Raw genomic sequence first — 72,089 nt, forward strand, 5'->3', positions numbered from 1 at the left:
TTAAAGTAACTAATCCACTCCACCATCACAATCTCCCTAAGCCTTTGGATCTCTTCCTCTACATTAAACCAAGGAAGATCAGGCATTTCCAGCTCACTCACCATGGGCCATCTTTTGATCCATATTTCAGCTAACCAAGCAAATAAACTACTAGAACTTTTTCTTTCTTTCTTTCTTTCTTTTTTTTTTTTTTTTTTCGAGATAGAGTCTTGCTCTGTCACCAGGCTGGAATGCAGTGCCATGATCTCAGCTCACTGCAACCTCCACCTCCCGGGTTCAAGTGATTCCCCTGCCTCAGCCTCCTGAGTAGCTGGGACTACAGGCACGTGCCACCACGCCTGGCTAATTTTTTGTATTTTAGTAAAGATGGGGTTTCACCATTTTGGCCAGGATAGTCTCAACGACCTGACCTTGTGATTCGCCCGCCTCAGCCTCCCAAAGTGCCGGGATGACAGGCATGAGCCACTGTACCCAGCCTAGACTGCAACATTAAATGCAGAGTCCCTACTTAGTGGGCCCAAATCAATAAATTCAGCCTGATCCAACCCCATGTTCCTTCCGCCGTTGTCCCACACCCTTAATATCCATTCCTATGCCTATTCTCCAGATTTCTGCTTATATAAATTAGAAAACTCAAGCGGTTCTTTTCAAGTGTAGTGCACCTCCTCATAGGTCACACTCTCAACCTCACCTGTAGGGGCCAGCTAGGACTTTAGTTATAGGTCTAGAAGCAAACATGGGTGTTGGGGATGGTTCCTGAGGAGAATCACCATTATCTTGTTTAGCAACTGCCTCAGGGGAGGCCATCACTGTTGCCTCAGGCAGTAGAGGGTTTATCTCTGTAGACAAAGGTGGAAAGGCAGATGGCAGCAGCATGGGTCTGGGAGAAAATGTTGCCACTACTGGTGATGGGGAAGCTGTTTCTTCTGGCAAAAAAAGGTCCATCAGAGTTTACAATCTCAGTGTCCCCAGTTTCATCAGGGTCCTCCCATACATCCCCATTCCAAGTTGTAGGGTCTCATTCTTTTCCAATTAATGCCCTTGCTTTACCAGTAGACACCGAGTGAGGCTGTGCATGCACCTTTCATTGCAGGTCAGCCACTTGCATGATGAAAGCTTGTGTCCGTTTTTCCACAATTTCAGCTCTTTCTCTACAGTAGATATGACCCTCACTCAGGGCAATCTTAGCAGATTTGAGGCTCAGTATCTGCTTCTAAAGCTGGGAGTTAGAATCCCTGAGTTCATCTTTTCTTTCATCACTTTGTCCACTGAACTTAGGAGCAACCAACCAGCTTCATTATGTTCCTTGGTTATCCACATATGCTCAAAGGTATTATGTATAGAGTCACTAAACTCCTTACCTCTCATGAGTGGTGAATCAGGAGTGTCAAACGCATTTATTTTGCATAACTCTCTAAGCAGTTCACACCAAGGACTATCAGTGTTCTCCATACTATTAAAAGTAGAGTCCTTAGCATTTTAGGGTCTAATCATATTAAGCAGCCAACCCCAGAAACCCCAAAACCAACAAAGGAACTCTATCCTTAATATTATGTTTCTCTAGAACTACTCCTGGTACCAAAATCTGTATTAGTCAGGGTTCTCTCTAGAGGGACAGAACTAATAGGGTGTGTGTGTATATATATATATATATATATAAATAAAGGAGAGATTATTAAACATTAACCCACTTGATCACAAGGTCCCACAATAGGTCATCTGCAAGTTGAGAAACAAGGAAAGCCAGTCTGAGTCCCAAAACTGAAGAACTTGGGGTCCGATGTTCAAGGGCAGGAAGCATCCAGCACAGGAGAAAAATGTAAGCTGGGAGGCTAGGCCAGTCTAGTCTTTTTACATTTTTCTGCCTGCTTATATTCTAGCCACGCTGGCAGCTGATTAGATAGTGTCCATCCAGATTAAGGGTGGGTCTGCCATTCCCAGCCCACTGATTCAAATGTTAATCTCCTTTGGCAACACCCTCATAGGCACACTCAGAGTCAATACTTTGCATTCTTCAATCCAATCAAGTTGACACTAAGTATTAACTATCACAGATTCTTAGAAAGTCCAATGTCATTTAAGTCTTAAAAGAATGAATCACTGCTAGGTATGCTGCCCATTGTGGTTTACAGATGAGCAGCACACATAGCAGCAACCCTTTTTTTTTTTTTCTTAGAGATGGGAGTCCTGTTCTGTCACCCATGCTGGAGTGCGGTGGTGCAATCATAGCTCAAAGAAGCCTCAAGTTCTTGGGCCCCAGTGATCCTCCCACCTCAGCCCCCTGAGTAGCTGAGACTACAGGTGCACATCACTGTGCCCAGGTAATTTTTTTCTATAGAGATCGGTGGGGTAGGGGGCAGGTCTCACTTTGTTGCCTAGGCTGCTCTTAAACTCTTGGCTTCAAGCAATCCTCTCACCTCAGCCTCCCAAATTGCTGGGATTAAAGGCATGAGTCACTGTGCCTGGTCTGCAGCAATTCTTATTCTTCTATGGTTTCCTTGTTCATTTTATGGTTCACAGAGGACTTTCACAAATTTATTGCATTTGAGTTTCATACACCATGCCTACTCTGCCTATTGTGGCATACAATTTTAGAGACACAACAGGCCTTGAGGACCCTTATGTTCAATGTGTCAATTTTACAGATAAATGAAGTGAGATTTAGAGAGAGGAAACAAATTGCCCAAAGTCACACACACAGCAAGTTGGCAAGGTTGGCACTAGAACCCAGGTCACTGAATATCAAGTTCTGTGTCTTCCCACAACACAATGCAGAGTATACCATGTTAGCCCCCTGAACCACGTTGATTACATGCACCAAGTCAGGTCTGTGGGCTGTATTGGTTCCATATACCATCATCTTAATTTTCTGTGTTGGCAGCAGATATTGTTTATATGTTCTACTTTGCTTAAATCACTTTGGCTCCCTACTGTTTCCATGCGCCATGTCACACAGTTACCATGTTCCATGTTGGTTACATGTATTCTATTGGTTGCTGTGGTATTATGGTAGATTATATCATTATCTCTGTTATTTGCTGCCCTCCGTGTAGAGTAATTATGCATGCCTGTCCATTGTCCTGTGATATGCATTACTTCTCTGCAGGAAGAAAATTCTTCCTGCCTCTTTGCCGTCACTTGACCATGTGACCTGCTTTGGCCACTGGGATGTGAGCCAAGAGGTATGCATCACTTCTGAAATGCTTTATTAGTCATCATTTGTTTTGGACATTGTTCCTTTCCCTCTGCCATAAGAATGGCATGTTCCAGATAAGGGCTTCTCCTTCAGGGTGGATCTGAGACTGCACAAGGCCATAGCCGACCTACAACTAACATGGAATGTGAGCAATGAATAAATTTTTCCTGTTGTAAGATGCTGAAATTACAGATTTGTTTGTTACTGCACCACAATGAAGCAAGTGGATCAAGACAGCCATGTTGGTTTCATGCACATTTGTTCCACTGACCAAGTACTGTGTTGGTTCAAATGCACAATGTTAGTTGCACATTACAGTTGCTGTACCTTTCTTCAACATTGGACATTCCACCCCAGGCCTCTCCTGGCTCCCAGTTCACTAGGCAACCCTACTATGCCCCATCATTTTGAGAAAAGCCTGCTTAATGTCCTTGTTCCTCAGAATGTAGACCACAGGGTTGAGCAGAGCCATGAAGACACTGTAAAAGAATGAGATCTGCTTACCTAGCTCAGGAGAATAGCTGGAGTTGGGCCTCATGTAGAAAAAAGTGACCAGAGCATAGAAGAGTGTGACCACGGTCAGGGGGGAGGCACAGGTCGAGAAAGCTTTGCAGCAGCCCTGGGTGGACTTAATCTTGAGCATGGCCATGGCAGTATGAATGTAGGAGGCCAGAATGAGAGACAGTGGGACAACAACCATAAAGACCCTGATGACCAGACCTGCCATCTCAATGAAGTGGGTGTCCCTGCAAGCCAAGCTCCGTATCGAGGGGCCTTCACAGAAATAGTGGTTGACTGTGTTGGGTCCACAATATGGCAGCCTCACAGTGAGAAAGGTATGAATCAGGGAGAAGAAACCACAGGCCCATGTCCCAACTACCAAGCATGTGTACGGTCCCAAATGAGGATGACAGTATAACGCAGCAGGTGGCAAATGGCCACATATTGGTCATAAGCCATGACTGCAAAGAATATGTACTCGCTCAGGCCCAAGACACCAAACACATACATCTGCAACCAACAGCCAGCAAAGGTGATGGCCTGAGAGAATGACAAGATGCACCAACATCTGGGGCATGGTGGTGATGATATGGCCCATATCCAGCAGGGAGAGGATTCAGAGGAAGAAGTACATGGCAGTGTGGAGATGCATGTCCAGGCAGATCAGGGTGACAATGAGCCAATTGTATGGGACTGAGCTGAAGTAGAGGAAAAGAAAGGCAACGGAGAGGATCCTGTTGAAATGGGGTCACTGGAAAACCAAGCAGGATAAATTCAGAAACCCAGCTTTGGTTCTGCCCTGGAAGCATCCACATGATGGGGCCTATAAAAAACCACACTTACATAAATGCCATCTGAAATGTGGTATCCTAACCTGAGGTCAGGAGTTCGAAACCAGCCTGGCTAACACAGTGAAACCCAGTCTCAACTAAAAATATAAAAGTTAGCCGGGCGTGGTAGCAGGCGCCTGTAATCCCAGCTACTTGGGAGGCTGAGGCAGGAGAATCGCTTGAACCCAAGAGATGGAGGTTGCAGTGAGCTGAGATTGCACCATGGCACTCCAGACTGGGTGACAAGGGAAAAATTTCATCTCAAAAAAAAAAAAAAAGTATGGTATCCTGGCAAGAATAACAGCTGTGGAGGTAGACAGGCTAGGATTTTAATTCTGGTCCCACTACTCATTTACTGTATAATCTTGAACAAGTTACTTAACCATTCTGAGCTTTTCTCAGCATGAATCTCCTCATCTGTAAAATGTGACTAATTACACTCACCTCTCACGATTTTTGTAAGGAGTAAAAGCAATGTGTATGAAGCCTGTAACACAATGCCTCAACACAGGAAATAAAACATAAAATGCTCATACTCAATTTCCCATTCTATCCCCACCCCTCAGTAGACAACTGGTCACTCACATGTCTAGCAAGAATTAGTTTACACCTTCTCAGCCCCAGTCCCCAAACCTGACAGGGAGCTCCCTCTGTCTCAGAAAACATGGATGTGGATGTGCTACCTGCCTCTCCTGACAGCGTTTCTCCCGCCCCAGCCGGTGCAATGTGAGGCTCTGTCAATAGAGGGCAACAGAGGAGCACTGAAATGTGATGGCTGCAGGAAGGTACTTATGTTGCTGGCTTCATTCTTCTTCCTTATTCAGCTTTAGAGTGAGTAAACTGGTGCGTGGAAGGGCCGTAGTACTCACTCCAACTTACCTCAGTGGACTACACAGCCACGCACTCAGGCCACACTCTCCCCATCCAGCAGCCACTTCTACAGACCAGCCCTGGCCACACGCTCAGGCAATGCTTCCCCTCAACACAGCTGCCATTTCTATGCAAGCTCTGGCCAGTGCTGCTGGTAGGCTGGTCATTCCTGTGAGTCATATCCTCTTTGAAAAAGTCTGAATCTCAAACTTTTTATTTACGTAGTTGCAAGCTATCTATCCACTAAGGATTTATTGAGTACAAACATTAAAAATAGTAGATCTATAATAGAGAAACTGGACAACATCTAAACTTAGTGATCACAATTAACATCACCAATAAGGAACAAATAGATACAGTGTGTATCCAGATGTGCAATCCTAAGAATACACCATCTATATAGCATTTTAGCCAAAAATGTAAAACCTGAATCTAATCATGAAGAAACATCGAAGAAACCCAAATTGAGGAATGTTCCATAAAATAAGTAGTTTCTAATCTCAAAAAATGTCATGAAAAACAAAAAAATGCTGAGAGACTAAAAGAAAAATAACGAATGCAATATATAATCTTGGAAGAGAGGGATGCTATAAAAGGCATTATGACAATAGACAAAATTGGAATATAAATTAGATATTAGATTGTATAAATATGTTATTTCAATATTTAACTTCCTGATTTTGATAACTCCTATATAAGAGGGTATTTTTGTTTTTAGGAAATATTCACTGAAGTATTAAAAGGTAAAGGAGCATGATATTTGCAAATTACTCTAGAATGGTGCTGAAAATGATAAAAACAGCAATAATATATTTATATAGATAGAATGATAAAGTAAATGTTATAAAATGTTAAAACTTAATACATCCAGGTATGGGGCATACAGGATTGCTTTGTACTATTCCTTCAATTTTTCCCTAAGTTTGAAGTTATTTCAAAATAAAAATTATTTGAAGTTACAATGCTTTAAATGTGAAATAAAAACTGTTCCAGACAAAAAAAAGTGAGATAAGTTATTCAGGCAGAAATAAAAGGAAGAAACACAAAAATGCAAAAAAGAATAAAGAGCACCTCAAGGGCAGGGAAAATATGTATATAGATACAAATTAATAATAATTACAACATAATAATAAGGTCTTGTGGGACTTAAAACTATTGAAAATGAAAGATTATGACAAAAATAGCATGAAAAATAAAGAGAGTAAATGAAGTTAGAGTAATCTAATTATTTATCAAAATTAGAAAAGTAATAAAACTAATCATTTGTGTTGAACTGTGCTAAGTCAAAGATTTATGTTTTAATATCTAGAGAAATCATTAAAAATAATGTTTAACAAGCTAAAATAAGATAAATGAACTGATAATGCATTTTCACCCAAAATAATGCTCTTTTGAGAGAAGGAAAAACCAAACATAAAACAGGTAGTTCAAATAGAAAATAAATAGAAAGATGGCAAATATGACTTCAGTATATAATTAAGTGCAAATAAACTAAGTATTTTAATTTAAAAAACACATTTCCAGATGGAGTTTTTAAAAACCCTACAAATTACCCACAAAAAGCACACTTTAATATAAGGGCATAAACACTTTGGGAAGACAGTATGGGAGAAAATACACCATGTAAATACTAATTAAAAGAAACATGTAGGCCGGGTGCGGTGGCTCATGCCTGTAATCTCAGCACTTTGGGAGGCAGAGGTGGGTGAATCATGAGGTGAGGAGTTCAAGACTAGCCTGGCCAATATGGTGAAACCCTCTCTCTGCTAAAATCACAGAAAAATCAGCCAGGCATGGTGGCAGGTGCTTGTAATCCCAGGTACCCAGGAGACTGAGGCAGAGAATTGCTTGAACCTGGGAGGCAGAGGTTGCAGTGAGCTGAGATCACACCACTGCACTCCAGCCTGGGCAATAGAGTGAGACTCCATCTGAAAAAAAAAAATGTAGCTTTGTAAAGCATTTGCCAGAATTGGTCATATGCTGCATCATAAATATGAGCTCAAAAAAAATTCAAAAAAGAGAAATCATTTGGAATAGATTTTCTGATTATAATGAAATTACCCAGAAATCAAGGTTACACTAAATATAATGGGAAAGTACCTAACTCCTTTGAAATTAGAGATATGCTTCTAAATAATTTATGGAATAAAGAAAAATCAAAATGGAAATTAGTACATTGACCTGAACGATTATACATTATTAATGCTGAGACCCAGGTATCCCTGCTCTCTTGGGGGCCTGGGAAGGCCCCCCCAGCTTTTGCAGATTCAGAAATGTCTGCTCCCACTGCCTGGCTTCTCCCTGATGTCGGCCTCCACTCTGGTCTTGGAGCAAAGTCGGGGCTGAACCCTAGCACTGTCACAGCCCAGCTGGGTGTGCACATGCTTGGGGCAGGGCTGACACACCAGCTCCCTGCCGCCTCAGCCCCTCCAACTTTGGGCACCAACAAGCATAGAAGGGAAGCCAATGGGGGGCTGAAGGAAGCTTGGCACTGGTGACCCTTGGCACCTATAACCTGGGTGCCCTGAATGACAGCCAGAAGCAGACAGGCTCCTGGGTGGAAGGGGGCAGATCTCTGATGAGGCCCCACCAACAGGCTAGGGACGGCCTGAAGGCTGGGGGCTGGGCTGCCAGTCCTACAGATGGAGTGGGAACTTGTGGTGCTTTTTCCAGGCCCACCCGTGACTGTCCATGAACCAATCAGCGTGCCCTTCCTCCCCTCTGAGGCCCATAAAAGCCCTGGGCTCAGCCAGAGGTGAACAGACAATGGAGCAACCAGCTGCAGAGAGGAGCTACCCACTCTAGGGCCTCCTCTCTGCTGAGAGTTGTACAGACAATGGGACGACCAGCTACAGAGAGGAGCTACCCTCTCTGCTAACAGTTGAACGCTTGTCAGGATGACTTGCCTAGCAGAGAGGACCTACCTTATCCACTAGGAGGAGCTGAGCACTCATCAAGGCACCCTGGCTGTGGAAAGGAACTACCACCTGCAGGTCTCCTGTGAGCAGTTCCATTGTTCAATAAAGTTGCTCTTCACCTTGCTCACCCTCCACTTGTCTGAGTACCTCATTCTTCCTGGTTGCAGGACAAGAACTCAGGAACCACTGAATGGCGAGGCTAAAAGAGCTGTAACACAAACAGGGCTGAGACATGCCCCTTACTCACCACATTGCAGGTGAAGAGAAGGAAAGAAGAGCTTCCTTCAGGGAGCTTCAGGGAGCTTCAGCCCTTCAGGGAGCCCAGACCTGGGGGCTCTGCTCTGCAGTTCCTGGCATCTCCAAGCTTCCAGGTACCACTGTGTTCCCCAGTGCCAGCTATGGAAGCTGTTTGTGGTACACCTGGTCTGTCCACAGCCTCACAGAGAGCCAGCACTCATGCTAGCACCTGGAGCTGTCCACCCTGCTGCAGCAGCTGGCATGTCTGACTGCGCAGTAGCTGGACCCCATGCTCGCTCACACACCCCTCACCATTCCACCCCCGACTCACCCTTGGCAGGTGTTGGACCCAGGCCAGTAGTGGGAGCTGAGCACAGCCTGGCAGGCCAAGTGAGCAAAATAACCCCAGCAAGCCTGAGCAAAACTTGGGCAAAGGCACCACCAGCCAAAGAGGTTTCTGGCCAGAAAAATTACACCCCAAGGATCCTGCAACAATACCTTGTCTACACAGTCCCTGTACAGTTTCCGGACCTGTGGCAAGAATGTCACTTTCTGATAGGCCCAGCCGTCCCAGGTTTTCTTGGGATCTCAAAGTGAGGAATTCACCCAATTAATACAGATATTTGCAGGCCCATCTGGGCTTAAGGCATTAAAGTTGAATTTGAGATTTCTTATGAAATAAAGTTCCAGCAAAGCCAAGTGGTGGCTCACGCCTGTAATCCCAGCACTTTGGGAGGCTGAGGCAGGCGGATCACAAGGTCAGGAGATTGAGACCTTCCTGGCTAACATGGTGAAACCCCATCTCTGCTAAAAATACAAAAAATTAGCTGGGCGTGATGGTGTGTGCCTGTAGTTCCAGCTACTCAGGAGGCTGAGGCAGGAGGATGGCATGAACCTGGGAGGCGGAGCTTGCAGTGAGCCAAGATCGTGCCACTGCACTCCAGCCTAGGCAAGAGAATGAGACTCTGTCTCAAAAAAAAAAAAAAAAAATCTATTTGGCAAATAATTATTCTTGCTGGCTTTATGCAAATACTCAGGCCAAGTAAAATAAGACTAAAACTTATTTTGCAAATGAATTTGTACTACAACTTGTCTTTAGTGAAAATGGAAAATGGAGAGAGAAAATTATGCTTCAAAATTAACTATAGTAGATCTGTTATTAGATTCCAGTTTGCTTAATGTTTTCCAATTTTTGTTATTTTCTACAACTTGGACTGAATTCCAAAATTTTTCCAGGCTACAAGTCTCTAAAATAATGTTTTCTATTTCTTTATTCTTCTTTTCCTTTCCCTCCATTTTTCCTAATTTGAAATCACTGAAAACTAAGCTGTGCTTTCTTAAAATCCTGCAAACTGACGCCAGACAACTTAAACTTCAAAGAAAACAACCACAGCCTATTTACATACACAAGCCCATTTTCATACCTGCCTACTGATGTGTGGGCTTCAGGGTAACATGGCCTATATTGATTTTCCGGAATTGTTCTTTTTATTTGTTTGTTTGCTGCTGTTTCTCCCTTTCTTTCTCTATTTTCTCTTCATAGGATGTGAGACTTCACAACCTGCTGAAAATAAGCTTTCCTGATAACATGGGACACACCTGTCTATGAATAAACTGTCCTAGCTATAAGCGATGAGCTGAAACCTGAGACCAGAGACTTATTTTCTTCTAAGATGCTTTCTCCAAAAGATTTTAAAAAGAAAAAGGGAGAAATGTGAAAGAAAATAAATCTTGAGACCCCAAAATCACTAGGCTAAAGGGAAAAGTCAAACTGGGAACTACTTGGGGCAAATCTGCCTCCCGTTCTATTCAAAGTCATCCCTCTGCTCATTGAAATAAATGCACATCTGATTGCTTCTTTTGCAAAAGCGAATCAGAAACTCAAATGAATTTGTCTCTTATCTACCTATGGCCTGGAAGCCCCTTCTCTACTTCAATTTGTCCTGCCTTTCTGGACCAAGCCTATGTACATCTTACATATATTGATTGATGTTTCATGCCTCCCCAAAATGTATCAAAAGCAAGCTGCATCCCAATCACCTTGGGCATATGTCATCAGAACTTCCTGAGGCTGGGTCATGGGAGCCTCCTTAACCTTGGCAAAATAAACTTTCTAAATTGACTGAGATCTGTCTCAGATATTTTGGGTTAACAGTATCTTAGACTTTGAAACTCTCGATAAACTCTTTCATTACCCTAGAGAGTTGCCAGCTAAATAATCCTAAATTTGCATATTAAAGAAAATAACTCTTAGGTGAAAAATCAGGTAGCAAAATTTACATCTCAAAGTATAGAGAGAAAAGGTCTGGCATGCCAGAGGGAAATTAAAATATGTTTAATTGTCAATTAAACGAAATTATAGAAATCTATCATAAAGGCCTTTTCAAAACCGACACAGGGCAGGACGCAGTGGCTCATGCCTGTAATCCCAGCACTTTGGGAGGCTGAGGCGGGCAGATCACTTGAGATCAGGAGTTCATGAGCAGCCTGGCCAACATGGTGAAACCCCGTCTCTACTAAAAATACAAAAATTAGCTGTGTATGGTGGCAGGCACCTGTAATCCCAGCTCCTTGGGAGGTTGAGCAGGAGAATCGTTTGAACCCAGGAGGCGGAGGTTGCAGTGAGCCAAGATCATGCCATTGCACTCCAGCCTGGGTGACAGAGCGAGACTCCATCTCAAAAAAAAAAATTATTAGATATGATAACAGCATTATCATTATGTAGACGAATATTCTTGGGAAATAACATGACAGAAAATTTAGGTGTGAAATACTATGACTTTTGCAACTTAAACTAGTCCAACAAAATAGGAGCAACAAAATAAATTTGGCAAAATATTAAGAGTTGGTAAATCTAATTTACCAAGCCCAGGTGAAGGGCGTGGGATATGCAGGTGTCCCCTGTATTATTCACTCACTTTTTCATTGGTTTGACATTTTTCTTTTTTTTTTTTTTTGAGACGGAGTCTTGCTCTGCCGCCCAGGCTGGAGTGCAGTGGCCGGATCTCAGCTCACTGCAAGCTCCGCCTCCCGAGTTCACGCCATTCTCCTGTCTCAGCCTCCCGAGTAGCTGGGACTACAGGCGCCCGCCTCGTCGCCCGGCTAGTTTTTTGTATTTTTTAGTAGAGACGGGGTTTCACCGTATTAGCCAGGATGGTCTCGATCTCCTGACCTCGTGATCCGCCCGTCTCGGCCTCCCAAAGTGCTGGGATTACAGGCTTGAGCCACCGCGCCCGGCCTGGTTTGACATTTTTCAAAGTCAAAAGCTCTAGAAAATTTTAATATACAAGTAAACAGTCTGACTGAAAAAAAAAGACATTTACATTTTGATATATTGGCTTTGTAAAGAAAAATTGTGTCCAGATTGGCAGACGACAATCATTAAGTCAGACATGAGGTTGCAACAACTGGCAGGGCTTGAGCGGCTTCCACCAACCTGCTCAGCATTGTTAGGGGAAAAAATGTAATTAATTGTCACCATTTAAATATCAGATTTCACAAAGAAAAATACTGTGATTTCTATCCTCTCTTGAAAACTGGGAAGACTGGCAGCATTGGGTCTGCCTTCCTGCCTGAAACCAATCAGCTTAGGACTGAGCAAAGCCTTGGTCCACTTCACTTGGCAGCTCTCCCTGTGGCCGACGCCTGGCCAGTGTCATCCATCATCTGCATTAGGCTGTTGGGGTCTTATTCCTGTGTGCACTGAGGTCATTAAGGTCTATGGTTTCAAACAGTAAACATTTGTTAAACACAACCTACTACCCATGTACATAACTACTGTATACACAAGCAAATACTTCCTGATGAGGAGAAGCAGAAATGTTTCCCAAAAAGGAAAAGAGAAAAAGTCACAAAGAAACTTTCTGGCTGGGTTTAGTGGCTTCTGTCTGTGATCTCAGTTACTCAGGAGGCTGAGATGGGAGGATGGCTTGAGGCCAGAAGTTGGAGACCAGCCTGGGGTGGGCAACATAGCAAGATCCCCATCTCAAAAAAGAAAAAAAAAAACATAAAGGAAGAAACTTTTCTAAATTCTGGGGAACCTAATCCTGAAATTTTTTTCATGCTTTGTAATAATTTTAACTCTTTTTTCCCCACTTCTAACACAAGAAGGATACAAGAAGTCTTAGAGGAAAAAAAAACAAAAACATCTTTCTCATAAGGTCAAAAGGCTCTGGATTCAAAAATTACTCTCCTTTAATCAGATAATATCAATTATCTGATTAAAACAATTATCTCTTAATATCATATAAAGGCCCCAAATGAGCAAGATAAACTTTGAAAATTCTATGATAAGGTAAATGAGCAAAGGAAAAGCAATATTTTACTCACTCTGAACTCACAAACCTTACAACATGAGGAAATTCAGTTACTAAATAAACGTAGAAATTTGAGAGCCAAACTTAACAAACAACTTGAGAAAACACTGAAAGCAAAAATCAACTATCTTTTGCTTCTGCTAACCTGCCAGATTCCAAAACATCAGCCTGATGAAGCCAAGGCTAACAGTTCATCAGAAAATGTATGATTACTCTTGGAATAATCACAGGAGAAGTAATCAGGGAAATGTGGTAGAAAGCAGGCTTTGCGGTGTACATGTAAGAAGCATAGGTCTGGAACTAGGAAGACCTGGATTTAATTCCTATTATCATTATCACTCACCAATCCTGTGACGCAGAGCAAGTGTCTGATCCTGAATCCATTTTCTTATCTGTAAAATGTAAATAGCACCTCCTGGCAAGGTTACTAGCGGACAATGTAAAGTTCAGTCTGTTCTGCTCTCAAACATGTGTCTGTAAATTAAATTGGCTCCATCTGACTAACATATAGGAAAACGAAGCCATAGTCATGCAGAAGTTACACTGGTTCATACATTATTTTTCCAGAATGTTAATGCTTTATACCACCAACAAACAGCATCTGAGTTGAAGCACTAAAATAACTAAATGCAGAAAGCTAAGGAGTAATTGTATATGACATACGAGGTGCATCATACTCACTCACTCCACATTCTTCCTTTTGGCCACAGCTATGTCATGAAAGTAACTGATGTGAAGTTTCCCCTAGTATTTGCACGTTTTGCCTTTATCTCCATAAGTCAGCACCTACATCCCTTCTTTACATCCTCTTCATCAAGCTACCTTCACCTTTTTAATACGCTGAAGTCCTAAATTCGCAGTTATTTCTTTATTCACCAGAAGTTTAACAAGTCCTAAGTATTTACATTTTTTCATTAGGATCATTCTTGCATTTATTATTGCTGTGATTACAAAGCTGCAACAGTTTTGCTTGTTTGTTTGCTTTTTGAGACGGAGTCTTGCTCTGTCTCCCAGGCTGGAGTGCAGTGGCATGGTCTCGGCTGACCGCAACCTCCGCCTCTCAGGTTCAAGCGATTCTCCTGCCTCAGCCTCCTGAGTAGCTGGGATTACAGGTGCCCTCCATCATGCCCGGCTAATTTCTGTATTTTTAGTACAGATAGGGTTTCACTATGTTGGTCAGGCTAGTCTCGAACTCCTGACCTCAGGTGATTTGCCTGCCTCAGCCTCCCAAAGTGCTGGGATTACAGGCGTGAGCCACCACGCCAGGTGATGGTGCAACAGTTTTGAGAGGTTTTCTCCAAACCTATTTTTCCCGCACATTGCTATCTTCAGTACCTGATTTTGTACAATGCGAGAATTTTCAGGATGTGACACTGCAGTAGAAATGCTTACACTTCACTGTCACAAAAATGGGAGTTCTCTTCCCCTCCTCCAGAAAAAGAATGAAAATGATGCAGTAATAATAATAGCTAATTTTTTAGTACTTACTATGTACCTGACACAATTCTAAGTGCTCTATTACGTATTGTTAGATCTAAGACATGATCAGTTTTAGGATGCATCATTTTGTATACCACTGAGAAGGAAAAAAAACCCTACCTTTCCTGACCTAGTATTGTAAAACAGAAGACGTGTAAATCTTTCAAGCAATATTGACTGGATATTTTCAGTGAGAACCAGTAAGATTGCCCAAGCCCACACAGCATAGAATAGAAGCTGGAGTGGTGATATAAATAAATTCTCTGTTTGATAGTTCTATGCAGAATGTAGATTGGGGCTTATGGCAAAAGCCTATAAATGCCTCCCAGTGACAACTACTGGGACTTTGGACTACAGAATTTCCACTTGAGGGGCATTTACCACTTCACTATGGGACATTAACTGAAGCTACTCATATGAATAAAAGGCATAAAATAATTCTGAAACCTGAAATACCCACAATGCCTGGGGTGATGTCAGAGAAATACCCCAAAGAGGATGGCAATGCCTGGAAGAGTTCCATCATAAAACGGAAATGGTTAATGCAGGATCATGATACCTGAGGAATGCAAGGAGGAGAGACTTAGTAGCAAGAAGCCTCTTTTCCCCAGGACTGCTGGATTCTACAGTTCCCTTTAAACAGCTCTTGACTTATTGACAAGAGCTGCTTGGTTTGTGGATGGCAGTTCCAAGATAAATGGACCACATCTTTCTTGGAAGGATACCACTCTGCCAGTTTTTGCAACCTCATATTTGACGTAATGACTGCCACCTATTAATCTTGACACAATTATTCTTTTTTTTTTTTTTTCTTTGAGATGGAGTCTTACTCTGTCACCTAGGCTGGAATGCAGTGGTGCAATCTCAGCTCACTGCAACCTCTGCCTCCCTGGTTCAAGCAATTCTCCTGCTTCAGCCTTCTGAATAGCTGGGATTACAGGCACCCACCACCACTCCTGACTAATTTTTGTGTTTTTATTCAGACGAGGTTTCACTATGTTGGCCAGGTTGGTCTCGAACTCCTGACTTCAGGTGATCCGTCCCCCTCGGCCTCCCAAAGTGCTGGGATTACAGGCATGAGCCATCACTTCCAGTCACAATTTGTCTTTACAAAATCAAATATATCAGAATGCAAATGTCTTCCTTTTATTTTATTTTATTATTATTTTTTTTTAGGTCAGACCGGCTGCTTGAGCCTTTGCTTATAAGGACTGAAGGACTATCCATATACCTCTCTTCCCTGCACTCATTCTCACCACTTTTCTAATCATGTCCCTTCCAAGTTCCTGACTATCTAGCTAAACCATTGGCCCCAGTCCATTAGTCAATATAGACTTTTATCTTGGTTCATTTCTCCTTCCAGACAAAATAAACAACTGACGTTTATTGATGTTCTGCCCCCGAGGAGGATTCCTCTTCACCATTGTCCTTCAGGGATGTCCCAGAAAGGGGCTTTAGTACTACAGCTGTCCACCCTCAGGTGGTGCCCACACATCATGCCTAACCAGGCCTGAGTTCTCTCTTCTTTATCAGTTCCTAATGTTGGGGAACACCCCAGAAGACAATAGGTACAGACAATGGAGGGTAACGTAGCAAGAGTAGGGCATCTGCGCCACTTCCCCATGCAAACTTCTTGTGTTTTCAGGGACTACGAGAGCCCAATTTTGCACATACCACTTCCATTTGATGATGGAGTGCATGCCAGCTTTATGACTTGGTAAGTCAAACAACACCTAGTTCCCAATAGGCACTCAGACCACATGGTAATTTGGTGGCTCTTGATAGTTCATGGATCAGAAGACTTAATGTTGTTAAGGCTGGGCATGGTGGCTCACGCCTGTAATCCCAACACTTTGGGAGGCCGAAGTGGGTGGATCACTTGAGGTCAGAAGTTCAAGACCAGGCTGGCCAACACGTGGAAACCCCATCTGTATTCCAAATACAAAAATTAGCCAGACATGCTGGTGGGCACCTGTAATGCCAGCTACTCGGGAGGCTAAGGCAGGAGAATCACTTGAACCCAGGAGGCAGAAGTTGCAGTGAGCCGAGATCGCACCATTGCACCCCAGCCTAGGCGACAAGAGTGAAACTCCGTCTCAAAAAACAAACAAACAAATAAAAGTTGTTAAGACATCCGTACTCCTTATATTGAACTACAGATTCAACATCATCCTTACCATAATCATAGATGACAGTTTTATAGAAATTGACAAGCTGTGAGGCCAGGAAGTCAAGACCAGCATGGGCAACATAGTGAGACGTGTCTCCACAAAATATTTAAAAATTGCCTGGGCATGGTGGTATGTACCTATAGTCCCAGCTACTCAGGAGGCTGAGGCGGGAGGATTCTTTGAGCCCAGGAGGTTGAAGCTGCAGCAAGCCATGATGGTGGCACTGCACTCCAGCCTGAGTGACAGAGGGAAACCCTATCTCAAAAAAGAAAATAAAGAAAATAAAAGAAATTGACAAGCTGATCTTAAAATTCATATTGAACTTCAAGGGGCCCAGAATAGGTAAAACAATCTTGAAAAAGAAGAACAAAGTTGGAGGACTCACACCTCACAATTTCAAACTTACTGTAAACTGCAATAAACAGCAAAGAGCGAGAGACAGAAAGACCGAGTCTATGGCCTGTGTCTAAAGCTCAGTAGTTCGCACAATAACTCTCTATGTGTTTTTTTACCCAGTCCTCCCAGCTACCTTGTGGTGGAGAAATTACCTCTGTTTTCAAGATATGACAGTTGTGTGTGGTCTGCTCTCCACCCAAACCTGAGCTCCAAAAGGGAGAAGTAAATGAGCTTGTATAATTACCAAGCGTAAGGTGGTATGCCAGGCTCTTCCCATACAGTATCTCAGTTAATCCTTGAAACACCCTATGAAGATGATACGATTGCTCCCATGTTACAGATAAGAAAACCCAGGCTCAGAGAGGTATAACCCACATGGCTAGCACACAACACAGCAATATTCAATTCCACTTCTGTTGGATTCCATTGTTAGCGCCCTCTCCTCTATGCCACTTTGAGCCCCAGCTGCTGAGTGCCACCACTGGCCCACTCCTGCCCTTCTCCTGCCCCTCTCCTGCCCCATGCTGTGCATGCTTTCTGCCTACTTCTCTGGCCATCCACTGCACACAGATGGCAAAGAGCTATGCTTGGCATCATAGCCAGCTGGCCCCGCTCTTCTGGGGAAGAAATTTCAGTGCCAAAGACATCTGCTTGAGCCTTAGGAATCCCCAGGGGAGCCAGAGGACAAGGAAAAAACACTCTTTATGGCAAATGGGCCAGGCAAGAGACCTCTACCCTGCCTGTCCAGTGAGCCCCTGAGAGGGGTAGGGGGACACAGTTCTCTCATGGAGCCCCAGGCCAGAATCTCCACCCCGAACAGACTCCCAGAGGAGCAGAAGACTCCACAGTGGGACAACAGTGGCAGCAGCAATATTTGCTGGGGGCATCAGCCAGGAGCTTTGGCCTATGCCGACAGCCCAGACACTGTATGTCCAAATGAGCCTCAATGCTCAGTCCCAACACTCACCCCTTCCTTCGGGGTGATCCCAGCAGGTTTGGGATGGCCTACCTGGCTCCCATAACCCTGCTCCCCATTAGCACCAAGCGTAAGGTCTGAGCTGGGAGGAGTGGCTTTCCCTAGTTGGGGAGACAGTCAGGAAGTCAGGAAGAAGTGAAGATACAGAAGATGAGGCTGAGGATGGAATGAGTCACTGTAATAATCTCACTTGAGAGACCGGGACTTGAGGGCAATGCTTCCCTGCTTGATCCAGCCAACAGGGCTGAGGGCAGGTAGTGAGACAGAGGCCAACTACTGCGGGGCTGGAGCTGGCTCCTCACAAAGAGAGGGAGAGCTGCCTAGCATGGCATAAGCTGCAGGGCCAAGTTCAAGATGAGTGGTAAGTGGGGTCTCTAGGCCTGAGAGAGAGGAGCCCAAGGAAGGAGGTGTTGGACGTTGAAATAGGAGAGGAACTAGATTGGGGGTGAGAATGGCCAAAGGGTCTGAGATGGGTCTGAGGAAGAGGTTGCAAGGGGGGCCTTGCAAGGAGAAGGAGGGTGGGAACTGAGATAAAGGATAGGAGCTCAATTGAAGGCCAGGGATGGGGCAAGGGATTGAAAGTGGGTCTGGAGAATAAATTAGGAGTTCGGTCCATTCAAGGGGAAGGACTTGGGGACTGAGACAGAAATGGCAATAGCTCAAAGAGATGGGAAAATTTTTAAGGATTGAGAATGGATTAGGGAGGCTGAGGTAAGTCTAGGGGATGGAGTGAGGGGATGAAGTTTGAGGAGTCTCTCCCATGGGCATGTGTACCCCTCTCCTCTTTCCTGAGGAGTCACCCCTGCAGAGGGCTTTGTCAGCACTGAGAAGGGCCTGCCCTTGGAGCCAGCTGGGTCTTCCACATTTCCTCAGCAGGGGTTTCCTGAAGATCCCTTTCTTTCTGGGAGCTTTGCCTGTCCCACTTGCACAAAGACTGGACTAAAGGGGTTCTTACCCACTCAAAAAAACCTAGGGCTAGTGGAAGGGAGTACACTGTGTCACAGTTCCTGGCTGCTCCCCTTTGAAGCAGGGACATAGGAAATCCCACAGCCCCTTGTTTCAGACTTCCAGATGAATTTCTCTGTCCATCAGAGCATTTCATTGTGGAGAAGAAAGTCAAGTCACTCAGAACTTGTTGCATGGCAGTTATTAACTATCTGACCAGTGGTTTCCAATCTTGACTTTGCATTAAATACCTGAAAAGCTCTGAAAAAAAAGATATTGTGAGGCCAGAGAACAATAGAACTGCCAATATCTCTTGGGTCACTCCCCATTCCTCATCCCCTAAGAAAACCATGCCCACCTCCTTCACATACTCTCGCTTACACACACACAGACACCACGGCTCCTCCCCTCAAACACACACATTCTCTCACAAATGCATACATTCCCAAAGAATGGAGACACCCTCAGGCTCTCCCATCTAGCCTCACACTAAAAATGCACACACAGACTCAAACACAAGAGCGTAGGCACTCATATTCTCACTCGAACTCAAGCAAATGTGCATATTCCATCACCCTTACCCTTCCAAATCCAAGACAACACACATCCAGTTCTACAATCCATCTCACCTTCCCATGCAGCTCCCTCCACACACATTGACTCAGGTGCCCACCCACAAACACGCTCCTCACATACAATCACAGACCACACAAAATCATACAGGGCAGCAATCACAAACTCTTACTCACAGAGACTTATATCAGTCTCACACTGCAACTTACACACACACAGAACCAGTCCCTTACACACTCAAGCTTACACAGATAAGCTCACATACACACTCACCATCGGGTACATTTACAGTCAAATATAAACATGCACACACTCCTGAGTTTCCAGTCACAGACACAGTCACAAATACACATATTCACAACCACGTGTTCACAGCCACTGCCCTAACCTGACTGTCCTGTATTGGTTCACACAGCCAAGCTCATACTGGGAAGGGCAGGCAGGGCTCAGAGTCTGAGCCTCCAAAAGGCACCCCTATTGTCTTCTCTGCCCCTAGAAATCCTGATCTTGGGGCTCCTGCTGGCTACCCCCAGCTGCCTTGCCTACTCTGAGGACCTGGCCAACTGCTTCCAGGATCCCAATTATGAGTCCTTCTTCGTCACAGCCCAGGAGGGGCTCCACACCTCCCCGCTGCCCAAGCGTGTGGTGGTAGTGGGAGCTGGCATGTCAGGCTTGGTAGCAGCCAAGACCCTGCAGGCCACCACGTGAGTAGGCTATGGAGGGGCCTCAATCATTTGCCTCCAGTTTGCTTCCTTGGGTGGGAAAACACAAGAGCCAGGTTATGGCCAACTCTTGGAAAACTGTGCATAATCCTCGGGTCTCTTCAACCCTTAACCTTTAAATATTGTTAAGTACAATTTGTGTTCTATCCTAACAGGCAAGGGCCAAGTGGTGCTCTGTCCCCAGCCCATGGAGAGAATTCAGCTTCACCTACATTCCTCAGGGGCGTTCGGGGGGAAACAGCCCTGGTTTGGTTATCCCGCACATTCAGGGATGCTGGGAATTCCAGGCCAGCGCATGTGGCAGGGTGGGAGTGGGAGGAGATGGTGGGGAGAAGGGACAGCATGTCTCTGGGAATGACAAAAGCTTCTCTGCACTCCAGGTGACCATCCTGGAAGCCAGTGACCATATTGAGGGCCAAGTGGTGACATTCAGAAATGAGGAGGAGGGCTGGTATTATGATCTGGGGCCCATGCGCATCCCCAAATCCCACAGGTAAGTCCTGGGAAAGGGAGGGAGCAAAGGGCAAGGAGGAGAGATGAGGAAGAGGCAGGAAAGGACCTGCTGTCATCAGATCAAAGCCTTTCAGATTTACTGTGCCACGTGATTCAACTCTACGGGCCAGGTCTAACACTCATCTCCCATTTAACAAAAGAGAAGACAGAGGCTCAGTGTCCAGCATCACACAGAAAGCCATAGATTCCCAAACTAACAATCATAATAGTTACCATTAACTCAGCAAATTGTGTGCTTTAAAGATGAACAGTTTCTTATATGTCAGTTATGCCATGTTAAGCTGTAAAATAATCCACCTAAACTTCAGATTTTCCTCTACTCCTCTTTCTATTCTGATTCAGTGAGTGCTCCATGCAAGCACTTTTGCATACCTATGCTTAAATTCTTATATGTGTACAAAACCCATTAATAATGCCTATTATTTTTAGAAAAAAGGCAAAATCTCTTTAGCATTACTGACAAGTCTCTGTCGCCTTTCTCTTTCACACTTATTTAAAATTCTCATCGTTTCTTACAATTTCCCTGTTATTGTGAATAGTGCTGCAATAAACATACGTGTGCATGTGTCTTTATAGTAGAATGATTTATAATCCTTTGGGTATATACCCAGTAATGGGATCGCTGGGTCAAATGGTATTTCTAGTTCTAGATCCTTGAGGAATGGCCACACTGTCTTCCACAATGGTTGAACTAATTTGTACTCCCACCAACAGTGTAAAAGCATTCCTATTTCTCCATATCCTCTCCAGCATCTGTGGTTTCCTGACTTTTTAATGATCACCATTCTAACTGGCATGAGATGGTATCTCACTGTGGTTTTGATTTGCATTTCTCTGATGACCAGTGGTGATGAGCATTTTTCACGGGTCTGTTGGCTGCATAAATGTCTTCTTTCAAGAAGTGTCTGTTCATGTCCTTTGCCCACTTTTTGATGGGGTTGTTTTTTCTTGTAAATTTGTTTAAGTTCTTTGTAGATTCTGGATATTATCCCTTTGTCAGATGGGTAGATTGCAAAAATTTTCTCCCGTTCTGTAGGTTGCCTGTTCACTCTGACGGTAGTTTCTTTTGCTGTGCAGAAGCTCTTTAGTTTAATTAGATCCCGTTTGTCGATTGTGGCTTTTGTTGCCATTGCTTTTGGTGTTTTAGTCATGAAGTCCTTGCCTATGCCTGTGTGCTGAATGATATTGCCTAGGTTTTCTTCTAGGGTTTTATGTTTTTAGGTCTAACATTTAAATCTTTAATCCATCTTGAATTAATTTTTGTATAAGGTGTAAGGAAGGGATCCAGTTTCAGCTTTCTACATATGGCTAGCCAGTTTTCCCAGCATAGTTGTAGATGTGTGGTGTTATTTCTGAGGCCTCTGTTCTGTTCCATTGGTCTATATCTCTGTTTTGGTACAAGTACCATGCTGTTTTGGTTACTGTAGCCTTGTAGTATAGTTTGAGTCAGGTAGCGTGATGCCTCCGGCTTTGTTCTTTTTGCTTAGGATTGTCTTGGCAATATGGGCTCTTTTTTGGTTCCATATGAACTTTAAAGTAGTTTTTTCAAATTTTGTAAGAAAGTCAGTGGTAGCTTGATGGGGATGGCATTGAATCTATAAATTACCTTGGGCAGTATGGCCATTTTCACAATATTGATTCTTCCTATCCATGAGCATGCAATGTTCTTCCATATGTTTGTGTCCTCTTTTATTTTGTTTAGCAGTGGTTTGTAGTTCTCCTTGAAGAGGTCCTTCACATCCCTTGTAAGTTGGATTCCTAGGTATTTTATTCTCTTTGTAGCAATTGTGAATGGGAGTTCACTCATGATTTGGCTCTCTGTCTGTTATTTGTGTATAGGAATGCTTGTGATTTTTGCACATTGCTTTTGTATTCTGAGACTTTGCTGAAGTTGCTTATCAGCTTAAGGAGATTTTGGGCTGAGACAATGGGGTTCTCTAAATATACAATGTCTTCTACAAACAGGGACAATTTGACTTCCTCTTTTCCTAATTGATTACCCTTTATTTCTTTCTCTTGCCTGATTGCCCTGGCCAGAACTTCCAACACTATGTTGAATAGGACTGGTGAGAGAGGGCATCCTTGTCTTGGGCCAGTTTTCAGAGGGAATGCTTCCAGTTTTGCCCATTCAGTATGATATTGGCTGTGGGTTTGTTATAAATAGCTCTTATTATTTTGAGATACGTTCCATCAATACTGAATTTATTGAGAGTTTTTAGCATGAAGGGCTGTTGAATTTTGTCAAAGGCCTCTTCTGCATCTGTTGAGAAAATCATGTGGTTTTTGTCGTTGGTTCTGTTTATGTGATGGATTATGTTTATTAATTTGAGTGTATTGAACCAGCCTTGCATCCCAGGGATGAAGCCAACTTGATTGGGGTGGATAAGCTTTTTGATGTGCTGCTGGATTCGGTTTGCCAGTATTTTGTTGAGGATTTTTGCATCGATGTTCATCAGGGATATTGGTCTAAAATTCTCTTTTTTTGTTGTGTCTTTGCCAGGCTTTGGTATCAGGATGATGCTGGCCTCATTAAATGAGTTAGGGAGGATTCCCTCTTTTTCTATTGATTGGAATAGTTTCAGAAGGAATGGTACCAGCTCCTCTTTATACTTCTGGTAGAATTTAGCTGTGAACCCGTCTGGTCCTGGACTCTTTTTGGTTGGTAGGCTATTAATTGTTGCCTCAGTTTCAGAGCTTGCTATTGGAAATATGATCTCTCTCTCTTTTTTTTTTTTTGCCTTAAATGTAAACTGAACCCAAGATTTCCCTCCAAACACCTCCCAAAACAAAAACCAGCTGAACTAGTCCAAACTAGGAGTCTTTAGATATGGCCTTAGACCTACTCAGAAATGGAAAATGAAATTTCAAATTCTGTCTGAAACAAAAGGCCTCTATGTCTACTTTGGAGTTCTACAAACTGAGATTCCCTAAAGGGTCTTAATTCAGAGATGGGTGAACTCCCCACCCCATATCCCTCCAGGCCATGACAGAAGGAAAAGAAGGAATGCCCACAGCAAGTGGAAACAGGATGAGAGCTGAGGAAGGAGTTGGTCTGAAGCCCCTGGGCAGAGGAAGAAATTGCTTTTGCTGGAACTAGTTTCCGCTGTGAGGCCAGCAGGAACAAGATGCCATGGGGATGGGGACCATGTTATGCCTGTCTCTGCTCCAGCCTGGTCTACACCTATGTCAAGAAACTTGGCCTGAAGCTGAACAAGTTCATCCAGCATGATGACAACACCTGGTACCTCATCAAAGGACGATGCTACCGTAGCTGGGAGGTCAAGGCCAACCCAGATCTCTTGGGCTATTCCATAAGCCCCACAGAGAAGGGCAAGAGTGCTAAGAATCTCTTCTATGAGTCCATCGACAAGGTGCCTTCTGCCTTACCCCAGCCTGGGTCAGGAAGGAAGAGAGTCTGGCCTAAGGTCACCTGGCAAGTTAGTGGACAAACCCAGGTCACCTGACTCCTATTCAGTGCTCTTGTGATTGGGCCACCTGTCTTATAACACTCTCCAAGAATGTTGCCACCAATCCCACTGCCCAGTCCCCTCTCTTCTCGTGTCCCTGGGTGGTTTGATCAGTGGCAGTGGGAGGAAAGGGAACCACCAGATAACCCAATTCTTGGTAATGAATCAGTCCTCCTGGGTTGCAGTGAATGTCTTCACCTTAAAGTTTAGTCTTCAAAAGGTCTTTAAATGAAGGTGAGAAAAGGGAAAAGAGGAGCACCTGAAACTACCCTTGCCCTGGTTCTTCAACTCCCATCTCCTTGCGCCCACCCAGGAATTCTGCTCTAATCTAAAACTCCTTCTCTCTCTTACCCTCCTGCAGCTCATATCTGAAAACGTTCAACTGCAGCCACCTGATGTCCTTTCACGATTCTTACTCCACCAAGGTGAGTGAGGCAAAGAAGCCCCAGAATGGGGGTAAGGGGAGGGGTCCACATTCAGCCTAGGCCCTGGGGTCGTCCCCTGCCTATCTAGATGTTCTCTTTCCACTGTCAAAACTGTCACCTTTCTGGAGTCCTGCCCCACCCTTGCCTCGGCCCAGTCCCCTGCTGAAGACCCACCCTACATACTGGGCCCCCCACCCTACACTTCCATTTACTGAGACCCCTCCCCACAGGCTTACCTGCTGAAGGAAGGGAAGCTGAGCTGAGGAGCAGTTAACATGATTGGAGATATGATGAACCAACATGCTGGATACTATATGTCCTTCTTGGAGTCCCTGTGGGCTCAGAACCTGCTAACCAAGAATGACAAGTAAGGCTGATCTGGGGTTGAGACTGGAGTCAGCCTCTCATCCAGCACTCAGAGCAGAGAACAGGACCTGGGGTTTATTGGGTACTTACTGTGTGCAGGTGCTGTGCTGAGCGCTTGCCAAGAATCGTGGCCTTTAATCCTTATGAGCCCCTGTGAGGCAGGCCCTATTGTTCAGAGCCATTTCAGAGGTGGAGCTGCTGAGAAGCTATGGAGCTTCCCCAAGTTCACACAGCTTGGGCAAGGTCAGCAGCACTCCTCCTGGGAAGCAGAAATGCAAGGTGGCCAAATCCATGGGCTGTGGAGCTGGGCTGCCTCTGTCATCCTGGGAAAGTCACTTCTTTCTGGGTGTCATCTTTCAAAACGATCAAATCCCTCTCTGGTCAAGGGCTGTATATTAATTAAGGCGATGCATACAAAGTGTCGGGCACAGGGTGCACGGATCTAGTCCGTCCCTTTCCAGGCCAGGAGCACTACCGGTATCTGGGCCTGAGGGCGCAGGTGCCTCCCACCCTCACTGCCCCATTCACCCCTGCAGCTTTTTCGAGATCACTGGTGGCTTTGACCAGCTCCCCAAGGCCCTCGGCGCCAGCCTGAAGCCCGGCACCCTCCACCTGAGGTCCAAGGTGGAGGTGGTGGTGAGGGATGGGCCGCAAGTCCCGGTCTCATACTGGGCGGACCGGCCCGCCTCGGCACAGTGCACCCTCACCGCTTACTACGTGGTGGTCTCCGCCTCAGCCAAGGCCGTGCGCCTCATCGCCTTCCAGCCACCCCTGTCCATGGACAAGATCGACGCCCTCCGCTCCATGCACTACACTGGCGCTACCAAGGTGGTTTTGGCCTGTGACCAACGCTTCTGGGAATGGGACGGTATCCGGGGCGGAGTATCCATCACCTACCAGCCCTCGCGCTACATCATCTACCCCAGCCGCAGCCTCCCCGACGGCAAGGGTGTCCTGCTGGCCTCCTACACCTTGGATGACGACTCCCTCTTCTTCACGGCGTTGAAGCACGACCAGGTGGTGGACATCGTCCTGAATGACCTGGCGACCGTGCACCAGATACCCAAGGAGGAGCTGCGGCGCATGTGCCCCTCCTCTGTGGTCAAGAAGTGGCCTCTGGACTCCCTCACCACGGGCGCCTTTGCAGATTTCACACCCTACCAATTTGTGCATTACTCGGAGCAGCTGTCACAGCCAGAGGGCCGCATCCACTTCACCGGCGTGCACACAGGCCCGCCACATGGCTGGATGGACACTGCCGTCAAGACCGGCCTCCGAGCCACCAGGAACATCCAGGCTGCTGTGGACCAGGAGGCCATGGTAGGGCAGGGACAGAAGCCCTTCACCAACCGCCAGAAGGGTTCCTGCCCCGAGAGCTACCCCTGAAGGAGTCTGGCAGGCGCAGGCTGGGAGGTAGGCGGAGGAGGCAGATAGCCAGGAGAGAGGTCACTTTTAATCCCCCCAGCCCACAAACAGGAACCCGAAATCCCAAAGAACCCAGCTGGCAAGTCCCCAGGAAACATCACCCCCTCTCCTTTTTCTCCTCTTTTCTTGCAGGAAGGAAACAGCAGAGCCGAGGTAGAAGGAGAGGTAAGGAAAAAAACAAGGATGAAGAATGCTAGAATTGGCACTAGAATCCGCCCGTGGCTTGGAGGAGAGTCTCTCCTGCTATAAGAAAAAGCACAAAAAGAAACGGTTAAACAGCACCCAATTCTTGTCACCTACAAGCAGAAGCCCCTAAAGAAACAGACAAAAGTAAAGCCACAGTATCATTCAACCACAGACTGACCACACGGCCACGGAACACACCCCATAGCACACACCGCACAGCACACACCGTACACTACACACCCCACACACATACTCCACATACCCCATAGCACACACCGCACAGCACACACCGTACACTACACACCCCACAGCACACACCCTACACTACACACCCCACACACATACTCCACATACCCCATAGCACACACCGCACAGCACACACCCTACACTACACACCCCACACACATACTCCACATACCCCATAGCACAGACAGCACAGCACATACCCTACACTACACACCCCACAGCACACACCCCACAACACACACCCCACAGCACACACTGCACAGCATACACCCTACACTACACACCCCACAGCACACACCCCACAACACACAACACACAGCACATGCCCCACAGCACACACCTGCAGTACACACCCTACACTACACACCCCACAGCACACCCCCTACACTACACACCCCACACACATACTCCACATACCCCATAGCACACACCGCACAGCACACACACCCCACAGCACACACCCTACACTACACACCCCACAACATACACCCTACACTACACACCCCACAACACACACCACAGCACACACCCTACACTACACACCCCACAGCACACACACTGCATCACACACCCAACAGCACACACCCTACACTACACATCCCACAGCACACACCCCACAACACACACCCCACAGCACACACCCCACAACACACAACACACAGCACATGCCCCACAGCACACACCCGCAGTACACACCCTACACTACACACCCCACAGCACACCCCCTACACTACACACCCCACAACACACACCACAGCACACACTCCAGACTACATACCCCACAGCACACACCCTACACTACACACCCCACAACATACACCCTACACTACACACCCCACAACACACACCACAGCACACACCCCACAGCACACACCCACACTACACACCCCACAGCACACACCCTACACTACACACCCCACAGCACACACACTGCATCACACACCCAACAGCACACACCCTACACTACACACCCCACAGCACACATCCCACATCACACACCCTACACTACACACCCCACAGCACACACCCTATACTACACACCCCACAGCACACATCCCACAGTACACACCCCACAGCACACACACCACAGCACACACACCCCCACTGCACACACACACACACACATAGCTCACACATACCTCCCCACTGTGTGCCTGAGCCAAGGGCATCATGTCTTGGACCAACATGGAGTCTAGGTGGATGAGAGTGATGAGGGTTGTTTTTTGCTCTTTTTTAGTGTGCAAGACTGGGATATTGGCTCCTTGGAGATAACTCCTGTCTCATAGACTTTTCCTGTCCATCCTTCTCCCTCCATCACCAACCAGAAGACCCATCTCTGCCTGCCTAGCCCACATTTGACCCTGGGAGGACACCATGCCTGTTCTACATGCTCCTTCCCCACTTTGATCCTCTCTAAACCCAGCCTGTCCTTCCAGGCCGAGTTGAAGTTCTTTCCCCTCCCCCCAAAATCCTCCCTTAACATTCCCACCCAAACCCCGGGGACCTCTCCTTTGAACCACAACTCTTTCCCCTAGAGTCTCAAATATTTGGCCTGCAGATCTTATTATGCTGCTATGTAATTCCTTCATAAAGGTGTATTATTTCCCCAAGGACTGGGACTATATCTTATATGCCTTTTTGTGTTTTCTTCAATAGCCATGAAACACATATTATTTCCTGCAACCTGTCCATAAATATTTGCTGCACACCTACCATATGTCAGGCGCTGTGCTGAGCACCAGAAATACAAAGAAGGAGCCGCATTACCTCGAATGAAACTTTGCCATCACCTGGGTCCCCAAGCTTCCAAGGACCAACTCCCAGATCTGGATCATTTGTTATCTGGGGCCGTTCTTTGGTATTTGGGTCCAACTAGACAAAAAGAAAGAATAAACGACGTCATAAACCCTCTTCTTGGAGAACATCCCCTCTAGGAAGCCCCTGGAGGACTCTGGAGACTAGCACAATAAAGTATTGGGATAGAGCGTTGTGGATTAAGACTGTGTGTGGTATGGGAGGAAAGCGGATAGAGAAAGGAAACTCACATTTCATTACTACAATTTGGTCTCTTGTTAAAAGCCTATATTCTGGTCTTCCACTCGCCCCTATTTTAGTCAAGACTTCTTTAGTTTCGAGTGACAGAAATCAAAACAAGCTTAAGGAAAAGGAAGTGTTTTGGCTTGCACACCTGGGAAGTCTAGGGAGAAGCTGGCTTCACCCGGAGTGACTGGGTTCAGGAACTGAAAAGACGTCATCAGTGTTCTCTCTCTTTCCACCTCTTGGCTCTGTTTTCTCAAAGTACCTCTGTATTGGGTTGAATAGCGTCCCCCAAAATTCAAGTCCACTCAGAACCTGTGAATGTGACCTTATTTGGGTCTTTGCAGATGTAATCAAGTAGAAACGATGTCGTAACGAATTAGGGTGAGCCCCAATTCAATGACTGAGAGAAAGAGAAAATTTTAATTATGAACATGCACAGAGGGAAGACAGCTATGTGAAGATGAATGCAGAGTGATGCATCTACAAACTAAGGAACATCAAAGATTGCCAAAAGCTATGAGAGAGGCATGGCCCAGATTATCTCTTACAGCCTGGGGAACCAATTCTGCTGGCACCCTGCCTTTGAACTGTTGGGCTTCAGAACTGAGAAAATAACTTTCTGATGTCCAGTTTTGTGCTGATTTGTTACAGCAGCCCTAGAAAACTAACAGCTTCCTTATTTCTTCCGTTTTTCTTCTGGCAAGGAACATAGAAGCAATTCCAAGATCATATCTTTATAGGTTGCCATCCAAGAGAAAAGAAAGCGTCCCTCTTTCCCAGAGTCTTCCCATTTATTTCCATCCTTCCCATCCACCTCTGGGCCTAGAAAGTAGGTCTTGTGACCAGCAGCCCCAGCGGCCACCATGAAGGGGGAATGGGACAATCTATTAAGAAGAGTGTCCTAAGCAGATAAAAACAATGGATATAAACTACAAACTTCAACTTCTCTGGATCCCAAGATTAGGCTAAGGAATTCAGCTGAGATTCAGGGCTTAGTTAAACCAGCTCCCTTGGCGCTTCCAAGGCTGGATGGTTCACCACCAACAGAGTCACAACAGACATGGGGAACTAGAAGCAAAGTAAACCACATCGTAGAAGCTGGTTCCATTCAGGGAGGAGTCTTCTTCTAAACCATCTCCTGAACTGTTTAGATTTAGTATCCCCTTTAGTGTCTTGACAAAACTCATCCCTTTCTGAGACTCTCCAAGCCAGCTTGGGAGGAACCCTGACCCAATTCAGTCCAGGCAGAGAAAGTGGCAGAAGGCAGAACAGGGAAGAGGAAGGGCCCTGAAGAAGAGCTTACCATGAATCTTCATGAATTCCTAAGAACAGGATCTCAAAGAAACAAGTCAATGAAGAGCACAGACAAGAAGCTGGGCAGCAGGTTCTCTTTGCTAACCTCCATCCATTAGCTATGAAAACGAGGCCCCGGGGGCATGGAGACAGCTGTGCAGAGCGGAGGGAACAGAGGGAGGAGAAAATCGATGGTGGAAGCCAGATTCAGTTTGTGTTCTAGAGGCAAATGATGCCTAGCATTTGTATGGGAGTGTTCGTCATAAATTAAAAGACTCAGAGACTCCAGAGGACCATCACTGGATCCACAGCGCTGCCACATGGGTTTCTTGATTACAAGGAGCAGAAACCAAATCTGAGTAACTCAAGTGGGAAAAAAATTGAGAAAGAATATCAAGAAGCTCACAAAATTAACAAGAAGTCTCAATACCAGTCTTGGAGAGTTGTCAGAAGCCAAAGGAGACTCAGTGGCCTGAGCCACAGCCAAGGTCATGCCCCAGGACCCATGCAGGTGGCACCTTGGTGACTGAGCACTGGGCCTGGCTGCTGAGACCACCACCAGTCAAAAGATGCTTCCATTGCTGCTAGAACTAATTCTCAGCTGTCCACTGCTTCTTAAGGTCATTTCAGCGAGTTTCAAAGTCTCAGATAAGCACCTCTAATCTAGGTCAGTCCCCACTCCCTGGCTGCCAAGTGTCAGGAAAAGAAAGTAACCAGCAACATTCTTTGGCTTTTAAAGTGAGAGGTGAGGCATTGCCTGTCATAAGACCTTACAATCATAGATTTGCCAAACACAGGAAACGGATATTGACATTGGGCAGACATAAGGTATGGCCCAAAGGGATAGATAGGACACAGGGTACCTCTGCTATGTTAGCTATTTAACCCCTCTAAGACTCATTCATCATCTGGACAATAAGAATGACATCCCATCGTATCATGGCTGAAGGGACTGGAGATCCTGTATAAAATGCACATAGAGGCCAGGCGTGGTGGCTCAAGCCTGTAATCCCAGCACTTTGGGAGGCCGAGACGGGCGGATCACGAGATCAGGAGATTGAGACCATCCTGGCTAACATGGTGAAACCCCGTCTCTACTAAAAATACAAAAAACTAGCCGGGCGAGGTGGCGGGCGCCTGTAGTCCCAGCTACTCCGGAGGCTGAGGCAGGAGAATGGCGTAAACCCGGGAGGCGGAGCTTGCAGTGAGTTGAGATCCGGCCACTGCACTCCAGCCCGGGCGACAGAGCAAGACTCCGTCTCAAAAAAAAAAATAAAATAAAAAAATAAAATAAAATAAAATAAAATGCACATAGAGATTTTAGGTATATAAAACACATAGTAGGTCCTTGCCCTCTCATGCTGTCAGAGAGGAATTATTTTCATTTTAAAGAGGAGGACACCCAGACTCAGTGAGGTTGAGCGACTTGCTAAAGCTTTGACAGTGAGTGGTGGGGAGAGGATTTGCAGCCAGTGCTGCCTGACTCAGAAGTCTAGCTCTTCCCACAGTAAGATGCTGCGTCCAGTCTAGTTGGAGAGAGGAATGGCTGGCCTGAAAGAGATGAAGCACATCTGAGACCAAGCAGATGCCAAGGCAGGTAATGTGGTGGGAGCTCCGTGAAGGTTGAAACGAATATGGGCCAGAACTGACGCCCTGCCTGGGTGACATTATCTACATAATGTTACACTCTGTCATTTCCCTTCCTACATACTGTCTTGAGGGAGAAAAGGACAGAGCTGAGTTATAGCTCATAAACCCAACAGACTCTCTACAAATCTCTGCTACAAATTTGAGCAACTATTTTAATGTTACTACATTAAAATTGGAGGACTTTCATGGAAGCATGAGCACAAAAAACAGTCATGCATAACATATGTCTTAACAGAAACAACCGTTGAGAATGACTCCAATAACTATCAAGAGATAAAAGCATCCCCCAATCTCTCCAGAAAGCACCATCCACACGATCCATTTGAAGGTCTGACTCTGGGAATTCCATGCTGCTGCTGGCTGTAAGAGCATGAAGAGTCTAGAACAAACCCTCACTTGGAGAGCCTAGGCATGCCGTCTTCTCTTCCTGCCCCCAGGGGTGTTCTTAGAACCCAGTGAACGTGGCAAGAGCCGGATGCCAGATAAAGAGGCAGCTGGACTTGGAGCTGGGCCCCTTTGGCTGCCAAATACCCAATAATAGGCCCCAGGGAAATGGGCAAGGTAAATTCTTCCCGGAGCAGCAACTTAGCCTCTCTTCATAATGCCTTTCCCAGCCCTTCTATAGTCATCATTGAATGTTGTCTCCCTGCTTGACAAATAAGGAAGTAAGCCTCTGAGAGGGAGATCATCTGGCCCAGGGCTACCAAGCACACGAGTGGAAGAGCCCAGAGGAGATGAAAATAATAATAGCCATCACTACTGAGTCTTACTTTGGAGGCAGTGAGTTAAGAGAATACATTCACTTTCTAACTGAATCCTCACCCCCACCAGGAAAAAAAAAAAAACAACTCTGTGAAATAGACATTATTATCATCTCTATTTTACAAATGAAGGAACTTTCTGAGAAACATTAGATGTTAAAGATGGAAAGAGAAACGGGTCAAGACAGTATGCCTAAAAATTCTACATGAAATACTTCTCCAAGTCTTTTTTTTCTTTCTTTCTTTCTTTCTTTTTCTTTCGAGACGGAGTCTCGCGTTGTTTCCCAGACTAGAGTGCGGTGGCACAATTTCGGCTCACCACAACCTCCGCCTCCAAGGTTCAAGTGATTCTCCTGCCTCAGCCTCCCGAGTAGCTGGGATTACAGGCACCAGCCACCACACCTGGCTAATGTTTGTGTTTTTCTGTTTTGGGGTTTTTTTTTTTGTTTGTTTGTTTTTTTAGTAGAGACAGGGTTTCGTCATGTTGGCCAGGCTGGTTTTGAACGCCTGACCTCAGTTGATCCACCTGTCTCTGCCTCCCAAAGTGCTGGGATTACAGGCGTGAGCCACTGTGCCCAGCCTCCAAGTCTTTTTTGACACATGACTAAGCTGTCAGGAAAGAGAATTATTTAGAAATTTTAAACAACAGGAAAAAGGCAAATCCACCAGAAAATTTAAGTGCTGGAGCTGAACTTTGCTCTGAGGGTATCTGTCAATACCTGGTGGCCTCAGGTCTAGGTTTAATAGATGACAAATGAAGGGACCAGAAATTAAAGCCAAAGTCCTGAGCAGACGCAGGAGGCTGAGGCGGGAGGATCACTTGAGCCCAGAAGATCAAGGCTTCAGTGAGCCATTGCACTCCAGCCTGGAAGACAGAGACCTCATCTCTAAAAAACAAAGTCCTGAGCAGAGACAGGTCAGACCAGACTATCACCTAAAGGTATGATCTGCTCCTCTCCCATCTTCCCTCGCCAATAGTTGATAATCTCAATGGATAAACTAGAGGAAAAAAAAACAAACAAAAAAATCTGCTCCATAAAGTAAAATGGATTTGGTGTTAGCTTTGGCTCTGGGAAGAGCAGGAAAAAAAAGAAAAAAGAAAATGTATCTCATAAGAATTTTAATACACAAGCTCATATTTACATAGATTTAGCTGCGATAGTTACACTACTTCTACGTCCTAAAAAACCCAAAGCCAAAATTTTAGTTTAAAATGGTCCCAGATGGGTTATGACCTTGGATCCTGAACAAATAAAAAGTAAATCTTTTCTAAAGGAAAGAACATTTAAATCCAGGCTTCAAAGAATGCTACAGATAAAGTCCCAAGGAACAGGAGCTCAGGATTTAAAAACACCTAAATATATGAGGAAATAAGCCACCATAAGGAAGAATCAGAAGAAAAAATGCAAATAAAAACCATTAAAAACTGTTGATATTAGAATTATCAGATAGAAAATATAAATCTGTTTAATATCGATACAGAAATAAAAGAAGAAATGAAAACATGATGAAGGAAATGAGGGTGTCCAGATTTGCCAATCTCATTTGAAAAAGAACATTTAGAAGTGAAAAAGCATAACAAATGAAATAAAAACATAAGGGGTTAGGTTTAACAGAAACTTAGGCTTAATTGAAAAGGTAATTAGCGGCCAGGCGGTGGCTCATCTTTGTAAATCTAACATTTTGAGAGGTCAAGGCAGGTGGATCACTTGAGCTCAGGAGTTTGAGAGCAGCCTGGGCACCATGGCGAAACCCTGTCTCTACAAAATGTACAAAAATTAGCCAGGCCTGGTGGCATGCAGCTATAGTCCCAGCTAATTGGGAGGCTGAGGCAGGAGGATTGCTTGAACCTGGGTGGTTGAGGCTGCAGTGAGCCGAGATTGTGCCACTGCACTCCAGCCTGGGCAACAAAGTGAGACCTCAAGAAAGAAAGAAGAGAGAGAGAGAGAGAGAGAGAAGGAAGGAAGGAAGGAAGGAAGGAAGGAAGGAAGGAAGGAGGAAGGAGAAAGAAAGAAAGAAAGAAAGAAAGAAAGAAAGAAAGAAAGAAAAGAAAGAAAGAAGAAAAGAAGGAAGGAAGGAAAGAAAGGAAAGAAAGGAAAGAAAGGAAAGAAAGAAAGAAAGAGAGAGAGAGAAAGAGAAAGAAAGAGAGAGAGAAAGAAAAGAAAGGAAGGAAGGAAGGAAGAAAGAAAGAAAAGAAGGAAGGAAGGGAAAGAAAGGGAAAGAAAGAAAGGGAAAGAGAGAGAGAAAGAAAGAGAGAGAGTAATTAGTAAATTGGAATAAAAAACGGAAGAAATTACTTCAAGACAAAGAGATGAACAACATGAAAAGAACTTAAGACCCACATAAGATAGGAGAGAACATGTAGTATAAATTTGATGTAGCAGGAGAGAGTAGATAGGAGAAAGACAATACTTGAAGAAATTTCCCGAAATTGATGAAAGACAAAACAACAGATTAAAGAAGTCTGACAAATTCTCAAGATGGATAAGTAAAAAGAAATCCACATCTGGATACAACATGGTCAACTGCTGGATGAAACCAACCCAATAGTCCCATAGAGACTTTTTTTGTTGTTTTTTTTGTTTTTAGATAAACATAGAAATGGACCCTTCTAGTAAGCTCCGCCTCCTGGGTTCCCGCCATTCTCCTGCCTCAGCCTCCTGAGTAGCTGGGACTACAGGTGCCCGCCACCTTGCCCAGCTAATTTTTTTTTGTATTTTTAGTAGAGATAGGATTTCACTGTGTTAGCCAGGTTGGTCTCCATCTCCTGACCTCGTGATTCACCAGCCTCAGCCTCCCGAAGTGCTGGGATTATAGGCATGAGCCACCAGGCCGGGCCCAGTCCATTTCTTAAAGCTTGAAACTTGCCTTTGTTTTATTTGAGTTCCTTCTTAGCAACACTCTCAGGCCACTCAAAAAAAAAGTATCAAAGAGCTGAAAATCACCAGGTCACCGCATCCAGACAATGAAATGCCAGATCCCTCATTCATCACTATTGCTCCCAGGGAACTAGGGAGGGGTACATTTTCTGTTTTCTTATACATTGCCATATAAACCTCTAATTCCAGTAATCAGGGGAGGCAGATTTGAGACTGATCTCCCATCTCCTTGGCTACAGCACCTGATTAAAGCCTAAAGCCTTCTTCCTTGGCAATAATCCAGGTCTCAGTGATGGGCTTTCTCTAGAGCAAGCAGCAGGACCCAAACCAAGCCCCTGGTGTTGTGGTAACACTGAATACAAAAGACAAACAGAAGGTCTTAAAAGCAGCCAGAAAAGAGAGATTACCTATGCAAGGCTGCCAGTTAAACTGATAGCTGGCTACTCCATAGCAGAAATACAGGTCAGAATACAATGGAATAATACCTGCAAAGTGCTAAGAGAAAACAATAGTCAGCCTAGAGTTCAAGACCCAGCAAAATGATCTTTGGATAATAAGGGTGAAACAAAGACATTTACAGGCAAAAAGATTGACAAGCAAATATCAAATGTGTAAAGTAATAATAATAATTATTATTGTTTGAGACAGTCCCCCTCCGTCACCCAGTTTGGAGTGCAATGGCATGAACATGGTTCACTGCAGCCTCAGCCTCCTGGGCTCAAGTGATCCTCCCACATCAGCCTCCTGAGTAGCTGGGACTATAGGCACATACCACCATGCCCAGTTAATTTTTAAATTTTTTTTTAGAGATGGAGTCTCCCTATGTTGCCCAGGTTGGTCTGGAACTCCTGGGCTCAAGCAATCCTCCTGTCTCAGCCTACCAAAGTGTTGGGATTACAGGTGTGAGCCTCTGCACCCAGCCAACAATAATAATTATGACCAAATTTTGTGTTAAAAATTTTTAAATAGCACTAAAATTCTGGACACGAATAACCCATAATTCAGGAGGAAGGTGACTGGAGATGAACTATACTGTGTGCCAGGAAAGAAATAATAAAGTATGGTCACAGATGAGGCTTGGTAAAATCACAAGAAAAATACTATGAATAGCTTTATGCTAATAAATTTGAAAATAGATAACTTTTAAATTGATGAAAAGGACAGTTTTATATAAAAATACAATTTAAATGAAATGGACAATCTTATGTAAGGATATAATTTACCAAAAACAGTCTTTTTTTTTTTTTTTTTTTTGAGACAGAGTCTTGCTGTGTTGCCCAGGCTGGAGTGCAGTGGCCGGATCTCAGCTCACTGCAAGCTCCGCCTCCCAGGTTCACACCATTCTCCTGCCTCAGCCTCCGGTGTAGCTGGGACTACAGGCGCCCACCACCACGCCCAGCTAATTTTTTTTTTTTTGTATTTTTAGTAGAGACAGGGTTTCACCATGTTAGGCAGGATGGTCTCAATCTCCTGACCTCGTGATCTGCCCGTCTCGGCCTCCCAAAGTGCTGGGATTACAGGCGTGAGCCACCACGCCCGGCCTCAAAAACAACCTTAAAACCTATGTTGATCTATAACCTTTAAATAGACAGAATTAATAGTTTGTAATAATCTGCTCCCCTCCCCACTAAAAAAAAGACCTTGGAAATTTTAAAGGCAAGTTCTGTCAAATATTCAAGTGGTATAGGATTCTAATTTTACACAAGTTGTTCCAAATAATCCTAAAAGGGGGACACTGGGTGGGAAATGCTCTCAAATTCATTTAAGGTAATCAATCTAATTTTATACCAAAGCCAGAAAAAAGCTGAAGAAAGAAAATACATAGACCAGTTTCATTTATGAAGAGAGACATAAAGAGCCTCGATATATTAGCAAACCATATCTCATATGCACACACACACACAAAAAAAAAACTCTTAGCAAATAAGGATTACAGGAAGTTTTCTTGGCCAGGTGCAGTGGCTCACATTTGTAATCCCAGTGCTTTAGGAAGCCCAGGCAGCTGAGGAGGGAAGATCACTTGAGCCCAGGAGTTCTAGACTGCAGTGAGCTATGACTGTGCCACTGCATTCCAGCCTGGGCAACAAAGCAAGACCCATCTCAACAATGACAACAACAACAACAACAAAACCACCATCACCACCAACAAAAAACCAGCAGCAGCTTTCTTAAACCTAAAAAGGATGTCTTCTAAAAATCTATAGCAAACTTCAAACTTCATGTTAAAACATCAGATATAATTTAAGTCAGAAACAAAACAAAGACACCCACAATTACCACTTCTCTTCACACTGCACTAGATGTCCTAACTAGCACAATAAGACAAGAAAAACAAACATAGAGTTTAAGAATTGATAACTAAACAAAGTTGCTAGCATTCATAGATAATTGGGTTGTGTACATAGAAACATAAGAGAAAATACAAAGTATGATGTAAATTTACATGAGATTTATCAATTTTCTGAAAGAACAGAAAGGTCAATTTGTAAAGATATTAGTATTTATTTTTAAATTATAATGATTAAAATTGTATGGTATTTGACCAATGAAACAGAATAAAGAGCCCAGAAGCAGACCTTCATATATGGAATAGTAATATGACAAAAGTAAGCACTACAAATCAAAGTAAGAAAAAATGATCTATTCAATATTTGATCTTAGGACAATTGGTTACCCATATTTTAAAAAATAGAGCCTTATATATCACACCATACATGTAGATCCATTTCAGGTAGATAATCAGTTTAATGTGAAAGCAAAACTTTAAACTTTTAAAAGAAGTTATAATAATGATCTGTTTATGAGCTTGGGGTAGGGAAGGATACAGAACATATAAAATGTAAATTATATAGGATAACAAATTTGACTACAAATAAAATGTATCTATGTATCTAAAGGTACAACAAACAAATTGAAAAGTTATGGCATAGTCTAGGGGAAAATATTTGTGGCACAAACATCAGTTGAAATAGCATTTCACTTAATCTTCACGGCAACCCTGTGAAATGGGTGTTGTATGTCTACCTTGTAAATGTAGAAATTGAAACTAAGTGAAGATAATACGTTTGCTCATAATTGTGATAAACAAAGATTCAACCTAGGTCTATCTTCTTCTGAAGCTTATGTTTCTAATCCCTCCACCCTAGCTCCTTGTGTAAACATGGAGCATCGCTGAATGGGAGCAGAGATGAGGGGCAGAGGAACAGAGACTCTAGCACAGGAGAGAGGCCAAGAGGACATTCCCAATATGAGAGAAAAGTGAGATTTCAGGATGATAACAGAGTAACCAAACCAGGTTCAAGCAACTCAGAAGGCTCCAGAAAAGAGATCTTCAACAAGATGAAATTTTTAAAAAATCTTATGTATCTGATTTGAGAAAAAACGTAGACAATAGTGAGGAAAGTATGAAGATGAATTAGTAATAAATAAATATAAAACTAAAGAAGAAAGGTAAATGGAAATTAAACACTATCTATACAGTGTGTGTGTCCTTCAGTAGGTGAGTGAATAAATAAATTGTGGAATATTTAGGGGATGAAATTCTACGCAACAGTTAATGATGAACCTACTACAGTGATCCATGTATCAGCATAGATAAGTCATTAACAAGAATGTGGAGTGAAAAAAACAAATCAGAAAAAGTAAAACATACATTATTTTATATTTAAAATATGAGAACAAAATAATACTGTATATATTATTTTTTAATAAATCCATATTCGATAAAAGACTGTAAACATGAGCAGAAGAAAACACACTAATTTCAGAATAGTGTCTACTTCTGGGGAAGAATGGACTGATACAAATAGAGCAAAAAGTTAAAATTTGTTAAACCTGGATGATGGATACAAGGATTATTGTTATATTTTTGTTATATTCATTTGTATATTTTTCTGTATTTAAAAAATATTCCAGAAATTTTTAAAATTAAACACACACACACGAGGAAGAACTGCTTAAAGTGAATCAACTCTTTTCCAAACTGCTTTCAGCCTCCAGGCTTCGGAAATTTAATACCAAAGCCTGGTCCTTGGATCAAAATTCTTGGGGCAACTGAGTACAGAGACCCATCTAGGTTCTAGGAAATGTTAAGCAAAACAATGGGCCTTGCCCCAGGAAACACATCAATAAGGAAGACTCTGAAAGTTTCTATAAATTGAGTTGATAAATTGATCAACAAAAATATTGACATGAACACTGTGTATTCAAACTGGTATGCTGGTACAAACAAGGAAACAGAAAAGAGGGAGGAGACTATTTATTTAGCACAATAGAGTCCATTGTTCAAACATGAGCCTGCTTTTCTCAGTACACCCACCAGGCCAGTACAATACTCAAGCAATGCTAAGTGATAAAGTTAAGCCTTTTATCAGACCCAATTAGGTCAGTCCCCTCTGATCTTTCAGAGCACAAGTGGATCAAAAAACTACAGAAATATTAATGGCAAATAACATTTTTTTTTAAGACAGAGTCTCGCTCTGTCGCCCAGGCTGGAGTGCAGTGGCCGGATCTCAGCTCACTGCAAGCTCCGCCTCCCGGGTTTACGCCATTCTCCTGCCTCAGCCTCCGGAGTAGCTGGGACTACAGGCGTCCGCCACCTCGCCCGGCTAGTTTTTTGTATTTTTTTAGTAGAGACGGGGTTTCACCGTGTTAGCCAGGATGGTCTCGATCTCCTGACCTCGGCAAATAACATTTTTTAAGTGTACTACAGTATCCTCTCATCTGCAGTTTCACTTTTTATGGTTTTAATTACCCATGATCAACTGCAGTCTGAAAATAGGTAAGTACAGCACAATAAGATATTTTGAGACAGAAAGGGACTACATTTACATAACTTTTATTATGGTGTATGTGTATACACACACACACACACACACATATATATATATATATTTTTTTTTTTTTTTTTTTTTGAGAAAGTCTCTCTGTCTCCCAGACTGGAGTGCAGTGGCACGATCTCGGCTCACTATAACCTCCGCCTCCCATGTTCCAGCAATTCTCCTGCCTCAGCCTCCTGAGTAGCTGGGATTACAGGCGTGTGCCACCACACCCAGTGAATGTTAGTATTTTTAGTAGAGACAGGGTTTCACCACGTTGGACCGATTGGTCTCAAACTCCTGACCTCAAGTGATCTGCCCGCCTCGGCCTCCCAAAGTGTTGGGATTACAGGCGTGAGCCACTGCGCCCAGCCTATTACAGTCTATTCTTATAATTGTTCTATTTTATTGCTAGCTATTGTTAATCTCTTAATGTGCCTAATTTATAAATTAAACTTTATCATAGGTACCTATCTATAGGAAAAAACATAGTATATACAGGGTATGGTACTATGTGTGGTTTCAGGCATCCACTGGGGATCTTAGAATGTATCCAGTGTGGATAAGGAAAAAACTAACAGTATTTTTCAGTCATGTTTCTAAGTTCTTTAGCTGTAAATGCAGACTCCTCCCAAGGCTATTTTGCCCCTCATCTTACTCATGAAGGAACTGAGGCCCAGAGAGGTTAAGGCCACATTGAAATAACATGGTGGAGTTACAATTCGAAACCAGGTATTCATGCAAAAATCCAATTCAAATTGGATCATAGACCTAAATGTGAACGTTTTTAAAAAGATATGATTGGAAGTCTAAAGAGTTATGTTATGGTGATGTCAGTAAGACGGCAGAAGCTCCAGGTCCCTGTTCTCCCATGGAAACATCGAGTAAACGACAGCATATTTACTAAAATCAGAGGCTGGGTGCGCCGACTCAGGCCTGTAATCTCAGCACTCTGAGAGGCCAAGGCAGGCAGATCACGCGAGGTCAGGAGTTCAACACCAGCCTGGACAACATGGCAAAACCCTGTCTCTCCTAAAAATACAAAAATTAGCCAGGCGTGGTGGCACATGCCTGTAGTCCCAGCTACTCAGGAGGTTCAGGCATGAGAATTGCTTGAACCCAGGAGGTGGAGGTTGCAGTGAGCTGAGATTATTGTACCACCGCACTACAGCCTGGGTGACAAGAGGAAGATCTTGTCTTAAAAAAAAAAAAAAAAAAAAGGTGTTGTAGCAGCTGTAGGAACCAGTCAAGGATCTGCAACAACCAATCAATTAAACACCCAATCAAGACAAAGCAACACTTAAAACAGTAGGAAATTGTGTAGCTTTTTTTTTTTTTCTTTTTTAGCCCTTGCCTACCTTCTCCCCAGTGCAACACAGTCAGGAGGAAGTCACACAATTTCCCTTTCAGAGGGAAAAGACTGGGACTTGTTCGCACTGTTCTGTCTTGTCTGGAGGCTGCCTGAGGAACTGATTTTTATCTCATCTGACTCAGAGCTTAGATGGCAACGGTGGCATAGTTGCATAGCAGGTTGGACCCCACTGAAAGCAGTGGCAGGTGCCATGGCACATGAAAACTGCCAGAGAACTGTAGACCTAAGAGCACTTGGAGTGGGAGACTACAGGCAGAGAAATACAATGGAACATCAAAGACCCTGAGAAGAAGCAGGGGTGAAAGTCTTAGGAAAATCAAGACATTTAAAAGCAGCTGTGTATACATATGAAAAGCCCACAACTAACGTCATACTCAATGGTGAAAGACTGAAAGCTTTTCCTCTAAATTAGAAGCAAGATTGTCTATTTTCATCACTCTATTCAACATAGTACTAGAAGTCTTAGCCAGAGAAATTAGGCAAGGAAAAGAAATAAAAGACATCCAAGTTGGAAAGGAAGAAGTAAAATTATCTCTGTTCACAGACAACTTGGTCTTATATGTAGAAAACCCCAAAAATGCCACCAAAAAAGTGTTGAAACTAATAAACCAATTTAGCAAAGTTACAAGATATAAAATCAACATGCAAGTATCAGTTGTCTTTCTATGCACTAACAATGAACAACCCAAGAAGGAAATTAAGAACAAAATTTTATTTACAAGAGCATCAAAGGAATAAAATACTTAGGAATAACCTTAGAAGCAAAAGACTTACTCACTGCAAGCTACAAATTTTGGTGAAAGAAACTAAGGAAAACACCCTTAAGTGGAATATTCTTTCCAATCCACGTTCATAGATTGGAAGTCATAATATTGTTAAGAAGTCAATATTACCAAAAGGGATCTACAGATTTGACATAATGTCTATCAAAATCCCAATGATTTCTTTTTAGAAATTAAAAAGTTACCTGGGCAATGATTCTATGAAAAGAAATACACCTCAAACTAAAATGAAATCTCAAGGGACAAAACAATCTTGAAAAACAAAGTCAGAGGCCTCACACTTCCTGATTTCAAAACTTACTATAAAGCCACAGTAATCAAAACAGTATGGTACTGGCATAAAGATAAACATATAGACCAATGGAATAGACTAGAGAGCCCAAAAGTAAACCTCTATGTGGTCAAATGATGTTTGACAAGGGTGTCAGTACCATTAAATAGGAAAAGAACTGTCTTTTCTGCAAATGGTGGTATGAAAACTGGATATCCACATGCAAAAGAATGAAGTTGGACCTTAAACCACACACAAAAATTAACCCAAAATGGATCACAGACCTAAACATAAGACCTAAAACTATAAAACTTGTAGAAGAAAACATAAGGGGAATCTTCATGACACTGGATTTGGCAATGATTTCTTGAATATTACACCAAAAGCACAGGCAACAAAATAAAATATAGATCACTTGGACTATATCAAAATTTTAAATTCCTGCACCTCAAAGGACACAAGAAACCGGGTGAAAAGGGTAACCAATGGAATGAGTGAATATATTCACAAATCATATATCTGAAAAGGGATTAATATCCAGAATGTATAAAGAATTTCTACAACAGCAAAAACTCCAATTTAAAAATGAGGAAAGGAGGGCTGGACATGGTGGCTCACACCTGTAATCCCAGCACTTTGGGAGGCCAAGGCAGCCAGATCACCTAAGGTCAAGAGTCCAAGACCAGTCTAGCCAACATGGTGAAACCTTGTCTCTACCAAAAATAAAAAAGTTAGCCAGGGGTGGTGGCAGATGCCTGTAATCTCAACTACTTGGGAGGCTGAGACAGGAGAATGGCTTGAAGGAGGCGGAGGTTGCAGTGAGCCGAGATCATGCCACTGCACTCCAGCCCGGGTGACAAGAGCAAAACTCAATCTCAGAAAAAAAATGGGCAAAGATATGACTAGACATTTTTCTAAAGAAGATGTACAAATGGCTAATAAACACATGAAAAGATGCTTAACACCCCTAACCACTAGGTAAATGTAAATGTAAATCAAAACCACAATGAGATACCATCTTACATTCATTACGGTGGCTATAATATTTTTTTAAATAAACAAAATAACAAGTATTGGCAAGGATATAGAGTAATTGAAATCCTTGTGCACTGTTGGTAGGATTGTAAAAATTGTGCAGCTACTATGGAAAATGATATGGCAGCTCCCCAAAAAATTTAAAATAGAATTATGGATATACCATAGCAATTCCACTTCTAGGCATATACCTAAAAGAATTGAAAGCAGGGTCTCAAACATATATTTGTACACCCATGTTCACAGTAGTATTATTTACAATAGCCAAAAGGTGGAAGCAGCTCGAGTATCCTTCAACAGATGAACAAATAAACAAAATGTATATACATACAATGGGATATTACTCAGTCTTAAAGGGAGGAAATTCTGACACATGCTTCAACATAGATGAACCCTGAGGACAGTATGCTAAGTAAATAAGCCAGTCACAAAAGGACAAATACTGTATGAATTTCACTTATACGAGGTACCTAGAGTAGTCAAATTCATAAAGACAGGTGTAGAATGATGGTTGCTAGAGGCTGGGGGGAAAAATGCTTTTTTTTTTTAATGAATATAGAGTTTTCGTTTTGCAAGATAAAAATATCTATATGACCTCAAGATAGGCAAAGATTTCTTTAAAAACACACAAAAGGCATTCACCATAAGGAAAAATATTCTTAAATTTGATTTTTTGAAAATTAAGAAATTGGCCAGGCACAGTGGCTCACGCCTGTAATCCCAGCACTTTGGGAGGCTGAGGCAGGCGGATCACGAGGTCAGGAGATCAAGACCATCCTGGCTAACACAGTGAAACCTCGTCTCTACTAAAAATACAAAAAAAATTAGCTGGGCATGGTGGTGGGCGCCTGTAGTCCCAGCTACTCGGGAGGCTGAGACAGGAGAATGGCATGAACCCGGATCAGGGTCTGCGGGACAGATCTGGCAGCAAAAGAGGTGAATATTATAATTCAGAGGCTTGGGGCAGTGGCTCACGTCTATAATCCCAGCACTCTGGGAGGCTGAGGCAGGCAGATCACGAGGTCAAGAGATCAAGACCATCCTGGCCAACATAGTGAAACCCCATCTCTGCTAAAAATACAAAAAGTAGCTGGGCGTGGTAGTGCACGCCTTTAGTCGCAGCTACTCATGAGGCTGAGGCAAGAGAATCACTTGAACCAGGGAGGCGGAGGTTGTAGTGAGCTGAGATCATGCCACTGCATTCCAGCCTGGTGACACAGTGAGACTCTGTCTCAAAAAAATAAATTAGAAAAAATTTCAGAAACAGACTTTTTACTCAGGTTTTAGAGAAACAGAGATACGCATCGTCTGACTCTAAATCAATCAGGATTCCCACCCTTCCTACCCCATAACTGGTCAATTAAGGCATTAGTGGTTGAAAGACCTTTTTCCATATTGGTCACATGACACTTTTTTTCAATGAGTTTTCTGATGAGTGATACAATTAGAACTGTTGCCGAAACCTTTCCCACAAGTGGAACATTTGTAAGGTCTCTCCCCAGTATGGGTTCTCTAATGAGTGATGAGACTTGAGCCCTAACTGAAGTTTTTCCCACAAACTAAATGCTTGTAAGGCCTTTCTCCTTTGTGGGCTTTTATGCATAAAAAGAAATTAACTGTGGCTGAAGCTTTCCCCACACAGGAAGTAACAATACAGTTTCTGTTCTGTGTGGGTTATCTGATGCACTGCAATTTGGGAGCTATGACTGCATCTCCAACCACACTCTGGGCATTTGTGAGGCATCTCCTCCGTATACGTCCTCTGTCCAGGAGCAAGTTGGACCTAGAGCTATAGTCTCCCCCACACTCCTGACATTCATCGGGGTTCTCCCCAGTGTGGAGGCACTGGTGGGAAATCAGGCTGGAACTCTGCCTGAAGGTCTCCCACATTCATGGCACTTGGAAGGTCTCCTTCTCCACATGTCCTCTGATGGGTGAGCTCTAGCTGAAGGACCAGGCATTAATAGGGCGTCTCTCCAGTGCGAGTTCACTGGTGACTAAGAAAGTCTGGGCTGTTAGTGAAACTTTTCCCTCCGTCTGGGCAATGATAGTATTTCTCTCCGTTGTGGATCAGCTGACAGTTAATAAGGCATGAGTCTGAGTAAAAGTTCTTCTACACTTAGAACATATTTGCAGCTGTGCTCAGGACCCCTTGTGACTTGCAAATGACTTTAACTGTCCTCTTCAGGGGTGAACTTTCCCTGTTCATGTTTCAGGGATGTTATTTCACATTCTGTAGCAAAATCTTTTCTTTGATAATTACGTATAAAAGCTAAAATGCATCATCAAGCAACACTTCTCAAAAACTTTCTCTTTCGTATTGTTGTCTTCCTTCTCCCTTCTGATCTCAAACCTAAAAGAACGAAGAGAGAATGTAGTTATTTTAAGTCGTTATAATCAGGATTAGGATTAAAAGGCATCAACTGTTTAGCTTTTGTTGGTTATTTTTCTTTTCTTTTCTTTTCTTTACTTTTTTTTTTTTTTTTTTTTTTTGAGGCAGAGTCTTGCTCTGTCTCCCAGGCTGGAGTGCAGTGGTGCGATCTTGGCTCACTGCAACCTCTGCCTCAATTCTCCTGCCTCAGCCTCTGAAGTAGCTGGGATTATAGGCATGCACCACCATGCCTGGGTAATTTTTGTATTTTCAGTAGAGATGGGGTTTCACTATGTTGGCCAGGCTGGTCTCGAACTCCTGACCTTGTGATCGACCCACGTCGGCCTCCCAAAGTGCTGGGATTACAGGTATGAGCCACAACACCCGGCCTAGTTTTGTTTTTAAGGATTATTTACCCTAATGTCTGCACACATGAGACCTCAAAATTTAGGCATTTCTTTTTCAAAAATCAAATAGTGAGTTTTTTCTGTTAATAATGTAAAAGATGCAGACAGTACTACCATAGCCTCCTTCTGTATATGCTATCTGATCATCTGCTTTTACCCACAACACATAACGGATATCTTTAGGTCTATATCATTATTTTTATTTGCTTCCTTTATTTGCTTTATTCTAGTACATGGATTAAAATGAAGTAGCTATGAGTATCTCCTTTGGTATCAGACAGTCATGAGTCAAATCCTGATTTCACATGTACTGGCAGTGGGACCTTGAGAAAATTATTTAATCTCTGTCAGCCTTACTGAGTTCCATTAACTGAGAGAGGGAGATTATAACATCTACAATAAATGCTGCAAAAATTAGATAATGTCTAAAAACAATTTTCAGAATGCCTAACTTAACAGATTAATAAATGATAGATACTATCTTTGAAAAGGTATTTTATTTTAAATAATCATCTATCAATGGGCACATAGATTGCTTCTAATTTTTCCTTTAAAAACAATGGTGTAATACATCTCCTTTTATACAAAAAAAGTTCTTGTTTGTGTGACTTTTTTTAGGTTTAACCCATAAGTGAAATTCTGGGTCAAAGGATATGGACAATATAGTGTTTCTAATCTCTGGTAAAGATTTGTGACATTAAAACTGAGGAAACTATAACACATAGGCAGTGCAAAGAGAACAGCTGAAGCAGAGTGGTCAGGAAATGATGAAAACAGGAAAAAGTGTAGGCTATCTCGTGGAATCTTTATTGTACAGGGAGGTAGAGGGAAAACAGTAGACAGAAGTTAAGAATATGCCCAGCTCTAAAGTGAGATAGCATAGATTCATACTCTTATCTACCCATATTAGCTGTGTAACCTTGGACAAATAAACTTTTAAAAAAAGTCTTATAATATGGTTTCGCTCTCTGTCCCCACCCAAATCTCACCTTGAATTGTAATAATCCCCACTTGTCAAGGGCAGGACCAGGTGGAGGTAAGTGGATCATAGGGGCAGTTTTCCCCATGCTGTCCCCATAATAATGAGTGAGTCTCACGAGATCTGATGGGTTTTTTAAGGGCCTGGAATTTCCCTTGCTTGCACTCATTCTCTCTTCTGCCGCCCTGTGAAGTTTCCTAAGGCCTTCCTAGCCATATGGAACTGTGGGACAATTAAACTTCTTTTCTTTATAAATTACCTAGTCTCAGGCAGTTCCCTATAGCAGCATGAGAAAGAACTAATACATCTTATACATTAAAAGTATATATGTTTTTCAATTGTGACGAACAAATAGCCGAATGTATGTTAAGGGTTTTACATAGTGCCTAACCAAAATAAGTGCTCAGTAATGGTTGCTATTATCAAATATAATACAAGCTAATTTAGAAAATGAAATGGGAAACAGCAGAGCACAGAAAAAGGAAGAACATTTCCAAACTAATGATTTGATAAAAACATAATCTTTATGTTAAAACTGAATGACGGCACACAAAAACAGAAAATCATGGACTAATTTCACTTACGAATGTAGTTGTAAGATTTCTGAAGAAAATTAAAGCAGGAAAATTAAAATCAGCAAGGTTCTAAATGAATAGCCAAAAAGTGGCTAAGTAACTTAGAGACAAGTAACTTAGAGACAAGTTTTTACATTTTTCAGTATCTCATTTTCTTCATTCATAAATCAACATGGTAATAAAACAGCAGTAGGGGTGCTCCAGACGGCCTGCCTTTGCCATCACTTGGGCTGCAGCAGGGAGGCGCCACTGGGGCTGCGTGTTCCATGGAGTTCAAGGGAGCAGGGGACAAACGGGAGCTTCACCCCTTCCGAGTTGGGGCAGGTGTTGCTGCAGCCCCCCAAATAAGGGCCACAGACCCAGGTCTCCTGCTCCACGGAGCAGGCAGGATCTCTGCCTTACTAGGCACAGCTGTAGCCACTCAAAGCCACCCAAAGCACACTGCAGACCTGGGCTTCCCACTCCATGGAGGAGGCAGAAGCCCTGCCATTCTAGGCCAGGCTGCAGCCACTCAACTTGTGGCTGCAGTCGCCCAAGTTATGGCTGCAGATCCCAGCCTCCCTGCACTCTCAGGTGCAGCTGCAGCCACCCAAACCATGGCTACAGACCCAGGTCTCCCCCTCCATGGAGTAGGCAGGAGCCCTGTCCACCCCCTGACTTCTGTACAGCTGCAGCCACATAAACTGTAGCTGCAGACTCAGGCATCCCTGCACTCTTGGGTGCCCAGGAGGCTTGAAGGCTCAGAAGTGCCTGCTCCTGCTGCCTGGCTTCTCCCTGCTGTCAGCACTGGTTCTGATCTTGAAGCAAATTTGCTACGAACCCAAAAGCCATGAATGGCAGCAGAAGGAACACAGAAGATGGTGGAAGGGGTGGGACCCTGGTGAGGCCCCACCTTCAGGCCAGTAAGGGCCTGAAGGCTGGGGGCTGGGCTGCCAGTCGCACAGACTGGAGTGGGAACTTGTGGTGCCTTTTCCTGGACACTCATGGCCACCCATGGACCAACTGGCAAGCACTTCCTCCCCTCTGAGGCCCATAAAAGCCCTGGGCTCAGCCAGAGCTGAGCAGAGGATGGACAGACCAGCTACAGAAACGAGCTACCCCAGCTCCTCTCTGCTGGGAGCTGGGGAGACAACCAGAAGTCCTGCCTGCAGAAAGAAGCAACCGACTCCAGGGCCTTCTCTCTGTTGAGAGCTGCAGAGATGACAGGATGACCTGCCGGCAGAGAGGAGCTTCCCACTCCAGGGTCTCCTCTGCTAGGAGCTGAACGCTCATTGGGACACCCCAGCTGCAGAAAGGAGCTACCCCCTGCAGGTCTCCTGTGAGCTCTTCCATTGTTCAATAAACCTTTTCTTCATCTTGCTCACCCTCCACTTGTCTGCCTACCTCATTCTTCCTAGTTGCCGGACAAGAATTCAGGACTGACCAAATGGCAGAGCTAACAGAGCTGTAACACAAACAGGGCAGAAACATGCCCCTTGCTTGCCACATTGCAGGCAAAGAGAAGGAGAGAAGAGCTGCAACCCCTCAGGGATCCCAGACCTAGGAGCTCCCTGAGCCAGGGCTGTGACTCCCTCTTTGTGGTCCTGTGGTGCCTGGCATCTCCAAACTTTAGGGCACTACTGCTTTCCCCAGTGCCAGCTGAGGAAGCTGCCTGCCATGCACCTGGTCCTGCTGCAGCTTTGCAGAGAGCTGGCGCCCGTGCTGGCACTTGGAGCTGCCTGCCCCACAGCAGCAGCTGGCATGTCTGACTGTGCACAGTGGCTGGATCTTACACTTGCTCACACACCCCTCACCACTCCATGCCTGGCTCACCCTTGGTAGGCATGGGATCCAGCCTGGTAACATGAGCCAAGCACAGCCTGCCAGACCAAGTGGGCAGAATGAGCCCAGCGGCCCAAGCAAAGGTTGGGCAAAGGTGCCATGGGCCACAGAGGTTTCTGGCCGGAAGAGTGACATCCAAAGATCTTATAAAAGAGTTATGATGCTAACTTGAGCATAAAAAACTAAGAATGCCGAATGGCACAGTAACACTTAATAAATGTCAAGTATCAATGCTATGATTACCACTACTATCAACACTGAAATGTTAGGATGATTTAACCTTAGGAAGAGAGAAAAACCATTATCAACTTAATTGTTGCTGAAAAGACATTCCATAAAATTCAACACTGACTTCTTTTAAAAATGCTTAGAAATCTAGAAATATAAGCAAGGCTTGTATGTACCCAAAACTAAAAACTACAGCAAATATCATTCTGTCACGCCTCTATTTCAGTATTTTTCTGGATGTCCTACTCAATACAGGAGCAAGAGGCACAAATTTAAGAAAATAAGAGACAAAATTGTCTCTTACTTACAGATTGTTTGCAGATAATCTGAATAGCCAGAAATTCTGAGGCAGGGTAATCAATGGAGAAAACTATTAGAATTAACATTCAAAATTCAGGACAAGCATTGAAACTGAGTGTTTAGTGGGATGGCCTGACATAAAAATAACATATAAAGCCTGTCATGGTGGCTCACAGCTGTAATCCTGGCACTTTGGGAGGCCGAGGCAGGAAGATTGCTTGAGTCCAGGAGGTCTAGGCTGCAGTGAGCCATGTATGGTTGCACCACTGCACTCCAGTCTGGGTGACAGAGTAAGACCCTGTCTCAAAAAAATAAAATAAAATAACGTATAGAAGTCAATAGTTTTGCTATATATGCCAGCATGCCAGCAATAATTGTATCAGGGCTCTTGATACAAAAGAGTTTTTTTAAGCAATAAGGGAAGTTATTGGGGCCAACAGAAATAATAAAAGGCTACAGAACGAGGATTGGAAAACAGGGAAGAATTGATGCTAGGCAGCAGGAATCAACAAATAATCACATAGCAAGAACAGGCTAAAAATAAAGAAATAAACACAAACACGTAAGAAGAAAAAAGAGAGTAAACTAACCTATGCAACAAATTCTTTGCTGCAATGAACTCAACTCTGATCACCTCCAAATCTTCAATCAATATCAAAGTTCCTAAGAACATCTCATTTGTGAAAGCGAAACCAAATGCCAACCCCTTGGTGAACCACACTCAGGGACATTGCACATGGAGATCATGATCTGTGGTTTCAAATAGTAAATATTTGCTAAACAAAACCTACTACCCATGCAACTAACTATTGTATATACAAACAAACTTCCTGATGAGAAAAACCAGAAATGTTTCCCAAAAAAGGAAAAAAAAAATCATAAACAAATGTTTCCAGATTCTAGGGAACCTAGTTTTGAGATTTTTTTCATACTCTGTAACAATTTTAACTTTTTTTTTCCCTGCTTCTACTACAAGAAAGACACAAGAAGTCTAAAGAAATCTCAGCTACTCGGGAAGCTGAGGCACAAGAATCACTTGAACCCAAGAGGCAGAGGCTGCAGTGAGCCAAGCTGGCGCCACTGCACTCCAACCTGGGTGACAGAGTGGGACTCTGTCTCAAAAAAAAAAAAAAAAAGTCTAGAGAAAGACAAACATCTCCTTTTTCATAAGGTCAGAAGGCTCTAGATTCAAAGGAGAATTACTCTCAGGGGCCTAATATCACTTGAAGGCTCCAAGTCCGGTGTTATGACCAAGATAAACTTTGGAAATTCTATAATAAGACAAATAAGCAAAGAAAAGGAAATGTTATACTCACTTTGAATTCACAAACCTTATACAATATTAGCAAATTCAGTTACTAATTAAAGATACCAATTTGAGAGCCAATTTTAACAACTTGAGAAAACACTTAAAGCAAAACTCAACTAACGTTTGGCTTCGCTAACCTGCCATGCTTCAAAACCTTAGCCTGAGAAAGCCATGGCTAAGAGTTCATCCAGGAAAGGTTGGATTATTTTGGGGTATAATCGTGCGAGAAGAGGATGCGAGGAATCAGAGAAATTTCGTTGAAGTGGGCTTTGCAATGTAAGTGTAAAAAGCATGGGCTATGGAGCTAGGAAGTCCTGGATCTGATTCTTGTTGTCATCATCCCTCACCAACTATGTGATGCAAAGCAAGTTTCTGATCCTCAATTCATTTCTTTCATTTTAATTTTCATTTTATAGACTTAGAGGGTAGAAGTGCAGTTTTGTGACATGAATATATTGTGTAGTGGTAAAGTCTAGGCTTTTAGTGTGCCCATAAACCCAAATAGTGTACATTGTGCCCAGTAGATAATTTTTCACCCCTCACCTTCCTCCCACCCCTCACCTTCCTCCCACCCTCCCACATTTTGGAGATACCAATGTCCATTATTCCACTCTGTATGTCCACACAAACACATTGTTTAGCTCCCACTTATAAGTGAGAACATGTGGTATTTGACTTCCTGTTTCTGAGTCATTTCATTTAGGACAATGACCTCTAGTTTCATCCATGTTGCTGCAAAAGACACCATTACATTCATTTCACAGCTACACAGTATTGCATGGTATATATCCAGTCGTCACTGATGGACACTAGGTTGATTCCATGACTTTGTTATTCTGAATAATGCCATGATAAACATACAAGTGCAGTTGTTTTTTTCATAAAAGTATTTCTTTTCCTTGGGTAGATACCCAGTAGTGAGACTGCTGGATAGAATGGTAGTTCATTTTTAGCTCCTTGAGGAATCTTCATACTGTTTTCCATAAAGGTTGTACTAATTTACATTCTCGCCAACAGTGTATAAGCATTGCCTTTTCTCCACACACATACCAACATCTGTTCTTTTTTGTCTTTTTAATAATAGCCATTCTGACTGGTGTAAGATGGTATCTCGTAGTGGTTTTAATTTGCTTTTCTCATCTCACCAGTGATGTTGAGCATTTTCTGTATGTTTTTTGGCCACTTGTATGTCTTCGTTTTAAAAATGTCTGTCCATGTCCTTTGCCCACTTTTGATGGGGTTGTGTTTTTCTTGTTGAATTGTTTGAGTTCCTTGTAGATTCTGAAAATTAGTCCTTTGTTGGATGCATTGTTTGAAAATATTTTCTCCTATTCTGTAGGTTGCCTGTTTACTCTGTTGATTTTTTTCTTTTGCTGTGCAGAATCTTTTTAGTTTAATTAAGTCTCATTCGTCTATTTTTTGTTTTGTTGCATTTGCTTTTGAGGTCTTAGTCATAAATGGCTTGCCTAGGCAAATATCCAGAAGAGTTTTTCGTGGGTTTTCTTCTAGGATTTTTGCAGTTTCAGGTCTTACATTTAAGTCTTCAACACATCTTGAATTAATTTTTGTATATGATGAGAGATACGGGCCCTCTTCCATTCTTCTGCATGTGGCTATCTAATTTTCCCAGCACCATTTATTGAATAGGATGCCATTTCCCCAGTGTATATTTTTGTTGACTTTGTAAAAAATCAGTTGCTTCTAGGTATGTGGCTTTATTTCTGAGTTCTCTGTTCTGTTCCATTGATCTGTGTGTCTATTTTCATATCAGTACCGTGCTGTTTCAGTTACTATATCCTTGAAGTCAGGTAATATGATGCCTCCAGCTTTTTGCCTTTTGCTTAGAATTGCTTTAGCTATTCAGGCTTTTATGAGGTACCATACAAGTTTTAGGATTTCTCTCCTAATTCTGTGATAAATGACATCAGTAATTTATAGGAATTGCATTACAGATTGCTTTGGACAGTATGGTCATTTTAATTATATCGATTCTTCCAGTCCATGAGCCTGGGATACCTTTGCATTTCTTTCTGTCATCTACAATTTCTTTCACCACTGTTTTATAGTTTTCATTGCAGAGATCTTTCACCTTGGTTAAATGTATTCCTAGGTATTTTTGTAGCCATTGTAAATGGATTGAGTTATTGATTTGATTCTCAGCTTGATTGTTATTTATGTATAGAAATGCTAGTGTTTTTTGTACATTGTTTTTGTATCCTAAAACCTTACTGAAGTCATTCATCAAATCTAGAGGTCTTTTGGAGGGTTGTGTGTGTGTATATATTTTATATATATACTTTAACTTCTGGGATACATGTGCAGAACCTGCAGGTTTGTTATATAGGTATACATGTGCCATGGTGGTTTGCTGCACCCATCAATCCGTCATCTACATTAGGTATTTCTTCTAATACTATCCCTCCCCTTGCCCCCAACACCTTGACAGACCCCTGTGTGTGATATTTCCCTCCCTGTGCCCATATGTTCTCACTGTTCAACTCCTGCTTATGAGTGAGAGCATGTGGTGTTTGGTTTTCTGTTCCTGTGTTAGTTTGCTGAGAATGATGGTTTCCAGTTCATCCGTATCCCTGCAAAGGACATTAACTTATCCTTTTTATGGCTGCATAGTATTCCATGGTGTATATGTGCCACATTTTCTTTATCCAGTCTATCATTGATGGGCATTTGGGTTGGTTCCACATCTGCTATTGTGAGTAGTGCTGTAATAAACATACGTGTGCATGTGTCTTTATAGTAGAACGATTTATGATCCTTTGGGTATATACCCAGTAATGGGATTGCTGGGTCAAATGGTATTTCTAGTTCCAGATCCTTGAGGAATCGCCACACTGTCTTCCACAATCATTGAACTAATTTACACTCTCACCAACAGTGCAAAAGCATTCCTATTTCTCCACATCCTCTCCAGCATCTGTTGTTTCCTGACTTTTTAACAGTCGCCATTCTAACTGGCATGAGATGGTATCTCATTGTGGTTTTGATTTGCATTTCTCTAATGTCCAGTGGTGATGAGCTTTTTTTCATGTTTGCTGGCTGCATAAATGTCTTCTTTTGAGAAGTGTCTGTTCATATCCTTTGCTACTTTTTGACAGGGTTGTTGTTTTTTCTTGTAAATTTGTTTAAGTTCCTTGTAGATTCTGGATACTAGCCCTTTGTCAGATGGATAGACTGCAAAAATTTTCTCCCATTCTGTAGGTTTCCTGTTCACTCTGATGATAGTTTCTTTTGCTGTGCAGAAGTTCTTTAGTTTAATTAGATCCCATTTGTCAATTTTGGCTTTTGTTGCAATTGCTTTTGGTGTTTTAGTCAGGAAGTCTTTGCCCTTGCCTATGTCCTGAATGGTATTGCCTAGGTTTTCTTCTAGGGTTTTTATGGTTTTAGGTCTTACATTTAAATCTTTAATTCATCTTAAGTTAATTTTTGTATAAGGTGTAGGGAAGGGTTCCAGTTTCAGTTTTCTGCATATGGCTAGCCAGTTTTCCCAACACCATTTATTAAATAGGAAATCCTTTCCCCATTGCTTGTTTTTGTCAGGCAAAGATCAGATGGTTGCAGATGTGTGGTGTTATTTCTGAGGCCTCTGTTCTGTTCCATTGACCTATATATCTGTTTTGGTACCAGTATCATGCTGTTTTGGTTACTATAGCCTTGTAGTATAGTTTAAAGTCAGGTGGTGTGATGCCTCTAGCTTTGTTCTTTTTGCTTAGGGTTGTCTTGCCAGTTTTGGTCTGATCTTAGTTATTTCTTGTCTTCTGCTAGCTTTTGAATTTGTTTGCTCTGGCTTCTCTAGCTCTCTTCATTGTGATGTTAGGTGTCAATTTTAGATCTTTCCCACTTTCTCCTGTGGGCATATAGTGCTATAAATTTCCCACTAACCACTGCCTTAGCTGTGTCCCAGAGATTCTGGGATGTTGTGTCTTTGTTCTCATTGGTTTCAAAGAACTTATTTATTTCTGCCTTAATTTCGTTATTTACCCAGTAGTCATTCAGGAGCAGGTTGTTCATTTTCCATGCAGTTGTGTGGTTTTGAGTAAGTTTCTTAATCCTGAGTTCTAATTTGATTGCACTGTGGTCTGAGAGACTGTTTGTTATGATTTCCATTCTTTTGCGTTTGCTGAGGAGTGTTTTACTTCCGATTATGTCATCAATTTTAGAATAGGTGCTATGTGGTGCTGAGAACAATGTATATTCTGTTGATGTGGGGTGGAGAGTTCTGTAGATCTCTTGGTCCAGACCTAAGTTCAAGTCCTGAATATCCTTGTTAATTTTCTGTCTCGTTGATCTAATACTGACAATGGGGTGTTAAAGTCTCCCACTATTGTTGTGTGGGAGTCTAAGTCTCTTTGTAGGTCTCTAAGAACTTGCTTTATGAATCTAGGTGCATATATATCTAAGACAGTCAGCTCTTCTTGTTGCATTGATCCCTTTACCATTATGTAATGCCCTCGTCTTTTTTAATCTTTGTTGGTTTAAAGTCTGTTTTATCAGAAACTAGGATTGCAACCCCTGCTTTTTTGGCTTTCCATTTGCTTGGTAAATCTTCCTCCATCCCTTTATTTTGAGCCTATGTGTGTCTTTGCATGTGAGATGGGTCTCCTGAATACAGCACACTGACAGGTCTTGACCCTTTATCCAATTTGCCAGTCTTTGTCTTTTAATTGGGGCATTTAGCCCATTTGCATTTAAGGTTAATATTGTTATGTGTGAATTTGATCCTGTCATTATGATGCTAGCTGGTTATTTTGTCCATTAGTTGATGCAATTTCTTCATAATTTCAATGGTCTTTACATTTTGGTATGTTTTTACAGTAGCTGGTACCAGTTTTTCCTTTCTGTATTTAGTGCTTCCTTCAGGAGCTCTTGTAAGGCAGGCCTGGTGGTGACAAAATCCCTCAGTACTTGCTTGTCTGTAAAGGATTTTATTTCTCCTTCACTTATGAAGCTTAGTTTGGCTGGATATGAAATTCCGGGTTGAAAATTCTTTTCTTTAAGAATGTTAAATGTTGGTCCCCACTCTCTTTTGCCTTGTAGGGTTTCTGCAGAGAGATCTCCTGTTAGTCTGATGGGATTTCCTTTGTGGGTAACCCAACCTTTCTGTCTGGCTGCCCTTAACATTTTTTCCTTCATTTCAACCTTGGAGAATCTAACAATTGTGTGTCTTAGGGCTGCTCTTCTCGAGGAGTATCTTTGTGGTGTTCTCTGTATTTCCTGAATTTGAATGTTGGCCTGTCTTGCTAGGTTAGGGAAGTTCTCCTGGATAATATCCTGAAGTATGTTTTCCAACTTGGTGCCCTTCTCCCTGTCACTTTCAGGCACACCAGTCAAATGTAGGTTTGATCTTTTCACATAGTCCCATATTTCTTGGAAGCTTTGTTCATTCCTTTTCATTCTTTTTTCTCTAATCTTGTCTTCATGGTTTATTTCATTAAGTTGATCTTCAGTCTCTGATATCCTTACTTCTGCTTGATCAATTAGGCTATCGATAGTTGTGTATGCTTCACAAAATTATCATGCTGTGTTTTTCAGCTCCATCAGGTCATTTATGTTCTTCTCTGAACTGGTTATTCTAGTTAGCAATTCCTGTAACCTTTTATCAAGGTTCTTAGCTTCCTTGCATTGGGTTACAACATGCTCCTTTAACTTGGAGAAGTTTGTTATTACCACGTTCTGAAGCCTACTTCTGTTAATTCATCAAACTCATTCTCTGTCCAGTTGTGTGCCCTTGCTGGCGAGGAGTTGTGATGCTTTGGAGGAGAAGAGGCCTTCTGGTTTTCTGAATTTTCAGCCTTTTTGCACTGGTTTTTCCTCATCTTCGTGGATTTATCTACCTTTGGTCTTTGATGTTGGTGACCTTTGGATGGGATTTTTGCATGGTCGTCCTTTTTGTTGATGTTGATGCTATTGCTTTCTGTTAGTTTTCCTTCTAACAGTCAGGCTCCTCTTCTGCAGGTCTGCTGGAGTTTGCAGGAGGTCCACTCCAGACCCTGTTTGCCTGGGTATCACCAGTGGAGGTTGCAGAACAGCAGGTTGCAGAACAGCAAAGATTTCTGCCTGCTCCTTCCTCTGGAAGCTTTGTCCCAGAGGGGCACCTGCCAGACGCCAGCCAGAGCTCTCCTGTATGAGGTGTCTGTTGACCCTGCTGGGAGGTGTCTCCCCATCAGGAGGCGTGGGAGTCAGGGACCCATTTGAGGAGGCAGTCTGTCCCTTAGCAGAGCTAGAGCACTGTGTTAGGAGATCCACTGCTCTCTTCAGAGCTGGCAGGCAGGACCGTTTAAGTCTACTGAAGCTGTACTCACAACCACCCATTCCCCCAGGTGTTCTGTCCCAGGGAGATGGGAGTTTTATCTATAAGCCCCTGACTGGCTCTGCTCCCTTTCTTTCAGAAATACCCTGCTTAGAGAGGAGGAATCTAGAGAGGCAGTCAGGATACAGTGACTTTGCAGCACGGTGGTGGGCTCCACCCAGTCCGAGTTTCTTTGTGGCTTTGTTTACACTGTGAAGGGAAAACTGCCCACTCAAGCCTCAGTAATGGTGGACGCCCCTCCCCTCACCAAGCTCAAACATCCCAGGTCAACTTCAGACTGCTGTGCTGGGGGCAAGAATTTCAAGCTGGTGGATGTTAGCTTGCTGGGCTCTGTGGGGGTGGGATCGGTGAGCAAGACCACTTGGCGCCCTGGCTTCAGCCCCCTTTCCAGGGGAGTGAACGGTTCTATCTTATTGGCATTCCAGGTGCCACTGGGGTACAAAAAAAAACTCCTGCAGCTAGCTCAGTGTCTGCCCAAATTGATGCCCAGTTTTATGCTTGATACATAGGACCCTGGTGGTGTAGGCGCCCAAGGGAATCTACTAGTCTGGTTGCAAAGACAGTAGGAAAAGCATAGTATCTGGGCCAGAATGCACCATTCCTCACGGCACAGTCCCTCATGGCTTCCCTTGGCTAGGGGAGGGAGTTCCTCGACCTCTTGTGCTTCCCAGGTGAGGCGACACCCACCTTGCTTCTGCTCTCCCTCCAAGGGCTGCACCCACTGTCTAATCAGTCCCAGTGAGATGAACCAGCTACCTCAGTTGGAAACGCAAAAACCACCCGCCTTCTGCATTGGTCTCGCTGGGAGCTGCAGACTGGAGCTGTTCCTATTCAGCTACCTTGCCTGGGAAAACTGGAGGAGTCTTTAGGGTTTTCAACGTATAAGATCATATCATCCACAAACAGAGAAAGTAAGTTGATATCCTCTTTCCCAATTTGGATGCCATTTATTTATTTCTCTTGCCTAATTGCTCTAGCTAGAACCTCCAGTACAATTGAATCGGAGTGATAAAAGTGGACATTCTTGTCTTGTTCCAGCTCTTAAGAGGAATGCTGTCAACTTTTCCCATTCAGTATGATGTTGGCTATGGGTTGTCACATATAGCTTTTCTTATTTTGAGGAATGTTCCTTCAATGCCTAATTTATTGAAGGTTTTTATCATAAAGGGATGCTAATTTTATTGAATGTTTTTTTTTTTCAGCATCTATTGGGATGATGATCACATGGTTTTTGTTTTTAATTATGTTTATGTGGTGAATCACATTTATTGATTTATGTACGTTGAATCATCCTTGCAACTTTGGAATAAAAACCACTTGACTCACCGGGCGCAGTGGCTCAAGCCTGTAATCCCAGCACTTTGGGAGGCTGAGATGGGCGGATCACGAGGTCAGGAGATCGAGACCTGGCTAACACAGTGAAACCCCGTCTCTACTAAAAAATACAGAAAACTAGCCGGGCGAGGTGGCAGGCACCTGTAGTCCCAGCTACTCGGGAGGCTGAGGCAGGAGAATGGCATAAACCCTGGAGGCGGAGCTTGCAGCGAGCTGAGATCCGGCCACTGCACTCCAGCCTGGGTGACAGAGCGAGACTCCGTCTCAAAAAAAAAAAAAAAAAAAAAACCACTTGACTCAGTGCATTTTCTCTTTGATGTTCTGTTGGGTTCTGTTCACTAGTATTTTATTGAGGATTTTTGCAGCTGTGTTCCTGAGGGATATTGGCCTATAGTTTTCTTTTCTTGTTGTGTCTTTGCCTGACTTTGGTGCCCCCAATCCATTTTCTTTTCTGTAAAATGTGAATAGCACCTACTTGGCAAGGTTATCAGGGTACAATGTAAAGTTCAGTTTGTTCTGCTCTAAATCAAGCATCTGTAACTCAGATTAGCTCCATGTGACTAGCATATAGGGGAATGAAGCCATTATTAGGTAGACATTACACTGGTTCATATGTAATTTTTCCAGAATATTAATGCTTTCCACCACCAAATAACAACATTTGAATTTCAGCACACTAATATGACTGACTGCAGCAAGCTAAGGAGACTCTGATCCATCATGTATCTCATGCTCATTTGCTCCGCAGCCTTCCTTTTGGCCACAGCTCTGTCATGGAAGTAACTCATGTGAAGCTTCCCCTGGTATTTGTGTATTTTATACTTATCTCTATAAATCAGCACTTACATCTCTTCTTTACACCATCTTTATCAAGCTACCTTCATCTTTCAAGCTAAAGTTTACATTCACAATTATTTCTCATTAGGAGTTTAACCTTTTTAAAAGTATGTGAGTTTTTTTCATTAGGATCATTTTTGCATTTATCGTTGCTGTGATTACAAAGCTGCAGTGGTTTTAAGAGGTCTTCCCCGACCCTATTTTTCCCATACTTGACTAACACACAAAAAGTGGGAGTTCTCTTCCCTCTCCTCCAGAAACACAACTACAATGATACAATAATAATAGCAGCTACAATTTTTTGCATACACTATGTAGCATATATCATTTTAAGTGCCCTGTATGTACTGCTGTATGTAATTAAATCTAAGATGTCAGTTTTTAAGAACATCATTATTTTATGCACCACTAAGAAAAAACTCTACCAAGTAAACTATAAGATGCTTTTTATCACATGCAATTTTTATTAAATAGATATTAAAAGAGCTTTCTTAGATTTTTATTATATATCACTTCTGTGCCTACATGAAGATGAAATAAATTTGTGAGTGTATTACCAAGTGAAATAGATATGTAAAAGTAGTCCTAAAATGCCTCTTTATAGTCTGACTCTTCTGAGCTGCATTTAAATTCAGAGTTGTCCATTTACAATATTTCCCTCTGTACCATTGTGAGCACTGAGATACAGCATTTCTTAAAAGAAGCTGTGAAAGTTGCCAGTACCAAAAGGGAGTCATTTATGTCAAACTCTAACGAAATGGAGTCAGGGGAGGCCATGAAAAAGAAGCCCTTATGTATACATCCCCATAACAAGACTTATCACAGGAAATTCCTGCACATAGACCAGTAACACAAACAACATTTGTGTTATCACAAGAACTTACCACAAGAACTTCAGGACTTATCACAAGAACTTCCTCAAGACCGCTGTATTCTAGGTAAGCCACTTGCACAAGGACATTTATCTAGCAACAAGTGTCTCCACCAGTGAACTGATGCCAGCTCCTGCAACAAGCCCCTGTAACCTATGATCTTTGTTTCAAAATACCCTATGTGGACTTCTTTTTTTTGTCTTTAAAAGTTTCCTGGTGGGGCATGGTGGCTCATGCCTGTAATCCCAGCACTTTGGTAGGCTGAGGGGGGCAGATCACTTGAGGTCAGAAGTTCAAGACCAGCCTGGTCAATAGGGTGAAACCCCGTCTCTACTAAAAATGCAAAAATTAGATGGGCATGGTGGCACACCCCTGTAGTCCCAGCTACTTGGGAGACTGAGACAGGAGAATCACTTGAACCCGGGAGGTGACGTTGCAGTGAGCCGAGATCGCACCACTGCACTCCAGCCTGGGAGATAGAGTGAGACTCTGTCTCGGGAAAAAAAAAAAAGTTTCCTTTTGCCCCAGATATGCATATGGTTGCCATAGCATGTGTATCCCAGATTGCAATCCCTTTGCTATTCCCAAGTAAACCCTTTGCTTTGCAGAGTTTGTCTCTTTGTCACTCATTATAGGCTGACAATCTGGTGTCAGAAGTGAGAGGGAAGCAAGCTCACCTTGGAGAGACTGGTGGCCCCAGGAATAGAGTACAATACCCACCTGAGCTCCCTGTGCTCTTCATTTTCATGAATCACCTTTTTGTTTCTGTCAGTCTCCTCACAGATTTTGGACTCACTCCTTTCAGCTGAGCGCTGACTTTATTCAGGATCCAGTTTAAGGCCTCAGGGACATCATCCATGTGGTGAGTACTCTTTTGGTTTCTGCACACCTAATTTAAAATTTAGGTTAGCTAGATTTTTCTTGTTTCTGAACATCTTCCAAGAGCAAAATAACATTCTAACAGGCATGAGTCAACACTATTTTGACTTTCTGTCTATTGGAGGCACACAAGTATTGCAGCTGCATGTGCAGGCACCAGACCAAAAGGTTAGAAGCACCCCAAGAATAACCAAACAGAAATGTTGTTTGTGTTCCATTTGCAACTAATACATGGCAAGACAGAAATGTAGGTTGCACCCTGTTTGCGCTAGTATATTTGTAGAATTTCTCCTTTTGCTCTTGAGAGATTAATAAGAAACAGAATGGGATCCCAGATTCTAAGGTATGCAAAGACAGTGCTCCTTCAGAGACTTTAGCCGGCCATGTTCAAACATTATGGCCCATTATCTTGCATATTTTTAGACTGATGGGCAAATTATGCCAAAGAAAATTTAAAATTACAATGACTATTATGTAGAACATTCCATATGAACAACACTGCACTTTAAGAAGGGCATTTAAAAATGACGGCTCCCAAATTAGGTCCACCAGGGATACCTATGGAGGTGCAGAAGCTCCTAAAAAGATTTCAAACATTTTTATTGCCTCTTTTAAAAGACTCTTCACAGAAGACCAAGAGCTTCAGTAACTTAATTTATTTTTTTTTAAGACACAAAAGAGTAGAACAGCTAGTGTTAGGGACTCCCTTAACAGGATTAAAAATCTAAAATCAGAACAAAGTTCAAATCCTTTAAACCCGCCATAAATTCTTTTTTCGGTAAATGTACTTAGCTTGGGAAAGAAACACTTGCAAAAATTAGTTTGAATCATTTGTATATTTGCAGCATGATAAGAAGGTCTTTTTTGTTTGTTTGGCCTTCTCTCCTAAGTTGAAATGGAACCATATACTCAGGGAGAAAAAAAAGGAATTGAATATTGCCAGGAATATTATTTGCTGTTTGTCTCAGCTGAAACCTGATTATAGGATATTTTTAAAGGACTTTTTAAGAGCTCTATCATCATAAATCAGTTTAATTGGAAGCTTGTAATTTTGGTGGAGGTGGGGGGGGAGCTTTCTGTTCTCTCTATTGGATCCTGCTTCTCCCATGAAAACTTCTCAGTCCACTAAGCCCCTCTTCTCGGACCGCTGCTGGCTATATGCTGTGCCCCATCTGTCTACTTTCTTTCTCGTGGGCATGATTTTTGGCTATTTAAAAATTGAGCAAATGAAATATCTTAAAGGTCTTTTCTACTAATATTAGTAAAAGGCATTATTTGGGCTGGGCGCAATGGCTCAAGCCTGTAATCCCAGCACTTTGGGAGGCCGAGACGGGTGGATCACAAGGTCAGGAGATCGAGACCATCCTGGCTAACATGGGGAAACCCTGTCTCTACTAAAAAAATACAAAAACTAGCCGGGCGAGGTGGCGGGCACCTGTAGTCCCAGCTACACGGGAGGCTGAGGCAGGAGAATGGCATAAACCCTGGAGGCGGAGCTTGCAGTGAGCTGAGATCCGGCCACTGCACTCCAGCCTGGGCAACAGAGCGAGACTCTGTCTCAAAAAAAAAAAAAGGCATTATTTGAATTGACTGAGCGATAAATGAGCATGCCTAAAACTGCTAGAAATATAGGAACTAACCTAACATGCTTGTCGAGTCCACGTGACTTGGATGAATCTTTGGCAAATGAGACTAGCTTAATATTATCGGTTTAATGAAAACAGCTGTGTCTTCTGGGTTATCAGTGAAACACTCATGTATTTTACTTTAGGGTTCCTGCTTCAGCGATGACTGCCTGACATGCTCATGATGTATAAATGGTTATCGGGGAAATAACCTGAAATGATGGCTAACTTTGTCTCTAATGTCTCATTTAATTTTCATGAGTATTCTAGGCATAACTGTTAAAAAAAAAAAGTGATCTAAATAGCTATAACTTGGATAAAGTTTATAAATGAACTTTTTAACAACAATAATGTTTTATAATATGTCTGCTTAAAAACTGTTTCCTAAGGCCGGGCACAGTGGCTCACGCCTGTAATCCCAGCACTTTGGGAGGCCGAGACAAGTGGATCACGAGGTCAGGAGATCGAGACCATCCTGGCTAACACAGTGAAACCCCATCTCTACTAAAAATACAAAGAAAAAAAAAATTAGCTGAGTGTGTGGTGGCGGGTGCCTGTGGTCCCAGCTACTCAGGAGGCTGAGGCAGGAGAATGGCGTGAATCCTGCAGGTGGAGCTTGCAGTGAGCCCAGATCATGCCACTGCACTCCAGCCTGGGCGATAAAGCAAGACCCTGTCTCAAAGAAAAAAAAAAAGGTGTCCTAAATCTCTTTAGTATCTACACCCTTAGAATTTTGCTAGGTTAAATTAAATGATAGCTATTCATTGAATAAGTAGATTATTTCCAATTAACATAAAATACTAAAATATAAATTCCTGAACTTAAGTTTAATTTTATTTTTGGCTCTTAAAATTTTATAAAAAGATTAAATATATTTGGGTCTGTTAGCAAACATGAAAAAATTGTTCTGTGAGGAATCACCTGTTTCTAGAAATTATAAAATGATAAGACAGTTTACAATGCTTGCTAGTTTTTATTGAAAATTAAGGTTCTAAGAGTTTGTAAAATTCTAATCAATATATGGCAATTAAAATTAAAAAGGAAAAGGAGAATAACTCCATATGTGAAGAAAGTAAGACATGTTTTTGGTAAGTAAAGCTATGAGGTATGAAAGATGAGCTTTTTGGTAAGGAAGGACTAAAGGTGTTTGGATATTTTGTTTTGTTTAGGAGGATCCATAGGAGTTTGCATTTACGTAGGATGGATATCATTATGCATTCACAGGTTTCATGTTTACAGTCACAAAATTCACACTTCTCCAGGGCTATGTAAATTCTTCTCCTCCCTGTTATAATAGAATCCAAAGGATCTTGAACTGTTTGACCACCCCACAGACCACTTTGATGATGTCATGTTAACTGGACCTAGTGAGCAAAAAGTGGCAGAACTCTGAACACCTTGGTAAGACACATATGTTTCAAAGGGCAAGGGATGACTCCTACAAAGTTCAACTTCTTTTAATGAAAAAATCTTTCACAAAGTTAGAAATAGAAGGCATTTTTCTTAATTTGATAAAAACCTATAGCACATTGTACAGACTTAACAGAATTTTAGATCCATTCCAGTAAGATCAAGGACAAGGGAGAAAATGCCTGGTATCCCAGTTAAGTGTTTAACATGATGCTAGAGGTCCTGGTCAATACAATGAGAAAAATAATAATTGTAAAAATGGAAAGGAAAAAATATATTATTACTATTCACAGATGATATGAGCATACACAGAAAATCCAAAATAATCAAGAGACTAAAACCCATATGAGAGTTAAGCAAAGTGTCCAGATACAAGATCAATTTACTAAAAAAATCTGTGATTGATATTTCTTCCAAAAGTGCATAACCTGAATCTAATCATTAGGAAGCATCAGACAAGCCAAAATTAAACAACATTCTAAAAATAAAGTGGCTTGTTGTGGTGGGCAGATGTCCATGTCCTGATCTTTGGAATCCATTAATATGTTAGATTACATGGCAAGCAGGCAATAGGATTGCAGATGGAATGGAAGTTGCCAGTCAGCTGATTGTGAGATGGGGATAATCCTGGATTATCCAGAGGGAGCACCTATTGTAATCACAAGAGTCCTTATAAGTGGAAGACAGAGACAAAAGAGAGAACCAGATAGATGGCAGCACAACGTTGCTGGCTTTGAAAATGCAAGAATGGAGCCTTGAGCCAAGGAAAGGAGGCGACCTCCAGAAAATGGGAATGGATTATCCTCTAGAGCCTTCAGAAGGAATACAGCCCTGCCAGCACTTGATTTGAGCTCAGTGAGACCCACTTCAGACTTTAAATCTCCAGAACTGCAAAATAATTAGTGTCATTGTAAGCCACTAACTTTGTAGTAATTTGTTACAACAGCAATAGGAAGTTAATGTACTAGCACCTTCAAACACATCAAATGTTTTACGGCAAAAAAAAAAAAAAAAAAAAAGATCCGGCCAGGCACAGTGGCTCACGCCTGTAATCCCAGCACTTTGAGAGTCCAAGGCAGGCGGATCACGAGGTCAGGAGTTCAAGACCATCCTGGCCAACATGGTGAAACCCCTGTCTCTACTAAAAATACAAAACTTAGCTGGGCTGGTGGTACGTGCCTGTAATCCCAGTTACTCAGGAGGCTAGGGCAGGAGAATCGCTTGACTACAGAAGTCGGAGGTTGCAGTGAGCCGAGACGGTGCCACTGCACTCCAACCTGGCAACAGAGCGAGACTCCCTCTATAACAAGCAAACAAAAAAACTAAAGAGCCGAGCGCGGTGGCTCACACCTGTAATCTCAGCACTTTGAGAGGCCAAGGTGGGTGGATCATGAAGTCAGGAGTTCAAGACCAGCCTGGCCGACATGGTGAAACTCCATCTCTATTAAAAATACAAAAATTAGCCAGGCTAGTGGTTGCGAGCCTGTAATCCCAGCTACTTGGGAGACTGAGGCCAAAGAATTGCTTGAACCCAGGAGGCAGAGGTTGCAGTGAGCAGAGATCACGCCATTGCACTCCAGCCTGGGTGACAGAGCAAGACTCCATCTCAAAAAAAAAAAAAAAAAAAAAAGACTAGGTCAGGTGCAGTGGCTCACACCTGTAATCCCAGCACTTTGGGAGGCAGAGATGGGCTGATCACGAGGTCAGGAGATTGAGACCATCCTGGCCAACACGGTGAAACCTCATCTCTACCAAAAATACAAAAAATTAGCCGGGCGTGGTAGTGGGTGCCTGTGGTACCAGCTACTTGGGAGGCTGAGGCAGGAGAATGGCGTGAACCCGGGAGGCGGAGCTTGCAGTGAGCCGAGATTGCGCCATTGCACTCCAGCCTGGCAACAGAGTGACACTCTGTCTCAAAAAAAAAATAAATAAAAAATAAAGACATGGCAACTGGAATCAATCCTGGAATAAAAATCTTCTTTTGCTATAAAGAACTCTGTTAGAAAATCTGGAGGTATCTGAATAAGGTCTGTAGATTACAAAATAGTAGGTATTGATGTCAATTTCCTGGTTTTGATCATTACATTGAGGTTATTAAGATAATGTTCTTGTTTGGGGCCTGCATATATGCTGAAATACTTAGAAGTAAAGGAGCATCATTTCTACAACTTACTCTTGAAAATTCAGAAAAGGTATATACATACACACACACGCCAACAGAGAGAGAGAGAGAGAAATATGTGAAGTGTTCATTGGGTTTTTGTATTATTGTAGCTTTGTTACAACTTTTCTGTAAGTCTAACGTTATGAAAAAATTAAGTCAAAAGACAAAGCTTTTAGTCCAAGTTGTAGCAAAACAAACACAACAAAACCCAGAATACTTAGATTTGCCGACATCTGGATTTATTTCTAATAACTGGAGGAATGTCTACTTTCAGTAGGAGAATTCCACAGTTTTATTGCATACATAAGCCTTTTATACTAAATATTGGCGCTGGTAATCTAAGATCAGTTAACTTTTAGGGGTCAAGTTGTTCAAACCAACATTTCCGGATATCGTGCTTTCATACGCAGACAATTTGCTTCTATTTCAGGTTTGGTCCAATCACATTCATTCTTGTATTTGGCTATAAATATTTTATACCAATTTTTACCTAATAGTAAAATCATGAAGTGGCAGGATAATTTCCAAGAATACAGTCTGTTAATAGGTTTTGCCTAGTTATATGTCTCTTCTGTTTCAAGAATCCTTCACACTTAATACCAAAGATTCTCAGGCATGTCCTCATCATTCATTGCATTTCAATTGTGTGCTTTGTAGGATTCATTGCTTACCACTGTCTCTGGTACTATTCAGCTTCTCTATCTTGAGAGTCTCAATTCCCGTAATTCACAATATGAGATATACAGATGGCTAATAAAAACGTGGACACATGCCCAACCTCACAAGTAAAGAATTGCAGGCTGATATGGTTTGGATTTGTGGCCCCATCCAAATCTCATGGCGGATTGTAATCCCTAGTGTTGGGGGTGGGGCCTGGTGGGAGGTGATTGGAGCATAGAGGTGGTTTCTCATGAATGGTTTAGCACCATCCCCCAAGTGCTGTTCTCTTGATAGAGTTCTCATGAGATCTGGTTGTTTAAAAGCCTGTGGCACCTGCCCCTTCTCTCTCTTCCTCCTGCTCCAGCCATGTAAGACATACCTGCTTCCCCTTCACCTTCTGCCATGATTGTATAATCAGTTCCCTGAGGTCTCCCCAGAAGCAGAAGCCACTATGCTTCCTGTACAGCCTGCAGAATTATGAGCCAATTCAACCTTATTTATTTGTTTATTTATTTATTCATCTTCTGAATGGAGTTTCTCTCTCGTTGCCCATACTGGAGTGCAGTGGCATGATCTCAGCTCACTGCAACCTCCACCCCTCTGAGTTCAAGCAGTTCTCTTGCTTCAGCCTCCCAAGTAGCTGGGATTATAGGCACCCACCACCACACCCGGCTAATTTTGTATTTTCAGTAGAGACACGGTTTCACCATGTTGGTCAGGCTGGTCTCAAACTCCTGAGCTCAGGTGATCTACCCACCTCAGCCTCCCAAAGTGCTGGGATTACAGGTGTGAGCCACCGCACCCTGCCTAAACCTCTTTTCTTTATAAATTACCCAGTCTCAAGCATTTGTCTTTTTTTGGCAGGGGGGCCAACAACATGGATCAGGCATTTCTTTTTTTTTGAGACAGAGTTTCACTCTGTCGCCCAGGCTGGAGTTCACTGGTGTGATCGCCACTCACAGCAACTTCTGCCTCCCGGGTTCAAGCAATTCTCCTGCCTCAGCCTCCCAAGTAGCTGGGATTACAGGCAAGTGCCACCATGCCTGGCTAATTTTTGTATTTTTAGTAGAGATGGGTTTCACCATGTTGGCCAGGCTGGTCTTGAACTCTTGACCTCAGGTGATCCATCTGCCTCAGCCTCCCAAAGTGCTGGGATTACAGGCATGAGCCACTGTGCCCAACTGGCTTTTCTTTTTTTTTTTTTCTTTTTGCAGTTTTTACATTTATTTAAACAGAAAACGTGCACACCAGCTGTCTACTCATTTTCTTCACTGCGCAGCCTGGCATTGGGGTTGGTGACTCTGATGGCCAGCTGGGCGGCTCTTTCCACGATGGCTTTGCGGTTCTTGGAGGAAACATTGTGAGCAATCTCGGCACAGTAAGATTTGTTGCACATCAGCAGCACTTCCAGCTCCTTGACGTTGTGGACCAGGAACTTCCGGAATCCACTGGGCAGCATGTGCTTTGTTTTTTTGTTGCTCCCATAACCAATGTTGGGCATCAAGATCTGGCCCTTGAACCTTCTACGAACCCTGTTGTCAATGCCTCTGGGTTTCCGCCAGTTCCGCTTAATTTTGACATATCGGTCTGACTGGTGCCGGATAAACTTCTTGGTTCTTTTTTTGACGATCTTGGGCTTCACAAGGGGTCTGAGGGCGGCCATGATGCCGAGGAGGAGATGGCTGCCACCTCCGTAGGCAGCGCCGAGGAAGAGAGAAGGGCCCAGCTGGCTTTTCTTTATAGCAGCGTGAGAATGGACTAATACACAGACTTAAACAATAAAATGTTATTTTCCATCCATTAACCTGGCTCTTTCTGTCTTCTTCGGAATAATAGTAATGTTGGCAAAGATGAAGTGAGAAGGCTACTCTTGTATGCTTTTGGTGGGAGCATAGATAGATATATTTTGGGAAAGCAATTTGGGTTTATATTCAAAAAGCCTTAAAAGTATATACACTCTATGTAGTGGGTATTGTTTTTGCCTGTCTTGCAACCATTGTCCCTCAATCTCGCAATAGCATCTTAATTTCCTTTGAGGAAATATAGACTTGGTGGGATTTCTTATCAAAGTGCCCTGCTCTCCCTTACCCAAGAGGAGAGCATATAACCCAAGAGAAGTTAATCATATTCTCTTTGCTGAGAATTTGAATCTTGAGATTATAGAGCAAGAAGTCAACAGATGGTAGTAGTAGTAGCGCTGCAGTACTATCACTACAGCTAATATCTACTAGTCAGTAGACATCCTCACTCTGTCCTGGGCACTATCTTGAGTGTTTTATATCCTTATAAACAGCTGTATAAGTAAGGTCCTATTATTAGCCCTATTTGCAGATGGGGATGATAATGGTGACACAAAGGTCAACCATCACTGAGGATACTTTAACGATACTGTATTAGTTATTTGCTGCTTCACAACAGATTACACCAAAATTCAGTGGCTTAAAATAACCGGTACTTATTATCCCACAGTTACTGTAGGTTCTTCGCTGATAGTTCTAGCCTGGGATCTCTTGTGAGATTGTACTAAAGATGTCAGCCAAGGCTGAAGTCATCTGCAGTCCCAGCTTGACAGAAACAAGAGGATTGACTCTGAGATGGTCCACTCGTGTGGCTGGTGGCAGGAGGACTCAGTTCCTCACCACCTAGCCCCCACTCCGCACCCTGGGGCTGCTTTACTGTCTTCATGACATGGCAGCAACAGGTGATCAAAGACAGGTGAAAGCCACAATGCTTTCTATGGCCTAGCCTCAGAAGTCACATGCTATCATTTCTAGCATATTTTATTCAGTAGAACTCACGTCACTAGGTATAGTTCACACTCCCCTCTAGGGGAATTAGATTCCAGCTCTTGAAGGCAGGAATGTAGAAAGATTTGTGCACATATTTTAAAACTACAGGTTGAATATTCCTTATCTGATACACTTGAGACCAGAAGTGTTTCAGATTTTGGATTTAGATTTTTTGGCAGATTTTGGAATATTTCTATATATACAATGAGATATCTCTGGAATAGGACCCAAGTCTGAACATGAAATTCATTTATGTTTCATATATATCTTATACATATAGCTTGAATGTAATTTTATAAAATATTTTAAATAATACATGCAACCCATCACATGAGGTCAGGTGTGAAATTTCTACTTGTGGGAGTTCAAAAACTTTTAGGCTTTGGAGTATTTTATATTTTGGATTTTCAGAGTAGGGTTGTTCAACCTGTACCACTAACACCATCCATTGGTTGTGTTACATAGATCAGCAGATTTTCCCTGCTTCCCATCTTATCTATGGACTTGTTCAGTCTTTTCTTTGATCCTTTGAATTACATTCCCCTAAAAAAAATTATCTCCTTTTTATCTTAAGCTATTTCTCTTGCTTTCAACAACAACAACAAACAAAAACAAAGAACAAACAAACCAAAAAATACCCACTCAGTCACTGCAATGCTCAGTCACCGCATTTCTGGAGTTCTCCTGTCTTAGCCCAGGTCCCTTAAAAAAGATAACCTGAGGCAAAGTTTACATGCTAAATCTTTCTTGGAAAGTACAATCCAAGGGCAATAAGAGTGAGGGGAAAAGGGAAGTGAAGCGGGGATAAAAGAAAGCAAATATAAGATGGTGCATCACCGAACTTCACAAGAAGGCCCAGGCAGCTACGTGGTCATGCAGAACAGCTTGCCACCAGAGACAGACTCTGAGAATTGTAATAGGGGCATTTGGGTAGATTTAAACCCCCTTGAGCCCCCAAATTATACTAGTTCTCTTTTGCCATAAAAAGCAGCCCTTCCTCTCATCTGAAGGTGTTAGCTGCCCCTTTCCTGAAGATTCTATAGTTACCTTGCTAGAGGTAGTCACCTTGAAGAGGCATACTGATTCTTTTCAAAATCCATATGCATGATCCATCATTCCTTCCAGGCACATAATAATACTCAAGTTGCAACAGACCCAAAGAGAAAGAGAAGGACTACAGGACTACAAAGTGTGATTCAAGAATAGGAACCAAATGGATGATTGAATAAAGAAAATGTGGTATATAGGCTGGGCGCACTGGCTCACACCTGTAATCCCAGCACTTTGGGAGGCTGAGGAGGGTGGATCACCTGAGGTCAGGAGTTCGAGACCAGCCTAGACAACATGGTGAAACCCCGTCTCTACTAAAAATACAAAAATTAGCCAGGCGTGGTGGCAGGTGCCTGTAATCCCAGCTACCAGGAAAGCTGAGGCAGGAGAATCCCTTGAACCCGGGAGGCAGAGGTTGCAGTGAGGAGCTGAGATCATGCCATTGCACTCCAGCCTCAAGGACAAGAGCCAGACTTGACTCAAAAAAAAAAAAAA

General features: G+C 42.9%; 1 protein-coding gene and 1 pseudogene across 1 annotated transcript; both read right to left on the reverse strand.

Annotated features, from left to right (window-relative positions):
- Positions 1-3,575: 3,575 nt before the first annotated feature.
- On the reverse strand, positions 3,576-4,512 carry LOC117093901 (annotated as a pseudogene).
- A 64,448-nt stretch (positions 4,513-68,960) lies between these two features.
- Positions 68,961-69,480, reverse strand: LOC117092744 (60S ribosomal protein L32). The gene has a single exon (XM_033226815.1). It carries the CDS (start codon positions 69,416-69,418, stop codon positions 69,011-69,013), a length of 408 nt encoding a protein of 135 aa, XP_033082706.1. The 5' UTR covers positions 69,419-69,480; the 3' UTR covers positions 68,961-69,010.
- Positions 69,481-72,089: the final 2,609 nt, after the last annotated feature.

The sequence above is a fragment of the Trachypithecus francoisi genome, unplaced genomic scaffold (assembly GCF_009764315.1).
Source record: "Trachypithecus francoisi isolate TF-2019V2 unplaced genomic scaffold, Tfra_2.0 Lachesis_group12, whole genome shotgun sequence".
Taxonomy (NCBI): domain Eukaryota; kingdom Metazoa; phylum Chordata; class Mammalia; order Primates; family Cercopithecidae; genus Trachypithecus; species Trachypithecus francoisi.

Bases quoted from the DNA above. Each gene is read 5' to 3' on its own strand.
- LOC117092744 (XM_033226815.1), bottom strand. From the start codon at position 69,418: ATGGCCGCCCTCAGACCCCTTGTGAAGCCCAAGATCGTCAAAAAAAGA.